Source organism: Mustela erminea, chromosome 9, assembly GCF_009829155.1.
Source record: "Mustela erminea isolate mMusErm1 chromosome 9, mMusErm1.Pri, whole genome shotgun sequence".
Classification (NCBI taxonomy): domain Eukaryota; kingdom Metazoa; phylum Chordata; class Mammalia; order Carnivora; family Mustelidae; genus Mustela; species Mustela erminea.
The window spans coordinates 19,483,789-19,555,877 of record NC_045622.1 but is presented as its reverse complement, the minus strand read 5'-3'; the positions used below and the strand labels follow the sequence as shown (position 1 = coordinate 19,555,877).

Sequence of the window (72,089 nt, the reverse complement as noted above, 5' to 3'; positions counted from 1 at the left end):
CTGTATTGAGGGACTTAGTTGAGCAGGTTGATAAGCTGAGAGGAAGTAGCCTGCAGAGAAGGAAGAAGCGGAGGCTCAGGAATGAACAGGAAGGATTGCCTGGTAACATAACTGGCAGGCATGGCAGATCACCCGGGAGGGTGGATTATCTTTGGACAACAGTGGACATCTTTTGTACTATTTTCAACACCTCCAGTTTCTCTTTCTCCATCAAATAAAAGGATTGCCAGCCGCCAGTTGGTGGCAACAGAGGTGGGACCTCAGGAAAAAGGAGATGGTTTAAAATAAACCGTAGTAGGTGCTGAATCTGACAGAGGGTTGGGTTAGCTGAGATCGGAGACTTTGTGGGCACAGAGTTGTAATGCTCAGAGCTGGGGGTAAATGACTGGAAAAGTCCACTTACTGTGAAAGAGGTACCAAAAGAAGATCTTTCAGAGGTTGAAAAGCAGAAGCAAGAAGTCTACAGCTAGCACTCTATCTGTGCCCTACTTGGGCATTCATATACTAATTTACATACTATTAATACAACTCAATGAAAATTCATTTTGGACATTTTTCATGAAACAATATTTAGTTTACCTAACTCACTGTACTTATGCAATTTTACAAGTTTGTGTGATTTTGGCTGACAATAAATATGTCCTAACTATTGGATCTGTTTAATAGTGTTTCTATTGAGTCCATTTGTACAATTTAAGACTCACGAGTGAGCCATGAGTGTGAATTTCCATGATTCTCCCCCACCCACAAGGTACCCAACATGTCTTCAAAAGGCACTCTTAAAAATTAAGTCTCCAAGGGGATTTTCTATTTCATGAGCTAAATTATTATCAAAGATTTGCTCTTAATAATAAAAATAAAAGCCAAGTAGCAGATAAACAATGTGCCATTACAATATGATAAAAATAAATAAATACAATAAATACACTGTACTACCATTATCATACATTTCCATAGCTTTCAGGTATACCTAAACTGAGCTCCATGCACAACAGACATCAATGTACAAAAAATATACATACAGCACTTACTGTACAATTCTGTTGTATTGTAACTATATTTTTGTGTAACAATACTGATACTTTGTTTTCAGAGCAGTGGTGGCCTATGATGCATATTTATTCTAGAACTTAACATTGTAATCTCATTTTAAGGGAGAGCCTTTATAAGCCAATGAGAATAGAGAACTAGAAAAAGGGGCCCAGGAACCAGGGTGGGGTGAGGAAAGGGTATTTTATGTAATGGAAGAAATTCTGAATGACAAGGACTCAGCTACACTCCTTTTTGGCTATGCAGAATTGACAAGTCATTTTATTTCTCTGAGTCATGCACTTATCATCACTCACAGCCTGAAGTTTGGTAACATGACAGCTATATTTCTCAGTGAAAATTGATAAGTTGGCACTCACCTGAATTTGTTCATTTCTTGTGATCCAGGTAACTGTGACTCTTTCATAATGTTGGTGTGGTGACAAAAATAACATATTGGTTTTGAAAATTGAGAGACCTTGTAGTCTTGTTCACCATGAGAGTCTTCTAGAGTGAAGCCTCCTGAAAGTAGGAAGAATTATTCTACCTCCTTCTCATTCACCCCATCTTAGGTGAGACCCCTTTAAGAGAGCAGAAGAGATGGACATGGTGGAAGAATCCAATAAAGAAGATAATAATTTCAAATGAGATTTCTCATTAGGAAGTAGAAAATAGAAGTGCTTCTCACACTCCTCCTTTTTTTTATTGTGTTGTTAATCACCATAAAATACATCATTGGTTTTCGATGCAGTGTTCCAAGATTCATTGTTTATGTACAACACCCAGTGCTCCATTGAATACATGGCCTCCTTAACACCCACATCCAGGCTCACCCCTCTTCTCACCTCCCTCCTGCCTAAAATCCTCAGTTTGTTTCTCAGAGTCCACAATCTCTCATGGTTCATCTCCCCCTCTGATTTCCCCCAGTTCACTTTCTTTTCCTTCTCCTAATGTCCTCCATGTTATTCTTTATGTTCCACAGGTAAGTGAAAACATATGATAATTGACTTTCTCTGCTTACTTCACTCAGCATAATCTCCTTCAGTCCTATCCATGTGGATGCAAAATTTGGATATTCATCCTTTCTGATGTCTGAGTAATATTCCATTGTATCTATGGGCCACATCTTCTTTATCCATTCATCTGTTGAAGGGTATCTCAGCTCTTTCCACAGCTTGGCTATTGTGGACATTGCTTCTCACACTTATTTCATTTGAACATTAGAATTGGCAATTTCTTGCAATTTGATTTAATTTTTGTGAGATGGAATCCCTTTGGAACTTGATATGGAAAATGAATTTCTTTCATCATTTACAGAGGAGCCCTAAAAAATTCCTTGTGAAAATAAAAACATTTAATAAATTCATGAGGTCCTCATCTCATTCAGGACATAAATGAGATTTATCTTGTGGGGTTCTTTTTGTTTGTTTGTTTGTTTGTTTTTAATTTTTGATTTCTTTTCAAGTTCTTTTGTTTTGTTTTACTGAGTAATAATGGGTCTTCTCTCACAAGTAAGCAGATTGGGAATAAATATAGGGACTCATTAGATTAACTGCATTTGGGGAGGGAATTCTAAATAAAAGTGATACAATCAAGGGTTGGATATTAGACAACACACTACTACTCTTTCTTTTTTTTTTATAAATAAATTTATTTATTTTCAGAAAAACAGTATTCATTATTTTTTCACCACACCCAGTGTTCCATGCAATCCGTGCCCTCTATAATACCCACCACCTGGTACCCCAACCTCCCACCCACCCGCCACTTCAAACCCCTCAGATTGTTTTTCAGAGTCCATAGTCTCTCATGATTCACCTCCCCTTCCAATTTACCCCAACTCCCTTCTCCTCTCTAACACCCCTTGTCCTCCATGATATTTGTTATGCTCCACAAATAAGTGAAACCATATGATAATTGACTCTCTCTGCTTGACTTATTTCACTCAGCATAATCTCTTCCAGTAACTTTTGGGACTTCATCAAAATCAAAAGCTTCTGCACAGCAAAGGAAACAGTCAAAAAAACAAAGAGGCAACCCATGGAATGGGAGAAGATATTTGCAAATGACAGTACAGACAAAAGGTTGATATCCAGGATCTATAATGAACTCCTCAAACTCAACACACACAAAACAGATAAACATATCAAAAAATGGGCAGAAGATATGAACAGACACTTCTCCAATGAAGACATACAAATGGCTATCAGACACATGAAGAAATGTTCATCCTCACTAGCCCTCAGGGAGATTCAAATTAAAACCACCTTGAGATACCACCTTACACCAGTTAGAATGGCCCAAATTAGCAAAACAGGAAACAACATGTGTTGGAGGGGATGTGGAGAAAGGGAAACCCTCTTCCACTGTTGGTGGGAATGCAAGTTGGTGCAGCCACTTTGGAAAACAGTGTGGAGATTCCTCAAGAAATTAAAAATAGAACTTCCCATTGACCCTGCAATTGCACTCCTGGGTATTTACCCCAAAGACACAGAAGTCATGAAAAGAAGGGCCATCTGTACCCCAATGTTTATAGCAGCAATGGACACGGTCGCCAAACTATGGAAAGAACCAAGATGCCCTTCAACAGACGAATGGATAAGGAAGATGTGGTCCATATGCACTATGGAGTATTATGCCTCCATCAGAAAGGATGAATACCTAACTTTTGTAGCAACATGGACAGGACTACTACTCTTTCTTGCCTCTTTCTCCACCATGTTAAAACTTCTTATTGCCTGATGGTTATTCAATAGTTACAATTAATTGATCTTTCCCTTGGTTTGTGAGTCTGAACTGTAGCAAAGTATAACCAGATCACATATTAGTTATTGCTGGAATTTTATGACTATCAATCTCTATACTATATTAAATGGAAAGAAAGTTCATTGGTCAAATGGGTGGACATAAAGGATAATTAAAATATCATTACATTTACAAAACAAGATTCAGAGAAAAATATACCAATAAGTTAGCATACAGAAATACATTCATTTATTCACTCAAATAGTAATTATTCAGCACATCTTAACTATTTATCTCTGTGTCCTAGTTTCTGGGTTACAAAGGTACATGAGGAAGATGGAGGGTCCTGGCCTTCCCAGAGCTTATTAACTAGTCAGTGTCTTGGGTTTTTTTTTTTTTTGTGTGTGTGTGTGTGTGTGTGTGTGTGTGTGTGTGTTTAACCTTTCAAAAGCTATGTCCCCTAAAATGTTTTAAATTCTTCTTCATGTACCTAGAAGATGAGGGTTTTTGTAGGATCCAAATTTTATAATCTCTATTATGAAAACAGTAGGTCTTTTGAGTATGTGTTTTTAAATAGTGTATATTTTATAAGTAACTCCTCTTACCTAGTACCTAGTTAAGAATCCCACTATCTAGTTAGAAATGACATCTAGATAGTATGTATTTTACTTATCTGGCTTAATTTATAACAGCTATTATTCTTGGTTTGCTTCCCCTGTTAAGGGTCTTTTTCTGTCTCTCAAATATAATAGCAAAAATGTAGTGGATCTGCCATACATCCAGCTGAAAGATTGTGCATGAGGAAGAGAAATTTGGATTATGAGAGTGACAAGTGAGGGAAGAAGGTCCAGACTGCATTGCTGGCTATGGTAACCCCACCCAGTCTAGGTGTGATCCAAATCTTCACTTGCCATTTGTTCTTCTTTCTCTACCCTTTGTAATGACCTCATTCATCCTATGTAACTTCAACAATCACTTCAATTCAGGTAAATTTTTCTTTTATTTTGCTGACCCTGTCCTTTGCAACACACCATCATGCTATCAGTACAACCACCATCATAATCACTTAATAAGTTTCTGTGGTATGACAAATACTTTTTAAGATTGTTTGAACACAACACAATACTTTCCTTGAAGAAACTTACAGTCTCAAGGGAGGGACAGTAAAGCAAACACATGGACAAATTCAATACACTGTGGGAATTTTCTCTAGGGGTGTCAAACACATGGATGTACAGAAAGGGGGTCTAACTCAGTCATAGAGGACAGTGAAGTTTTCTTGAAAAGATGACAGGTAAGTAGAGTTCTTAGTCAGAACTTATCTACTTATGTTTTTTTATCAACTTATTTACTTACTTTTTTTAATCAAAGAGTTCTGGTCAATAAAACATTCATTTGTTTTTATATTTTACTAGAACCTGTCTATTTATGGAAGGAGCACTAGTCTTAACAGTATTGGGATGGGAGAGGAGGTGTATTTTCATGTGCCTAATCGTACACACAAGAATGATGGTTGTGTCCCCATTCTTCACATTAACAATAGTTAATTCACCAGCATTCCCCCTAAACTACTTTCTGCTAGTCTCTGCTTACTTTTTTAAATTTATTTTTTATTTATTTGCAGCATAACAGTATTCATTATTTTTGCACCACACCAGTGCTCCATGCAATCCATGCCCTCTATAATACCCACCACCTGTTACCCTGGCCTCCCACCCCCCGCCCTTTCAAAACCCTCAGATTGTTTTTCAGAGTCCATAGTCTCTCATGGTTCACCTCCCCTTCCAATTTCCCTCAACTCCCTTCTCTCCATCTCCCCTTGTCCTCCATGATATTTGTTATGCTCCACAAATAAGTGAAACCATATGATAATTGACTCTCTCTGCTTGACTTATTTCACTCAGCATAATCTGTACCAGTCCCATCCATGTTGCTACAAAAGTTGGGTAGTCGTCCTTTCTGATGGAGGCATAATACTCCATCGTATATATGCACCACATCTTCCTTATCCATTTGTCCGTTGAAGGGCATCTTGGTTCTTTCCACAGTTTGGCGACCGTGGCCATTGCTGCTATAAACATTGGGGTACAGATAACCCTTCTTTTCACTACATCTGTATCTTTGGGGTAAATACCCAGGAGTGCAATTGCAGGGTCATAGGGAAGCTCTATTTTTAATTTCTTGAGGAATCTCCACACTGTTCTCCAAAGAGGTTGCACCAACTAGCATTCCCACCAACAGTGTAAGAGGGTTCCCCTTTCTCCACATCCCCTCCAACACATGTTGTTTCCTGTCTTGCTAATTTGGGCCATTCTAACTGGTGTAAGGTGGTATCTCAAGGTGGTTTTAATTTGAATCTCCCTGAAGGCTAGTGATGAAGAACAATTTTTCATGTGTCTGAAAAATCCAGAACACACCAGATGTCTCTACACCTTAAAGAACTGGAGAATCAACAACAAATCAAACCAACTGCACACATAAGAAGGGAAATAATCAAGATTAGAGCTGAGATCCATGAGGTAGAAACCAGAGATACAGCAGAATGTATCAGTGAAACTATAAGCTGGTTTTTTGAAAGAATTAATAAGATCAATAAACCATTGGCCACACTAATCCAAAAGAAAAGAGAGAAAGCTCAAATTCATAAAATTATGAATGAAAAGGGAGAGATCACAACTAACACCAAGGAAGTAGAAACAATCATCAGAAGTTATTACAACTGTTATATGCTAATAAGCTAAGCAACCTAGAGGAAATGGATACATTCCTGGAAAACTATAAACTCCCAAAATTGAACCAGGAAGAAATTGACAACTTGAATAGACCAATATCTAGTAACGAGATTGAAGCAGTGATCAAAAACCTCCCAAAAAACAAGAGCCCAGGACCTGACGGATTCTCTGGGGAATTCTACCAAACTTTCAAAGAAGAAATAACACCTATTCTCCTGAAGCTGTTTCAAAAAATTGAAGCAGAAGGAAAACTTCCAGACTCTTTTTATGAAGCCAGCATTACCCTGATCCCCAAACCAGGCAAAGATCCTACCAAAAAGGAGAATTTCAGACCAATATCACTGATGAATATGGATGCTAAGATTCTCAACAAGATGCTAGCAAACAGGATCCAACAGCACATTAAAAAGATTATCCACCATGACCAGGTGGGATTCATCCCTGGGCTCAAGGATGGTTCAACATTTGCAAATCAATCAATGTGATAGAACGAATTAATAAGAGAAGAGAGTGAGGAGTCAAGATGGCGGAGAAGTAGCAGGCTGAGACTGCTTCAGCTAGCCGGAGATCAGCTAGATAGCTTATCTAAAGATTGCAAACACCTGAAAATCCATCGGCAGATCGAAGAGAAGAAGAACAGCAATTCTGGAAACAGAAAAACAACCACTTTCTGAAAGGTAGGACCGGCGGAGAAGTGAATCCAAAGCGACGGGAAGATAGACCCCGGGGGGAGGTCTGGCTCCCGGCAAGCGGCGGAGCAACGGCGCACAAAATCAGGACTTTTAAAAGTCTGTTCCGCTGAGGGACATCGCTCCAGAGGCTAAACCGGGGCGAAGCCCACGCGGGGTCAGCGTGGCCTCAGGTCCCGCAGGGTCACAGAAGGATCAGGGGTGTCTGAGTGTCGCAGACCTTGCGGGTATTGGAACGGGAAAGCCGGCTACAGAGACAGAGCCGACAGTAAGCTCACAGCTCGGTGTTACCTTGAACTGGTCGCAGGCTCGGAGAGCTCGGAGCGCGGCCGGAGGTCAGACAGACGGGAGTAACTGGGCGCTGTTCTCTGAGGGCGCACTGAGGAGTGGGGCCCTGGGCTCTCGGCTCCTCCGGGCCGGAGACCAGGAGGCCGCCATTTGTATTCCCGTCCTCCGGAACTCTACGGAAAGCGCTCAGGGAACAAAAGCTCCTGAAAGCAAACTCGAGCGGATTACTCACCCCGGCCCCGGGTAAGGGCGGTGTAATTCCGCCTGGGGCAAAGACACTTGAGAATCACTACAACAGGCCCCTCCCCCAGAAGATCAACAAGAAATCCAGCCGAGACCAAGTTCACCTACCAAGGAGTGCGGTTTCAATACCAAGGAGAGCAGCAGAATTCCAGAGGAGGAGAAAGCCAAGCACGGAACTCATGGCTTTTTCCCTGTGATTTTTTTTTTTTAGTCTTGCAGTTAATTTAATTTTTTTCTTTTTCAGTTTTTGTTTTTTTTTTCTCGCCTTCGGGTAAATTTTTTTTTTTTTTAACTGTTACCTTTTTCTTTTTTAACGATTTTTTACTAGTTTATCTAATATATATATTTTTCCTTTTTTACATTTTTCTTAGGTGTTTTCCTTTTTTTTAAATTCTTTTCTTTTCTTTTTTTTTTTTTTTTCTTTCTTCCTTTTTGAACCTCTTTTTATCCCCTTTCTCCCCCCTCACGATTTTGGATCTCTTCTAATTTGGTTAAAGCATTTTTTCCTGGGGTTGTTGCCACCCTTTTAGTATTTTACTTGCCCCTTCATATACTCTTATCTGGACAAAATGACAAGACGGAAAAATTCAACACAAAAAAAAGAACAAGAGGCAGTACCGAAGGCTAGGGACCTAATCAATACAGACATTGGTAATATGTCAGATCTAGAGTTCAGAATGACAATTCTCAAGGTTCTAGCCGGGCTCGAAAAAGGCATGGAAGATATTAGAGAAACCCTCTCGAGAGATATAAAAGCCCTTTCTGGAGAAATAAAAGAACTAAAATCTAACCAAGTTGAAATCAAAAAAGCTATTAATGAAGTGCAATCAAAAATGGAGGCTCTCACTGCTAGGATAAATGAGGCAGAAGAAAGAATTAGTGATATAGAAGACCAAATGACAGAGAATAAAGAAGCTGAGCAAAAGAGGGACAAACAGCTACTGGACCACAAGGGGAGAATTCGAGAGATAAGTGACACCATAAGACGAAACAACATTAGAATAATTGGGATTCCAGAAGAAGAAGAAAGAGAGAGGGGAGCAGAAGGTATACTGGAGAGAATTATTGGGGAGAATTTCCCCAATATGGCAAAGGGAACGAGCATCAAAATTCAGGAGGTTCAGAGAACGCCCCTCAAAATCAATAGGAATAGGCCCACACCCCGTCACCTAATAGTAAAATTTACAAGTCTCAGTGACAAAGAGAAAATCCTGAAAGCAGCCCGGGAAAAGAAGTCTGTAACATACAATGGTAAAAATATTAGATTGGCAGCTGACTTATCCACAGAGACCTGGCAGGCCAGAAAGAGCTGGCATGATATTTTCAGAGCACTAAACGAGAAAAACATGCAGCCAAGAATATTATATCCAGCTAGGCTATCATTGAAAATAGAAGGAAAGATTAAAAGCTTCCAGGACAAACAAAAACTGAAAGAATTTGCAAATACCAAACCAGCTCTACAGGAAATATTGAAAGGGGTCCTCTAAGCAAAGAGAGAGCCTACAAGTGGTAGATCAGAAAGGAACAGAGACCATATACAGTAACAGTCAACTTACAGGCAATACAATGGCACTAAATTCATATCTCTCAATAGTTACCCTGAATGTTAATGGGCTAAATGCCCCTGTCAAAAGACACAGGGTATCAGAATGGATAAAAAAACAAAACCCATCTATATGTTGCCTCCAAGAAACTCATTTTAAGCCCGAAGACACCTCCAGATTTAAAGTGAGGAGGTGGAAAAGAATTTACCATGCTAATGGACATCAGAAGAAAGCAGGAGTGGCAATCCTTATATCAGATCAATTAGATTTTAAGCCAAAGACTATAATAAGAGATGAGGAAGGACACTATATCATACTCAAAGGGTCTGTCCAACAAGAAGATTTAACAATTTTAAATATCTATGCCCCCAACGTGGGAGCAGCCAACTATATAAACCAATTAATAAGAAAATCAAAGAAACACATCAACAATAATACAATAATAGTAGGGGACTTTAACACTCCCCTCACTGAAATGGACAGATCATCCAAGCAAAAGATCAGCAAGGAAATAAAGGCCTTAAACGACACACTGGACCAGATGGACATCACAGATATATTCAGAATATTTCATCCCAAAGCAACAGAATACACATTCTTCTCTAGTGCACATGGAACATTCTCCAGAATAGATCACATCCTCGGTCTTAAATCAGGACTCAACCGGTATCAAAAGATTGGGATCATTCCCTGCATATTTTCAGACCACAATGCTCTAAAGCTAGAACTCAACCACAAAAGGAAGTTTGGAAAGAACCCAAATACATGGAGACTAAACAGCATCCTTCTAAAGAATGAATGGGTCAACCGGGAAATTAAAGAAGAATTGAAGAAAATCATGGAAACAAATGATAATGAAAATACAACGGTTCAAAATCTGTGGGACACAACAAAGGCAGTCCTGAGAGGAAAATATATAGCGGTACAAGCCTTTCTCAAGAAACAAGAAAGGTCTCAGGTACACAACCTAACCCTACACCTAAAGAAGCTGGAGAAAGAACAAGAAAGAAACCCTAAGCCCAGCAGGAGAAGAGAAATCATAAAGATCAGAGCAGAAATCAATGAAATAGAAACCAAAAAAACAATAGAACAAATCAACGAAACTAGGAGCTGGTTCTTTGAAAGAATTAATAAAATTGATAAACCCCTGGCCCGACTCATCAAAAAGAAAAGAGAAAGGACCCAAATAAATAAAATCATGAATGAAAGAGGAGAGATCACAACTAACACCAAAGAAATACAAACTATTATAAGAACATACTATGAGCAACTCTATGCCAATAAATTTGACAATCTGGAAGAAATGGATGCATTCCTAGAAAGATATAAACTACCACAACTGAACCAGGAAGAAATAGAAAGCCTGAACAGACCCATAACCAGTAAGGAGATTGAAACAGTCATTAAAAATCTCCAAACAAACAAAAGCCCAGGGCCAGACGGCTTCCCGGGGGAATTCTACCAAACATTTAAAGAAGAACTAATTCCTATTCTCCTGAAACTGTTCCAAAAAATAGAAATGGAAGGAAAACTTCCAAACTCATTTTATGAGGCCAGCATCACCTTGATCCTAAAACCAGACAAGGATCCCACCAAAAAAGAGAGCTATAGACCGATATCCTTGATGAACACAGATGCGAAAATACTCAACAAAATACTAGCCAATAGGATTCAACAGTACATTAAAAAGATTATTCACCACGACCAAGTGGGATTTATTCCAGGGCTGCAAGGTTGGTTCAACATCCGCAAATCAGTCAATGTGATACAACACATCAATAAAAGAAAGAACAAGAACCATATGATACTCTCAATAGATGCTGAAAAAGCATTTGACAAAGTACAGCATCCCTTCCTGATCAAAACTCTTCAAAGTGTAGGGATAGAGGGCACATACCTCAATATCATCAAAGCCATCTATGAAAAACCCACCGCAAATATCGTTCTCAATGGAGAAAAACTGAAAGCTTTTCCGCTAAGGTCAAGAACACGGCAGGGATGTCCATTATCACCACTGCTATTCAACATAGTACTAGAGGTCCTAGCCTCAGCAATCAGACAACAAAAGGAAATTAAAGGCATCCAAATCGGCAAAGAAGAAGTCAAATTATCACTCTTTGCAGATGATATGATACTATATGTGGAAAACCCAAAAGACTCCACTCCAAAACTGCTAGAACTTATACAGGAATTCAGTAAAGTGTCAGGATATAAAATCAATGCACAGAAATCAGTTGCATTTCTCTACACCAACAGCAAGACAGAAGAAAGAGAAATTAAGGAGTCAATCCCATTCACAATTGCACCCAAAACCATAAGATACCTAGGAATAAACCTAACCAAAGAGGCACAGAATCTATACTCAGAAAACTATGAAGTACTCATGAAAGAAATTGAGGAAGACACAAAGAAATGGAAAAATGTTCCATGCTCCTGGATTGGAAGAATAAATATTGTGAAAATGTCTATGCTACCTAAAGCAATCTACACATTTAATGCAATTCCTATCAAAGTACCATCCATCTTTTTCAAAGAAATGGAACAAATAATTCTAAAATTTATATGGAACCAGAAAAGACCTCGAATAGCCAAAGGGATATTGAAAAAGAAAGCCAACGTTGGTGGCATCACAATTCCGGACTTCAAGCTCTATTACAAAGCTGTCATCATCAAGACAGCATGGTACTGGCACAAAAACAGACACATAGATCAATGGAACAGAATAGAGAGCCCAGAAATAGACCCTCAGCTCTACAGTCAACTAATCTTCGACAAAGCAGGAAAGAATGTCCAATGGCAAAAAGACAGCCTCTTCAATAAATGGTGCTGGGAAAATTGGACAGCCACATGCAGAAAAATGAAATTGGACCATTTCCTTACACCACACACAAAAATAGACTCAAAATGGATAAAGGACCTCAATGTGCGAAAGCAATCGATCAAAATCCTTGAGGAGAACACAGGCAGCAACCTCTTCGACCTCAGCCGCAGCAACATCTTCCTAGGAACAACGCCAAAGGCAAGGGAAGCAAGGGCAAAAATGAACTATTGGGATTTCATCAAGATCAAAAGCTTTTGCACAGCAAAGGAAACCGTTAACAAAATCAAAAGACAACTGACAGAATGGGAGAAGATATTTGCAAACGACATATCAGATAAAGGACTAGTGTCCAGAATCTATAAAGAACTTAGCAAACTCAACACCCAAAGAACAAATAATCCAATCAAGAAATGGGCAGAAGACATGAACAGACATTTCTGCAAAGAAGACATCCAGATGGCCAACAGACACATGAAAAAGTGCTCCATATCACTCGGCATCAGGGAAATACAAATCAAAACCACAATGAGATATCACCTCACACCAGTCAGAATGGCTAAAATCAACAAGTCAGGAAATGACAGATGCTGGCGAGGATGCGGAGAAAGGGGAACCCTCCTACACTGTTGGTGGGAATGCAAGCTGGTGCAGCCACTCTGGAAAACAGCATGGAGGTTCCTCAAAATGTTGAAAATAGAACTGCCCTATGACCCAGCAATTGCACTATTGGGTATTTACCCTAAGGATACAAACGTAGTGATCCAAAGGGGCACATGCACCCGAATGTTTATAGCAGCAATGTCCACAATAGCCAAACTATGGAAAGAACCTAGATGTCCATCAACAGATGAATGGATCAAGAAGATGTGGTATATATACACAATGGAATACTATACAGCCATCAAAAGAAATGAAATCTTGCCATTTGCGACAACATGGATGGAACTAGAGCGTATCATGCTTAGCGAAATAAGTCAAGCAGAGAAAGACAACTATCATATGATCTCCTTGATATGAGGAAGTGGTGATGCAACATGGGGGCTTAAGTGGGTAGGAGAAGAATAAATGAAACAAGATGGGATTGGGAGGGAGACAAACCATAAGTGACTTTTAATCTCACAAAACAAACTGAGGGTTGCTGGGGGGAGGGGGTTTGGGAGAAGGGGGTGGGATTATGGACATTGGGGAGGGTATGTGCTTTGGTGAGTGCTGTGAAGTGTGTAAACCTGGTGATTCACAGACCTGTACCCCTGGGGATAGAGTATTATGCCTCCTTCAGAAAGGATGAATACCCAACTTTTGTAGCAACATGGACGGGACTGGAAGAGATTATGCTGAGTGAAATAAGTCAAGCAGAGAGTGTTAATTATCATATGGTTTCACTTATATGTGGAGCATAACAAATAGCATGGAGGACATGGGGACTTAGAGTGGAGAAGGGAGTTTTGGGAAATTGGAAGGGGAGGTGAATCATGAGAGACTATGGACTCTGAAAAACAATCTGAGGGTTTTGAAGGGACGGGGGGTGGGAGGTTGGGGTACCAGGTGGTGGGTATTATAGAGGGCACGGATTGCATGGAGCACGGGGTGTGGTGCAAAAATAATGAATACTGTTATGCTGGAAATAAAAAAAAAAAATATGATAAATTAAAAAAAAAATAAGAGAAGAGAGAAGAACCACATGGTCCTCTCAATTGATGCAGAAAAAGCATTTGACAAAATCCAGCATCTGTTCCTGATTAAAACGCTTCAAAGTATAGGGATAGAGGGAACATTCCTGAACTTCATCAAATCTATCTATGAAAGACCCACAGCAAATATCATCCTCAATGGGAAAAAGCTTGCAGCCTTCCCGTTGAGATCAGGAACACGACAAGGATGCCCACTTTCACCACTCTTGTTCAACATAGTATTAGAAGTCCTAGCAACAGCAATCAGACAACCAAGAAAAATAAAAGGTATCCAAATTGGCAATGAAGAAGTCAAACTCTCTCTCTTCACAGATGACATGATTCTTTATATGGAAAACCCAAAGGACTCTACCTCCAAACTACTAGAATTCATACAACAATTCAGCAACGTGGCAGGATACAAAGTCAATGTACAGAAATCAGTGGCTTTCTTATACACTAACAATGAAAATACAGAAAGGGAAATTAGAGAATCTATTCCATTTACTATAGCACCAAGAACCATAAGATACCTGGGAATAAACCTAACCAGAGAGGTAAAGGATCTGTACTCGAGGAACTACAGAACACTCATGAAAGAAATTGAAGAAGACACAAAAAGATGGAAGAACATTCCATGCTCTTGGATTGGAAGAATAAACATTGTTAAAATGTCTGTACTGCCTAAAGCAACCTATACTTTTAATGACATTCCAATAAAAATTCCACTGGTATTTTTCAATGAGCTGGAGCAAATAATCCAAAAATTTGTATGGAATCAGAAGAGAACCCAAAACGCTAAGGAAATGTTGAAAAACAAAAATAAAACTGGGGGCATCACGTTACCTGATTTCAAGCTTTACTACAAAGCTGTGATCACCAAGACAGCATGGTACTGGCATAAAAACAGACACATAGACCAGTGGAACAGAGTAGAGAGCCCAGATATGGACCCTCAACTCTATGGTCAAATAATCTTCGACAAAGCAGGAAAAAAATACACAGTAGAAAAAAGACAGTCTCTTCAATAAATGGTGCTGGGAAAACTGGACAGCTATATGTAGAAGAATGAAACAACCACTCTCTTACACTGTACACAAAGATAAACTCAAATGGATAAAAGACCTCAACGTGAGACAGGAATCCATCAGATTCCTAGAGGAGAATATAGGCAGTAACCTCTTTGATATCAGCCACAGCAACTTCTTTCAGTATATGTCTCCAAAGGCAAAGGAAACAAAAGTGAAAATGAACTTTTGGGACTTCATCAAAATCAAAAGCTTCTGCACAGCAAAGGAAACAGTCAAGAAAACGAAGAGGCAAACCACGGAATGGGAGAAGATATTTGCTAATGGCAGTACAGACAAAAAGTTGATATCCAGGATCTATAAAGAACTCCTCAAACACAACACACACAAATCAGACAATCATATCAAAAAATGGGCAGAAGATATGAACAGACACTTCTCCAGTGAAGATATACAAAAGCCTATCTGCTCATTTTTTTTTTTTAATGAGAATACCATTCGCCTAGTTTCCAAAAATCCAAAAACATGGTCATTTTGAACTTCTTCCTCATGATCTGTATCTCATTTTTTCCACATCATGTGAAGTCTTCTTTTGTTTCCCAAGTCACAATTACCTCATTACCTAACTTCAGTATTTCTGCTGAAGTTCTGTCTCATGTTCTCTTCTGATTCAATCTGCACCACACTTGGGTTCTTTATCTTTTTCTTTCTTTTATAAAAGTGGTTTGATTATGTCATTCTGCTATCCACCATTCTTTAATGTCTCCTCATAACATTAAGGCCAATTCTAGGAAAAAGCAATCAAATCTCTGATTTGATTGAGTAAATTAATTCAATCTGATTAAAATAGAGCAGTCATTCCTCTCCCAAATACCTTGTGTTTTTCTGACTCCATACCTTTCTTCATATTGCTAATTTTTCCTTCTGACCATTCCACTGGTCAAACATCAACTTCAAAATTTCTCTGTCCAGACTTCCCAATTTATTAATAAAATTTCCTTCTTTATATTCTCACTGTAGTCTTTCTGTAGGTCAGAAGTTGTCACTGCAAATGCTGGGGTCTCAAATGTCACTCAAAAAGTCTAGAGAATGCCAATCTGTGTGATATTTTATGGGTGAGACATGGCTCAGAAAAGGTCCTCTAATTGGCTCTAAGGTTAGAATGTAAAAATTAACATAAACACAAGAATAATAACACTATAATAATAAGATAAAACTAAAAATATAATGATATACTACTTTAATAAATATTATAAAGGATATATAATATCCTTTATAATAATACAATATAATAGGAAATGACAATGGAGAGGCACAGCAAAATCAAAAGCTGGCTACTTGGGGTCACTGGGTGGCTCAGTTGGTTAAACATCTGCTTTTGGCTCTGGTTGTCATCCCAGGGTCCTAGGATTGAGTCCTGCGTCATGCTCCATGGGGAGCCTGCTTCTCTCTCTAACTTTTTCTCCATGAATAAATAAATAAAATCTTTTTTTTTTTGAAGCTGGCTATTTAAAAAACTAATAAGATAAGAAAAATTTCTGGCAAGGTTAAAAAAAAAATCAGTACTTCTTGGGGCACCCAGTTGTCTCAGTTGATAAATGGCTATCTTCAGCTCAGGTCATGATCCCAGAGTCCTGGAATCAAGCCCTGCATGGGGCTCCCTGCTCAGGAAGGGGAGTCTGTTTCTCCCTGTCCCTCTGCCTGCTGCTCCACCTGCCTGTGCTCTCTCTCTCTGTGTAAAATAAATAAAATCTTTTTTAAAAAATTAACACTTCTTAATAAGACTAAGCTGCAAATATATATTAGGAATGGAAAATGGAGAAATAACATTAAATGTCAGATACAGTAAAAAAAACATGCTGAGAATACCACAAATTTTACATTAAAAAAAAATTGAAAATAGATGCATTGGGTAACTTTATATAAAAACACAACTTCAGGAGGAGGAGTCAAGATGGCGGAGAAGTAGCAGGCTGAGACTGCTTCAGCTAGCCGGAGATCAGCTAGATAGCTTATCTAAAGATTGCAAACACCTGAAAATCCATCGGCAGATCGAAGAGAAGAAGAACAGCAATTCTGGAAACAGAAAAACAACCACTTTCTGAAAGGTAGGACCGGCGGAGAAGTGAATCCAAAGCGACGGGAAGATAGACCCCGGGGGGAGGGGCCGGCTCCCGGCAAGCGGCGGAGCAACGGTGCACAAAATCAGGACTTTTAAAAGTCTGTTCCGGTGAGGGACATCGCTCCAGAGGCTAAACCGGGGCGAAGCCCATGCGGGTTCAGCGTGGTCTCAGGTCCCGCAGGGTCACAGAAGGATCAGGGGTGTCTGAGTGTCGCAGACCTTGCGGGTATTGGAACGGGAAAGCCGGCTACAGAGACAGAGCCGACAGTAAGCTCACAGCTCGGTGTTACCTTGAACTGGTCGCAGGCTCGGAGAACTCGGAGCGCGGCCGGAGGTCAGGCAGACAGGAGTAACTGGGCGCTGTTCTCTGAGGGCGCACTGAGGAGTGGGGCCCTGGGCTCTCGGCTCCTCCGGGCCGGAGACCAGGAGGCCGCCATTTGTATTCCCATCCTCCGGAACTCTACGGAAAGCGCTCAGGGAACAAAAGCTCCTGAAAGCAAACTCGAGCGGATTACTCACCCCGGCCCCGGGTAAGGGCGCTGTAATTCCGCCTGGGGCAAAGACACTTGAGAATCACTACACCAGGCCCCTCCCCCAGAAGATCAACAAGAAATCCAGCCAAGACCAAGTTCACCTACCAAGGAGTGCGGTTTCAATACCAAGGAGAGCAGCAGAATTCCAGAGGAGGAGAAAGCCAAGCACGGAACTCATGGCTTTTTCCTTGTGATTTTTTTTTTAGTCTTGCAGTTAATTCAATTTTTTTCCTTTTCATTTTTTTGTTTTTTCTTTTCTCGCCTTCGGGTAAATTTTTTTTTTTTTTAACTGTTACCTTTTTCTTTTTTAACGATTTTTTGCTAGTTTATCTAATATATATATTTTTTCATTTTTACATTTTTCTCAGGTGTTTTCCTTTTTTTTTTTTTTAAATTCTTTTCTTTTCTTTTTTCTTTTTTTTTTCTTTCTTTTTTCTTTTTTTTTCTTTATTCCTTTTTGAACCTCTTTTTATCCCCTTTCTCCCCCCTCACGATTTTGGATCTCTTCTAATTTGGTTAAAGCATTTTTTCCTGGGGTTGTTGCCACCCTTTTAGTATTTTACTTCCCCCTTCATATACTCTTATCTGGACAAAATGATAAGACGGAAAAATTCAACACAAAAAAAAGAACAAGAGGCAGTACCGAAGGCTAGGGACCTAATCAATACAGACATTGGTAATATGTCAGATCTAGAGTTCAGAATGACAATTCTCAAGGTTCTAGCCGGGCTCGAAAAAGGCATGGAAGATATTAGAGAAACCCTCTCGAGAGATATAAAAGCCCTTTCTGGAGAAATAAAAGAACTAAAATCTAACCAAGTTGAAATCAAAAAAGCTATTAATGAAGTGCAATCAAAAATGGAGGCTCTCACTGCTAGGATAAATGAGGCAGAAGAAAGAATTAGTGATATAGAAGACCAAATGACAGAGAATAAAGAAGCTGAGCAAAAGAGGGACAAACAGCTACTGGACCACGAGGGGAGAATTCGAGAGATAAGTGACACCATAAGACGAAACAACATTAGAATAATTGGGATTCCAGAAGAAGAAGAAAGAGAGAGGGGAGCAGAAGGTATACTGGAGAGAATTATTGGGGAGAATTTCCCCAATATGGCAAAGGGAACGAGCATCAAAATTCAGGAGGTTCAGAGAACGCCCCTCAAAATCAATAGGAATAGGCCCACACCCCGTCACCTAATAGTAAAATTTACAAGTCTCAGTGACAAAGAGAAAATCCTGAAAGCAGCCCGGGAAAAGAAGTCTGTAACATACAATGGTAAAAATATTAGATTGGCAGCTGACTTATCCACAGAGACCTGGCAGGCCAGAAAGAGCTGGCATGATATTTTCAGAGCACTAAATGAGAAAAACATGCAGCCAAGAATACTATATCCAGCTAGGCTATCATTGAAAATAGAAGGAGAGATTAAAAGCTTCCAGGACAAACAAAAACTGAAAGAATTTGCAAATACCAAACCAGCTCTACAGGAAATATTGAAAGGGGTCCTCTAAGCAAAGAGAGAGCCTACAAGTGGTAGATCAGAAAGGAACAGAGACCATATACAGTAACAGTCAACTTACAGGCAATACAATGGCACTAAATTCATATCTCTCAATAGTTACCCTGAATGTTAATGGGCTAAATGCCCCTGTCAAAAGACACAGGGTATCAGAATGGATAAAAAAACAAAACCCATCTATATGTTGCCTCCAAGAAACTCATTTTAAGCCCGAAGACACCTCCAGATTTAAAGTGAGGGGGTGGAAAAGAATTTACCATGCTAATGGACATCAGAAGAAAGCAGGAGTGGCAATCCTTATATCAGATCAATTAGATTTTAAGCCAAAGACTATAATAAGAGATGAGGAAGGACACTATATCATACTCAAAGGGTCTGTCCAACAAGAAGATTTAACAATTTTAAATATCTATGCCCCCAACGTGGGAGCAGCCAACTATATAAACCAATTAATAAGAAAATCAAAGAAACACATCAACAATAATACAATAATAGTAGGGGACTTTAACACTCCCCTCACTGAAATGGACAGATCATCCAAGCAAAAGATCAGCAAGGAAATAAAGGCCTTAAATGACACACTGGACCAGATGGACATCACAGATATATTCAGAATATTTCATCCCAAAGCAACAGAATACACATTCTTCTCTAGTGCACATGGAACATTCTCCAGAATAGATCACATCCTCGGTCCTAAATCAGGACTCAACCGGTATCAAAAGATTGGGATCATTCCCTGCATATTTTCAGACCACAATGCTCTAAAGCTAGAACTCAACCACAAAAGGAAGTTTGGAAAGAACCCAAATACATGGAGACTAAACAGCATCCTTCTAAAGAATGAATGGGTCAACCGGGAAATTAAAGAAGAATTGAAAAAAATCATGGAAACAAATGATAATAAAAATACAACGGTTCAAAATCTGTGGAACACAACAAAGGCAGTCCTGAGAGGAAAATATATAGCGGTACAAGCCTTTCTCAAGAAACAAGAAAGGTCTCAGGTACACAACCTAACCCTACACTTAAAGGAGCTGGAGAAAGAACAAGAAAGAAACCCTAAGCCCAGCAGGAGAAGAGAAATCATAAAGATCAGAGCAGAAATCAATGAAATAGAAACCAAAAAAACAATAGAACAAATCAACGAAACTAGGAGCTGGTTCTTTGAAAGAATTAATAAAATTGATAAACCCCTGGCCCGACTCATCAAAAAGAAAAGAGAAAGGACCCAAATAAATAAAATCATGAATGAAAGAGGAGAGATCACAACTAACACCAAAGAAATACAAACTATTATAAGAACATACTATGAGCAACTCTATGCCAATAAATTTGACAATCTGGAAGAAATGGATGCATTCCTAGAAAGATATAAACTACCACAACTGAACCAGGAAGAAATAGAAAGCCTGAACAGACCCATAACCAGTAAGGAGATTGAAACAGTCATTAAAAATCTCCAAACAAACAAAAGCCCAGGGCCAGACGGCTTCCCGGGGGAATTCTACCAAACATTTAAAGAAGAACTAATTCCTATTCTCCTGAAACTGTTCCAAAAAATAGAAATGGAAGGAAAACTTCCAAACTCATTTTATGAGGCCAGCATCACCTTGATCCTAAAACCAGACAAGGATCCCACCAAAAAAGAGAGCTATAGACCGATATCCTTGATGAACACAGATGCGAAAATACTCAACAAAATACTAGCCAATAGGATTCAACAGTACATTAAAAAGATTATTCACCACGACCAAGTGGGATTTATTCCAGGGCTGCAAGGTTGGTTCAACATCCGCAAATCAGTCAATGTGATACAACACATCAATAAAAGAAAGAACAAGAACCATATGATACTCTCAATAGATGCTGAAAAAGCATTTGACAAAGTACAGCATCCCTTCCTGATCAAAACTCTTCAAAGTGTAGGGATAGAGGGCACATACCTCAATATCATCAAAGCCATCTATGAAAAACCCACCGCAAATATCGTTCTCAATGGAGAAAAACTGAAAGCTTTTCCGCTAAGGTCAAGAACACGGCAGGGATGTCCATTATCACCACTGCTATTCAACATAGTACTAGAGGTCCTAGCCTCAGCAATCAGACAACAAAAGGAAATTAAAGGCATCCAAATCGGCAAAGAAGAAGTCAAATTATCACTCTTCGCAGATGATATGATACTATATGTGGAAAACCCAAAAGACTCCACTCCAAAACTGCTAGAACTTATACAGGAATTCAGTAAAGTGTCAGGATATAAAATCAATGCACAGAAATCAGTTGCATTTCTCTACACCAACAGCAAGACAGAAGAAAGAGAAATTAAGGAGTCAATCCCGTTTACAATTGCACCCAAAACCATAAGATACCTAGGAATAAACCTAACCAAAGAGACACAGAATCTATACTCAGAAAACTATAAAGTACTCATGAAAGAAATTGAGGAAGACACAAAGAAATGGAAAAATGTTCCATGCTCCTGGATTGGAAGAATAAATATTGTGAAAATGTCTATGCTACCTAAAGCAATCTACACATTTAATGCAATTCCTATCAAAGTACCATCCATCTTTTTCAAAGAAATGGAACAAATAATGCTAAAATTTATATGGAACCAGAAAAGACCTCGAATAGCCAAAGGGATATTGAAAAAGAAAGCCAACGTTGGTGGCATCACAATTCCGGACTTCAAGCTCTATTACAAAGCTGTCGTCATCAAGACAGCATGGTACTGGCACAAAAACATACACATAGATCAATGGAACAGAATAGAGAGCCCAGAAATAGACCCTCAACACTATGGTCAACTAATCTTCGACAAAGCAGGAAAGAATGTCCAATGGAAAAAAGACAGCCTCTTCAATAAATGGTGCTGGGAAAATTGGACAGCCACATGCAGAAAAATGAAATTGGACCATTTCCTTACACCACACACAAAAATAAACTCAAAATGGATGAAGGACCTCAATGTGCGAAAGGAATCCATCAAAATCCTTGAGGAGAACACGGGCAGCAACCTCTTTGACCTCAACCGCAGCAACATCTTCCTAGGAACAACGCAAAAGGCAAGGGAAGCAAGGGCAAAAATGAACTATTGGGATTTCATCAAGATCAAAAGCTTTTGCACAGCAAAGGAAGCAGTTAACAAAATCAAAAGACAACTGACAGAATGGGAGAAGATATTTGCAAACGACATATCAGATAAAGGACTAGTGTCCAGAATCTATAAAGAACTTAGCAAACTCAACACCCAAAGAACAAATAATCCAATCAAGAAATGGGCAGAGGACATGAACAGACATTTCTGCAAAGAAGACATCCAGATGGCCAACAGACACATGAAAAAGTGCTCCATATCACTCGGCATGAGGGAAATACAAATCAAAACCACAATGAGATATCACCTCACACCAGTCAGAATGGCTAAAATCAACAAGTCAGGAAATGACAGATGCTGGCGAGGATGCGGAGAAAGGGGAACCCTCCTACACTGTTGGTGGGAATGCAAGCTGGTGCAGCCACTCTGGAAAACAGCATGGAGGTTCCTCAAAATGTTGAAAATAGAACTGCCCTATGACCCAGCAATTGCACTATTGGGTATTTACCCTAAAGATACAAACGTAGTGATCCAAAGGGGCACGTGCACCCGAATGTTTATAGCAGCAATGTCCACAATAGCCAAACTATGGAAAGAACCTAGATGTCCATCAACAGATGAATGGATCAAGAAGATGTGGTATATATACACAATGGAATACTATGCAGCCATCAAAAGAAATGAAATCTTGCCATTTGCGACAACATGGATGGAACTAGAGCGTATCATGCTTAGCGAAATAAGTCAAGCAGAGAAAGACAACTATCATATGATCTCCCTGATATGAGGAAGTGGTGATGCAACATGGGGGCTTAAGTGGGTAGGAGAAGAATCAATGAAACAAGATGGGATTGGGAGGGAGACAAACCATAAGTGACTTTTAATCTCACAAAACAAACTGAGGGTTGCTGGGGGGAGGGGGTTTGGGAGAAGGGGGGTGGGGTTATGGACATTGGGGAGGGTATGTGCTTTGGTGAGTGCTGTGAAGTGTGTAAACCTGGTGATTCACAGACCTGTACCCCTGGGGATAGAGTATTATGCCTCCATCAGAAAGGATGAATACCCAACTTTTGTAGCAACATGGACGGGACTGGAAGAGATTATGCTGAGTGAAATAAGTCAAGCAGAGAGAGTCAACTATCATATGGTTTCACTTATTTGTGGAGCATAACAAATAGCATGGAGGACATGGGGACTTAGAGTGGAGAAGGGAGTTGGGGGAAATTGGAAGGGGAGGTGAACCATGAGAGACTATGGACTCTGAAAAACAATCTGAGGGTTTTGAAGGGACGGGGGGTGGGAGGTTGGGGTACCAGGTGGTGGGTATTATAGAGGGCACGGATTGCATGGAGCACGGGGTGTGGTGCAAAAATAATGAATACTGTTATGCTGGAAATAAAAATAAAAAAAAAAAAACCACAACTTCATCAAAAACTCATTTACAAAGGAGCTCAAATAAACCTATAATTAATAAAGAAATCAAATCAGTAGTTTGAAATCTCTATCTCTCCCAAAAATGCTAAACTAGTTTTACATGTAAGTTCTAACATAAATACAAAAATAAATTAACTTATGTGACTGACTATCTTTGTGAAGCAGAAATAGAGGGATAGCTTTCTCAAATTGTTACAATACCATTCATTTCTCAACCAAAAAAGAATAGTATGAGAAAGGAATATTAATAGGGCAATCTCACATGTTTGGAAGGGTTAGAAATTTGCTCTCATTTTTATGCTACAGAAATATTCAAATTATCTGGCATTTTTGTCACAAAGTGGCCTAAGCTAATTAAAATAATGAACTCATTCATTACTCAAAAGGATATTTTAATTCGATTTGTTCCAGAACCAGCAGTATTGAAGGCCCTATGTTCTCTAACTGATTTTATGACAGCAAACAGATGGACTATTTAACAGAAACAATTCAGGGGCTTTCCCAGACAACAAATTCTTTAGGGGCTGAGAACTAAAGTTCAGACCAAAAAGATATTTGCTAGGAAGAACAATATTTAGCAAAAACACTTTGTAAATTCTAAGATATTGTATAAGAGAAAGTATATTTTATTATTGATTTTTACTAACAGAGACTAATCCCTTGGGTGATGAGATCTTTTTGAGATCATACAGAGCTCTAATTTGCTTTTGTTTTTTTTTTCATTAATTGTGTAATGTGCAGAGCCCAATCTTGAGAGATTTGTATACCTTTGGGAATTAGTTGTATATTTCTAAGCCCACCTCAACATTTTCAAATAGTATCAGGGTCCAGTTTTTGAATGTCTTAAGATAGGTGGATACCAGCTTCTTGATGATTAGAGAAAAAAGTTCTATGTGTTTGGATTGGTTCTATTTAAATGCTCTAATCATTTTTTCTTCAAGATGTTAGATTAATAGTATCAGTTAGCTACATGGCACTAAATGTGTCCTAGTTTTTTTTTTTTTTAATAACCTCCATTAACTGAAAAAATATTTCTATGAGATAGGTTTTACAGATGAGGACATGGAGTCATAGGTGATATAATTTGCTCAATTCCAAATGGCAAAGCCAAGATTTGACCCTAGGTAGACTGGCTTCATCTGGTATTAAAGCTATATTCATTTATTTTTTGAGGGTATATTCATTTACTTTAAAAAAAATTTTTTTTTACTTATTTGAGAGAGAGAGAGAGAGACAGCATGCAGGAGGGAGGGGACGGGTGATAGGAGAGAGAGAAGCTGACTCCACGCTGAATAGGGAGCCATACTGAGGACTCCATCCCAGGACCCTGAGATCCCCACCTGAGCCCAAGGCAAACGCTTGACTGACTGAGCCACCCTATTCATTCACTTCTAAGTAACTGCAAAAAAAATTACATTGCAAGACAGGTTGACTGCTCTGAAAATTCGCCTGGAGAAGGTAATCCTGAATTTTACATATACCTATTTATTTCCCTTTCACCCATATGTACACTGGATCACTTAGTTTTCTTGATTTGATTTCCCATTATCTCCATTTGGCTTTCAGTGTTTCCTGTCAGTAAGCCAAACAATGTGCACAGAGCCTAATATTTGAATGCCCTTTTGTTCTGAAATATGTTACGTGGTTTAACTGCAAGATCTTTCTTGTGCAGATGGCTTTTGCTCATTAAATGGTGTCCAATCAAAGGCATAATCACCAAATGTAGTACTCAATTGTCAAACTTAAGTTGCTGGGCTGTAAGCAATGGTTGTTAAAGTTTTAGAACTTGGTGAGAATATTTAGATGTGGAAAGATCTACATGTTCAGTTAAATTGACATCACTTAGTGACCTCATCCTCACTGGTCTGGACAGTTTGCTGCCACAGCTGTTCTACAAGAGCAAAAGCAGAGTTGGCATAATTGCCAAAACAGCTCCTTCTTAACTCTAGATCATGATGTCCTGGTTTTCATAGCCTCTGATAGGAGCACCCAGCTCTTGACAATTCTTCCGAAGTCACTGTAGGAACCCTCGGAATCTTCTGACCTCTTTGTTCTTGAATTACAACCGTTAAAGATTTTTGCTTTTCTGGTTGAAAGAGAGTGCTCTTCTCCAGAAGACCCAGAAAAAAAATGTTGCTTTCCTCACTGAATACATTCATCCACCCTCCCATTCTTGCTCCCTCCCTGCTGCTTTGGGGATCTTTGGAATGATACAAAGTAAACTCAGAATGTATTTTATAAATACAAGAAATAATTAAAACAATAGAAACTGATAATTACATCATAGTTTTAAATTTTTCAAAGCTCAGTATGGATCTTTTAATCTTCATAACTACTGTTTTTCATAACTATTTTTTAATAGAAGAGGGAACAAAGATTCAGAGATGGTAAATGACTTGCTCTGATCACACAGACTCTATACCATGTGCTTTTAGCCCATTTTTCTGCCTCCAGATAAGATGCCTTTCTATTTATGTCACCAGAGGATCATAGGGTAAAAGATTTGAAACTGACAAAGGTTTTGTTCTGATAAATCTCATAGAGATGTTCTGCAACATTTGCTTTAGATAAAGTAATAAACACTGGAATATGTCCTTTCCACAGTGTTTGAATCCCATGAAAAATTAAATTTCATTTTCTATCCAGAAGCTTGAACTTTATGAATTCTCTTTTCTTAACAAAAATATTTACTTTATCAGAGCCCAGAAGGACAGCTACATTCCCAAGAATATTTGAGATTCTGATATTCAGCCAATTTTATTATTGTGAATGATGTTAAATTATAGAAAGGAAAGTAACAATGGGATTTCTCCAGTAACTATATAACACTATTCTGACTCCTACAACAAATTACTCCTGCAGATGTTATTAAATGTTATCTTTCTAGTGTGAGAAAGACAGATTCATATCTGCCCTAGAGAATTCTATTTAAAAAGTAAGAGTATGCAGGAAGATTTACATATCTCTGTTAAATAAAAGAAACAAAACTTTATTTTTAAATTTTAAATAGGCACACACTTGTATTTATAATTAGTATACATTATATATTACATTATATATACCTTATATATATATATTTATATTTTAATTCTGCATGTTTTATGGGTAACTTGATGAAGTTTCTGTTGAGTAATATTCTTATATCCATGAACCATCAGGTACTTTCCTTAAATATCCATTTATGCTTCCCAAGGATGGGGGCTGACACTTTTCTGTCTACACTATGATTGTATTATAAAACTTCAAAAACAGTATCATTGTAGGCCACTAACCACAGGAGTGAAGAATTGTGAGGGAAACAAAATAGTGTCTTTCATTCTCTTTCATTTGGTTGAATAACCTCTCATTTCCAGCAATATCTCACATATGTAAGTACCTTATTATCCTTGTCAAACTTCAAAGAGCTTCATTTATTGAATTACTCTGATAGGAAATTTAAATATTGCATTTCATGCTCCCTCACCTTTTTTAGCTGATGATATTAAAAATAAATAAATTTCTTCTGAGGATTTGGAGCAATCATTTTTATGCACAGGAATTATTTTGTGTTTGTATCTATGAATTTCTTTAAAGATTATTTATGTATTTGAGAGAGAAAGAGAGGGAGAGAGGGGAAAAGCAGGAGAGGGACAAGCAGACACCACACTGAGTATGGAGCCTGATGCAGGACTTGATCTCACGACCCTGAGATCATGACCTTGGCAGAAACCAAGAGTCAGATGCTTAACCAACTGAGCCACCCAGGCACCACATATATCTATGTTTTTAATGTTTGCATTTTCTGGAGTCCTAGATAACTATGCAGTGGGAAGAATGTTTATTTGTTTTTGTTTTGTTTTGTTTTTACTTTTTTTTTTTTAAATGGCTTTCTGGAGACCTCTTTTCTTGCTGTTAAACTGTTTTTCTTGCTATGCTCAGATTTTTTAAATAGCTCTCTCATGTCTTCCTTCTACTTTTAAATTTGCTGCCTTCATTCTGACCTCATCCATGTTTGCTAAAATTATTTCTTAAGAAAAATAATGATTTGGTACTAAGAGAGGACTAGTGTGGACTGATAAGTGAGTAAACTTTAATAAATGGATATTGTGACATTTATATTAATGTCTTCAAAGTGCTTTTACTTATATTCAATTTCTTGGCAATATTGAAAAGTTTAAGTCAATAGATAAGTATCTCCAGATTATTGAAATATTACTGTATATCTGTTGCTTTCCTCTATCTATTGAGCTCCCTTGAAACCTGCCTAGTGGTCTTTGTTTACTCTGACATATCAGCAATTTTAGTCTCCAAATCAGCCAAAATACCTCTACAGTCACAAAGAGAGAGATTTGTCTTGGTTCTGACTTCTGGACAACCCTCCCTTATGGTAATAATTTCAGTATCATTGGGGATTATAGAAGAAATCTTAGTCAGTTTATGTGTGAGCCTATTAAAAAACTATGGTATCCACTAAGTGGATTTCAATCCCAAATTCTCCACCTCTCTCCAGACTCATTTTCATGGCTTCTGTGTGAATAATGAGAACACCAGACATCAGTTATATTCCCATGGATCGTTGGATAACATCAGAGCATTTATCTAGTGATGGTCAAATCTCATCACCATAGCTAACTGGGCTGCTTAGAGATGCATCCTTGCAACTATGACTCTGTTTCTCTTAGGTTATTATCTAATTTCCTGAATTCAAAAACATGGCTCTCTTCTCATGTGTTCTCAGAGATAATATTAGAATTAAGCCTTTGAATTAACACATATTGAGCAACTTTAGTATGTTGTGGAAGGCAGAGAGAGAAAAATAGACTGCCACAAGTCTCATAAATTTTTGTTTGTGATCATGGAGAATGATCACATTGCATTTTTTCATGCAAAATAAAAAGCAAACTATCACTCTGGAGTTTTTCCTCCATTGTTTGTTATTGGAAATTGGAATTTAAGGTCATATCAAGGTCTAAATATTGCAGGATTCTTTCTTGAGTATCATGAATTAAAGGAACATTTTCTACGATTCAACATGTCTCAGTGAAAAATTATCACACTTGATTCCTCAGATAATAAAAACATAAATAAGAGGGAGGAGTCAAGATGGCGGAGAAGTAGCAGGCTGAGACTATTTCAGCTAGCAGGAGATCAGCTAGATAGCTTATCTAAAGATTGCAAATACCTGAAAATCCATCGGCAGATCGAAGAGAAGAAGAACAGCAATTCTGGAAACAGAAAAACAACCACTTTCTGAAAGGTAGGACCGGCGGAGAAGTGAATCCAAAGCGACGGGAAGATAGACCCCTGCAAGCGGCGGAGCAACGGCGCACAAAATCAGGACTTTTAAAAGTCTGTTCCGCTGAGGGACATCGCTCCAGAGGCTAAACCGGGGCAAAGCCCACGCGGGGTTAGCGTGGCCTCAGGTCCCGCAGGGTCACAGAAGGATCGGGGGTGTCTGAGTGTCGCAGAGCTTGCGGGTATTGGAATAGGAAAGCCGGCTACAGAGACAGAGCCGACAGTAAGCTCACAGCTCGGTGTTACCTTGAACCGGTCGCAGGCTCGGTGAGCTCAGAGCGCGGCCTGAGGTCAGGCAGACGGGAGTAACTGGGCGCTGTTCTCTGTTCTCTGAGGGTGCACTGAGGAGTGGGGCCCTGGGCTCTCGGCTCCTCCGGGCCGGAGACCAGGAGGCCACCATTTGTATTCCCCATCCTCCGGAACTCTACGGAAAGCACTCAGAGAACAAAAGCTCCTGAAAGCAAACTCGAGCGGATTACTCACCCCGGCCCCTGATAAGGGCGGTGCAATTCCGCCTGGGACAAAGACACTTGAGAATCACTACACCAGGCCCCTCCCCCAGAAGATCAACAAGAAATCCAGCCGAGACCAAGTTCACCTACCAAGGAGTGCGGTTTCAATACCAAGGAGAGCAGCAGAATTCCAGAGGAGGAGAAAGCAAAGCACGGAACTCATGGCTTTTTCCCTGTGATTTTTTTTTAGTCTTGCAGTTAATTTAATTTTTTTCTTATTCATTTTTTGTTTTTTTTTTCCTCGCCTTCTGGTTAAATTATTTTTTTTTAACTTTTACCTTTTTCTTTTTTAACGTTTTTTAACTAGTTTATCTAATATATATATATTTTTTCTTTTTTATATTTTTCTTATTTGTTTTCTTTTTTTTAAATTCTTTTCTTTTCTTTTTTTTCCTTTTTTCTTTTTTTCTTCTTTCTTCCTTTTTGAACCTCTTTTTATCCCCTTTCTCCCCCCTCACGATTTGGGATCTCTTCTAATTTGGTTAAAGCATTTTTTCCTGGGGTTGTTGCCACCCTTTTAGTATTTTACTTGCTCCTTCATATACTCTTATCTGGACAAAATGACAAGACGGAAAAATTCAACACAAAAAAAAGAGCAAGAGGCAGTACCGAAGGCTAGGGACCTAATCAATACAGACATTGGTAATATGTCAGATCTAGAGTTCAGAATGACAATTCTCAAGGTTCTAGCCGGGCTCGAAAAAGGCATGGAAGATATTAGAGAAACCCTCTCGAGAGATATAAAAGCCCTTTCTGGAGAAATAAAAGAACTAAAATCTAAACAAGTTGAAATAAAAAAAGCTATTAATGAGGTGCAATCAAAAATGGAGGCTCTCACTGCTAGGATAAATGAGGCAGAAGAAAGAATTAGTGATATAGAAGACCAAATGACAGAGAATAAAGAAGCTGAGCAAAAGAGGGACAAACAGCTACTGGACCACGAGGGGAGAATTCGAGAGATAAGTGACACCATAAGACGAAACAACATTAGAATAATTGGGATTCCAGAAGAAGAAGAAAGAGAGAGGGGAGCAGAAGGTATACTGGAGAGAATTATTGGGGAGAATTTCCCCAATATGGCAAAGGGAACGAGCATCAAAATTCAGGAGGTTCAGAGAACGCCCCTCAAAATCAATAGGAATAGGCCCACACCCCGTCACCTAATAGTAAAATTTACAAGTCTCAGTGACAAAGAGAAAATCCTGAAAGCAGCCCGGGAAAAGAAGTCTGTAACATACAATGGTAAAAATATTAGATTGGCAGCTGACTTATCCACAGAGACCTGGCAGGCCAGAAAGAGCTGGCATGATATTTTCAGAGCACTAAATGAGAAAAACATGCAGCCAAGAATACTATATCCAGCTAGGCTATCATTGAAAATAGAAGGAGAGATTAAAAGCTTCCAGGACAAACAAAAACTGAAAGAATTTGCAAATACCAAACCAGCTCTACAGGAAATCTTGAAAGGGGTCCTCTAAGCAAAGAGAGAGCCTACAAGTGGTAGATCAGAAAGGAACGGAGACCATATACAGTAACAGTCACCTTACAGGCAATACAATGGCACTAAATTCATATCTCTCAATAGTTACCCTGAATGTTAATGGGCTAAATGCCCCTGTCAAAAGACACAGGGTATCAGAATGGATTAAAAAAAAAAAACCATCTATATGTTGCCTCCAAGAAACTCATTTTAAGCCCGAAGACACCTCCAGATTTAAAGTGAGGGGGTGGAAAAGAATTTACCATGCTAATGGACATCAGAAGAAAGCAGGAATGGCAATTCTTATATCAGATCAATTAGATTTTAAGCCAAAGACTATAATAAGAGATGAGGAAGGACACTATATCATACTCAAAGGGTCTGTCCAACAAGAAGATTTAACAATTTTAAATATCTATGCCCCCAACGTGGGAGCAGCCAACTATATAAACCAATTAATAAGAAAATCAAAGAAACACATCAACAATAATACAATAATAGTAGGGGACTTTAACACTCCCCTCACTGAAATGGACAGATCATCCAAGCAAAAGATCAGCAAGGAAATAAAGGCCTTAAACGACACACTGGACCAGAAGGACATCACAGATATATTCAGAACATTTCATCCCAAAGCAACAGAATACACATTCTTCTCTAGTGCACATGGAACATTCTCCAGAATAGATCACATCCTCGGTCCTAAATCAAGACTCAACCGGTATCAAAAGATTGGGATCATTCCCTGCATATTTTCAGACCACAATACTCTAAAGCTAGAACTCAACCACAAAAGGAAGTTTGGAAAGAACCCAAATACATGGAGACTAAACAGCATCCTTCTAAAGAATGAATGGGTCAACCGGAAAATTAAAGAAGAATTGAAGAAAATCATGGAAACAAATGATAATGAAAATACAACGGTTCAAAATCTGTGGGACACAACAAAGGCAGTCCTGAGAGGAAAATATATAACGGTTCAAGCCTTTCTCAAGAAACAAGAAAGGTCTCAGGTACACAACCTAACCCTCCACCTAAAGGAGCTGGAGAAAGAACAAGAAAGAAACCCTAAGCCCAGCAGAAGAAGAGAAATCATAAAGATCAGAGCAGAAATCAATGAAATAGAAACCAAAAAAACAATAGAACAAATCAACGAAACTAGGCGTTGGTTCTTTGAAAGAATTAATAAAATTGATAAACCCCTGGCCCGACTTATCAAAAAGAAAAGTGAAAGGACCCAAATAAATAAAATCATGAATGAAAGAGGAGAGATCACAACTAACACCAAAGAAATACAAACTATTATAAGAACATACTATGAGCAACTCTACGCCAATAAATTTGACAATCTGGAAGAAATGGATGCATTCCTAGAAAGATATAAACTATCACAAATGAACCAGGAAGAAATAGAAAGCCTGAACAGACCCATAACCAGTAAGGAGATTGAAACAGTCATTAAAAATCTCCAAACAAACAAAAGCCCAGGGCCAGACGGCTTCCCGGGGGAATTCTACCAAACATTTAAAGAAGAAATAATTCCTATTCTCCTGAAACTGTTCCAAAAAATAGAAATGGAAGGAAAACTTCCAAACTCATTTTATGAGGCCAGCATCACCTTCATCCCAAAACCAGACAAGGATCCCATCAAAAAAGAGAGCTATAGACCAATATCCTTGATGAACACAGATGCGAAAATACTCAACAAAATACTAGCCAATAGGATTCAACAGTACATTAAAAGGATTATGCACCACGACCAAGTGGGATTTATTCCAGGGCTGCAAGGTTGATTCAACATCCGCAAATCAGTCAATGTGATACAACACATCAATAAAAGAAAGAACAAGAACCATATGATACTCTCGATAGATGCTGAAAAAGTATTTGACAAGGTACAGCATCCCTTCCTGATCAAAACTCTTCAAAGTGTAGGGATAGAGGGCACATACCTCAATATCATCAAAGCCATCTAAGAAAAACCCACCGCAAATATCATTCTCAATGGAGAAGAACTGAAAACTTTTCCGCTAAGGTCAGGAACACGGCAGGGATGTCCATTATCACCACTGCTATTCAACATAGTACTAGAGGTCCTAGCCTCAGCAATCATACAACAAAAGGAAATTAAAGGCATCCAAATCAGCAAAGAAGAAGTCAAATTATCACTCTTCGCAGATGATATGATACTATATGTGAAAAACCCAAAAGACTCCACTCCAAAACTGCTAGAACTTATACAGGAATTCAATAAAGTGTCAGGATATAAAATCAATGCACAGAAATCAGTTGCATTTCTCTACACCAACAGCAAGACAGAAGAAAGAGAAATTAAGGAGTCAATCCCATTCACAATTGCACCCCAAACCATAAGATACCTAGGAATAAACCTAACCAAAGAGGCACAGAATCTATACTCAGAAAACTATAAAGTACTCATGAAAGAAATTGAGGAAGACACAAAGAAATGGAAAAATGTTCCATGCTCCTGGATTGGAAGAATAAATATTGTGAAAATGTCTATGCTACCTAAAGCAATCTACACATTTAATGCAATTCCTATCAAAGTACCATCCATCTTTTTCAAAGAAATGGAACAAATAATTCTAAAATTTATATGGAACCAGAAAAGACCTCAAATAGCCAAAGGGATATTGAAAATGAAAGCCAAAGTTGGTGGCATCACAATTCCGGACTTCAAGCTCTATTACAAAGCTGTCATCATCAAGACAGCATGGTACTGGCACAAAAACAGACACATAGATCAATGGAACAGAATAGAGAGCCCAGAAATAGACCCTCAACTCTATGGTCAACTCATCTTCGACAAAGCAGGAAAGAATGTCCAATGGAAAAAAGACAGCCTCTTCAATAAATGGTGCTGGGAAAATTGGACAGCCACATGCAGAAAAATGAAATTGGACCATTTCCTTACACCACACACAAAAATAGACTCAAAATGGATGAAGGACCTCAATGTGAGAAAGGAATCCATCAAAATCCTTGAGGAGAACACAGGCAGCAACCTCTTTGACCTCAGCCGCAGCAACATCTTCCTAGGAACAACGCCAAAGGCAAGGGAAGCAAGGGCAAAAATGAACTATTGGGATTTCATCAAGATCAAAAGCTTTTGCACAGCAAAGGAAACCGTTAACAAAATCAAAAGACAACTGACAGAATGGGAGAAGATATTTGCAAACGACATATCAGATAAAGGATTAGTGTCCAGAATCTATAAAGAACTTAGCAAACTCAACACCCAAAGAACAAATAATCCAATCAAGAAATGGGCAGAGGACATGAACAGACATTTCTGCAAAGAAGACATCCAGATGGCCAACAGACACATGAAAAAGTGCTCCATATCTCTCGGCCTCAGGGAAATACAAATCAAAACCACAATGAGATATCACCTCACACCAGTCAGAATGGCTAAAATCAACAAGTCAGGAAATGACAGATGCTGGCGAGGATGCGGAGAAAGGGGAACCCTCCTACACTGTTGGTGGGAATGCAAGCTGGTGCAGCCACTCTGGAAAACAGCATGGAGGTTCCTCAAAATGTTGAAAATAGAACTGCCCTATGACCCAGCAATTGCACTATTGGGTATTTACCCTAAAGATACAAACGTAGTGATCCAAAGAGGCACATGCACCCGAATGTTTATAGCAGCAAGGTCCACAATAGCCAAACTATGGAAAGAACCTAGATGTCCATCAACAGATGAATGGATCAAGAAGATATGGTATATATACACAATGGAATACTATGCAGCCATCAAAAGAAATGAAATCTTGCCATATGCGACAACATGGATGGAACTAGAACGTATCATGCTTAGCGAAATAAGTCAAGCAGAGAAAGACAACTATCATATGATCTCCCTGATATGAGGAAGTGGTGATGCAACATGGGGGCTTAATTGAGTAGGAGAAGAATAAATGAAACAAGAAGGGATTGGGAGGGAGACAAACCATAAGTGACTCTTAATCTCACAAAACAAACTGAGGGTTGCTGGGGGGAGGGGGTTTGGGAGAAGGGGGTGGGATTATGGACATTGGGGAGGGTATGTGCTTTGGTGAGTGCTGTGAAGTGTGTAAACCTGGTGATTCACAGACCTGTACCCCTGGGGATAAAAATATATGTTTATAAAAAATAAAAAATTAAAAAAGAAAAAATAAATAAAAACATAAATAATAAAAACATAACAAGTAAAGCAGGAAATCCTTTTCCCTGAATCCTCTGCTTGGGCTTTAGGGAAAACTAAGTCAGGGAAGGAGCAATTGTCCTGTTCTGAGCTATAGCTTTTAGAGAAAGGTCAATGAGAGTTTAGCCTCTAGTAATGGACAACAGGGAAGAATTAGGAGGGAAGCTGCACTTTGTTGATTGTTCAGGACCTACATGTGAGCGCCAATCTTACTTCTCTGCTGTTTCTTGAAAAAGAAAGGTTTAAAATATACTTTAAGTATAGTCTTTAGCCCCACATTTTTGTCAACCTCATCTACATTGAAAGGACATCCTGGCCCACCGAAGTTTTCCATGCATTGGACAGAGTGGGAGAATCAGGGTCTGAACTGATTAAAGTAATTTCTATAATTTTGCCTTTTGTATTCATCATCTCTTTATAAAAAGCCTTTTACATTTCTGAGTTCTCAGTTTTAGAGAATATTCATTATGTCAACTCCTATAGGTGAGTTGAAAAATTGAAACAGACTACTTTTAGATCACCAGAGCTAGACTCAAAATAAGATGGAAATAAGACTGAAAGTTCTGTTGATCTATGCCCAGAGAAGGAGGATGAACAATCTTCTTTGAATGATATTAATGAAAAACTAATTAGGTTTTTAAAGTATGTGCTTTCTTTGAAAGTGAGGTAGATTGGGGCTTAAGCCTAGGAGCAAAATAAAAGGCTTCTGACTTAGGACATTTGAGAGTGTTAGGTAGAAACAAGGCTCTGGGTTATACTTGTGGTCTTTGTCCTCAATCTTTTAAATACCTGGAAAAGATCAAGTCATGAGACTGGTGAGGAATGGAACCAATCAAAACGTAGCATGTCATTCTGATTTGGGAATCAGAAAAAAACTAATACACCTATTTTCTCTTATTTCTTTCTACAGATTATATCTTGTATGGCTACTTTCAATCATTCCTCCATGACTGAGTTTATCCTTGAAGGGTTAACAAAACACCCAGAGCTTCAACTTCCTCTATTCCTACTGTTCCTTGGAGTGTATGTGGTCACAGTGGTGGAGAACCTGGGCATGATTTTCTTAATTGCTATCAGTTCTCAACTTCATTCTCTAATGTATTATTTTCTCAGTCATTTGTCATTCATTGATCTCTGCTACTCCTCTGTCATTACCCCAAACATGCTGGTGAACTTCGTATCAGAGAAGAATATTGCCTTCTTTGTGGCATGCATGACTCAGCTTTATTTCTTCCTTATTTTTATAATTGCAGAAGGCTACCTTCTGACTGCCATGGCATATGACCGTTATGTAGCCATCTGTAGCCCACTGCTTTACAATATTATCATGTCCCATAAGATCTGCTCCATAATGATGGCTGTGGTATATTCACTGGGGTTGTCTGGGGCTACAGTCCATACTACCCGCATGTCAGTGTTGTCCTTCTGTGGATCTCATGTAGTCAGTCATTATTTTTGTGATATTCTCCCCTTGTTGACTCTCTCTTGCTCCAGCACCCACATCAATGAGATACTGTTGTTTATTATTGGAGGGCTTAATACCTTAGCACCTACACTGGCTATACTCATCTCTTATGCTTTCATTCTTTTGAGTATTCTCCATATTTGCTCTACTGAGGGACGGTCCAAAGCCTTTGGTACTTGTAGCTCCCATTTCATAACAGTGGGTATCTTTTTTGGGTCTATCACATTCATGTATTTCAAACCCCCTTCTAGCAATACTATGGACAGGAGAAGGTGTCCTCAGTGTTCTACACCACAGTGATCCCCATGCTGAATCCCATGATCTACAGCCTGAGGAACAATGATGTGAAGAATGCAATGAGAAAGTTGGTTGATGGAAGGTAGTCATGTTGACAAAGGGCATTTTCAGAGGGAGCAAGAGAAAAATGAACCAGATGAAATGCTGTCAAAGGCTCCATGTAATTTTTTTCTCTCTTCCAGAGATAAAATTCACCATTATTTTTAAAACATGCATTCTATACTTGAGAATGATTGAGAAATTTTTAGAGATTACCAAACAATAGAATTTTCTGATACTCAATCTTTGGAAATTTTATGTTTATTAGAGGAACAAATGTTGGCAGAAGAGGGAAGACCAATCAACATAAATAGAATATCTGAGGATATTAATTATTAATATTATATTAAATTAATATCAAATTTGAAAGTGTTTAATAACTAGAGAGTGAGTTAGGGGTTGCGTTTGAAGAAGGATGATGTTAATTGATTAAAAATTCCTAGAGGGCAGGAGAAGAGGTGTATTTGTTTATATATTAATTTATTACAGATGAACATAGGGAAAGGGAAAGAAAAATAAAATATGATGAAAACAGAGAGAGACATACCATAAGAAACTCTTAACCATAGAGAACAAAGTAAAGGTTAATGGAGGGGCAGAGAGTGGAGAGATAGGGTAACTGGATGATAGGCATTAAGGAGGATAGTTCATGTAATGACTACTGGTGTTATATGCAACTGATGAGTCACTAAATTTTACCTCTGAAACTAATCGTACACTGTACATTAATTAAATTGAATTTAAATAAAATTTTTATAAAAAAGAGTATACCTTATACAAACAAGATAAAATTAACTTTTTAACCTATATTGACTCTATTGTCATCAAAAATCTTAATTCTCTGCAATTAACCGGTTTCTCCCTACTCTATTCATTTTTTTAAGTTTTCTTTTTTTAATTAAATTTATTTATTTTCAGCATAACAGTATTCATTATTTTTTCACCGCACCCAGTGCTCCATGCAATCCGTGCCCTCTATAATACCCACCACCTGGTACCCCAACCTCCCACCCCCCCCGCCACTTCAAACCCCTCAGATTGTTTTTCAGAGCCCATAGTCTCTCATGATTCACCTCCCCTTCCAATTTCCCCCAACTCCCTTCTCCTCTCTAACTCCCCATGTCCTCCATGCTATTTGTTATGCTCCACAAATAAGTGAAACCACATGATAATTGACTCTCTCTCCTTGACTTATTTCACTCAGCATAATCTCTTCTAGTCCCATCCATGTTGCTACAAAGGTTGGGTATTCATCCTTTCTGACGGAGGCATAATACTCCATAGTGTGTATGCACTACATTTTCCTTATCCATTCATCCATTGAAGGGCATCTTGGTTCTTTCCATAGTTTGGCGACCGTGGCCATTGCTGCTATAAACATTGGGGTACAGATGACCCTTCTTTTCACTACATCTGCATCTTTGGAGTAAATACCCAGGAGTGCAATTGCAGGGTCATAGGGAAGTTCTATTTTTAATTTCTTGAGGAATCTCCACACTGTTGTCCAAAGAGGCTGCACCAACCTGCATTCCCACCAACAGTGTAAGAGGGTTCCCCTTTCTCCACATCCCCTCCAACACATGTTGTTTCCTGTCTTGGTAATTTTGGCCATTCTAACTGATGTAAGGTGATATCTCAATGTGGTTTTAATTTGGATCTCCCTGAGGGCTAGTGACGATGAACATTTTTTCATGTGTCTGAGAGCCATTTGTATGTCTTCATTGGAGAAGTCTCTGTTCATATCTTCTGCCCATTTTTTTTTTTGCTTGATGAAAAGTTTATTATTGTCTATATCTGAAAAATCTTCATAGAAAATTGTGGTTTGGTTTATTAGCTCTCAGCAGCCTGCTCCTGAGCTCGAAGGAAGCTTGCCTTCTTCTGAGCTACCCGATCTTTCTTTTGGGCAAGAGACATTTTGGGACGATTCCACCTCTTCTTTTTAACTTCTTTCTTAGGCTTCTTCTCATAGACTGGGTTCTCTCGTATAGCAGCATGAGCTTTCTTATACATCTCCTCCATCATGTCTGGAGTTACGTTGTTCTTTATGTATTGAGAGAATTGTTTCTTGTATGCATCTTCGTCTTCTTCCATTAGGTAACGCATATAATCTGCAACATTCTGACCCATGATGTGCTTTCGATGTACTTCTGCATTGAATTCCTTGCTTTCTGAATTATAACCAGGGAATCGTTTGGTACTGCGAAGGATAGACAAGCCTCCATCCACTGCTCCCTTGAGGGCCCCAAAAACTTTATTTCCAGTAGTAGTTCTGGCAAGCCCTGCATCCAAATAGCAGGTGAAGGCACCAGGTTGACCATCAATGCTTTTCACATTGTACTCATTTCCAGTCACTTCCACTTGGCCTTCATAGATCTTGTCCATGCCAAACCTATTAAGGAGCCTGCGGGCCAGCAGCAGGCCGGTACAATATGCTGCAGCATAATTTGTTAGGCCAACTTTCACAACATACTTTGGGAGTTCATGAGCATCAGCTGCACAAACTATCATATCTCCTTCTATGCTGGCATAAGCAATCTGACAGATGATATCTCTGTTGGTTACACGAACTATCATCCTGTATTTAGGTGTGTTGTACTTATTTTTATCTTGAATTACCAAGCGTTTCCTGGCATAATAATCAGTTTTACCCTTTTGACGTCTTCTAAATTTCACTTGGTATCTCTTGAAGTAAGCCTTATTCTTGACAACCTTCACAAACCCCATCCTGCAGATGAGAGACCGGCGTCCGCAGCTCGCCACAGACCAGCAGGCCCAGCAACACTCGGCTCTCTTCTGCCCATTTTTTGATATGCTTGTCTGTTTTGTGTGTGTTGAGTTTGAGGAGTTCATTATAGATCCTGGATATCAACCTTTTGTCTGTACTGTCATTTGCAAGTATCTTCTCCCATTCCGTGGGTTGCCTCTTTGTTTTGTTGACTGTTTGCTTTGTTGTGCAGAAGCTTTTGATCTTGATGGAGTCCCAAAAGTTTATTTTCGTTTTTCTTTCCTTTGCCTTTGGAGACATATCTTGAAAGAAGTTGCTGTGGCTGATATCGAAGAGATTACTGCCTATGTTCTCCTTTAGGATTCTGGTGGATTCCAGTCTCACGTTGAGGTCTTTTATCCATTTTGAGTTTATCTTTGTGTACAGTGTAAGAGAATGGTTGAGTTTCATTCTTCTGCATATAGCTGTCCAGTTTTCCCAGCACCATTTATTGAAGAGACTGTCTTTTTTCCACTGTATATTTTTTCCTGTTTTGTAGAAGATTAATTGACCATAAAGTTGAGGGTCCATACCTGGGCTCTCTACTCTGTTCCACTGGTCTATGTGTCTGTTTTTATGCCAGTACCATGCTGTCTTGTTGACCACAGCTTTGTAATAAAGCTTGAAATCAGGTCACGTGATGCCCCCAGTTTTATTTTTGTTTTTCAACATTTCCTTAGCGATTCAGGATCTCTTCTGATTCCATACAAATTTCTGGATTATTTGCTCCAGCTCTTTGAAGAATACTGGTGGAATTTTGATCGTAATGGCATTAAAAGTATAGATTGCTTTAGGCAGTATAGACATTTTAACAATATTTATTCTTCCGATCCAAAAGCATGATGTGTTCTTCCATCTTTTTGTGTCTTCTTCAATTTCCTTCATGAGTGTTCTGCAGTTCCTTGAGTACAGACCTTTACCTCTTTGGTTAGGTTTACTCCCGGGTATCTTATGGTTCTTGGTGCTATAGTAAATGGAATAGATTCTCTAATTTCCCTTTCTGTATTTTCATTGTTAGTGTATAAGAAAGCCACTGATTTCTGCACATTGACTTTGTATCCTGCCACATTGCTGAATTACTGTATGAGTTCTAGTAGTTTGGGGGTGGAGTCTTCTGGGTTTTCCATATAAAGAATCATGTCATCTGCGAAGAGAGAGAGTTTGACTTCTTCATTGCCAATTTTATTTCTCTTTGTTGTCAGATGGCTGTTGCTAGGACTTCTAATACTATGTTGAACAAGAGTGGTGAAAGTGGGCATCCTTGTCGTGTTCCTGATCTCAACGGGAAGGCTGCAAGCTTTTTCCCATTGAGGATGATATTTGCTGTGGGTCTTTCATAGATAGATTTGATGAAGTTCAGGAATGTTCCCTCTATCCCTATACTTTGAAGCGTTTTAATCAGGAACGGATGCTGGATTTTGTCAAATGCTTTTTCTGCATCAATTGAGAGGACCATGTGGTTCTTCTCTCTTCTCATATTAATTTGTTCTATCACCTTGATTGATTTGTGAATGTTGAACCGTCCTTGTAGCCCAGGGATGAATCCCACCTGGTCATGGTGGATAATCTTTTTAATGTGCTGTTGGATCCTGTTTGCTAGGATGTTGTTGAGAATCTTAGCATCCATATTCATCAGTGATATTGGTCTGAAATTCTCCTTTTTGGTAGGGTCTTTGCCTGGTTTGGGGATCAGGGTAATGCTGGCTTCATAGAAAGAGTCAGGAAGTTTTCCTTCTGCTTCAATTTTTTGAAACAGCTTCAGGAGAATAGGTGTTATTTCTTCTCTGAAAGTTTGGTAGAATTCCCCAGGGAATCCATCAGGTCCTGGGCTCTTGTTTTTTGGGAGGTTTTTGATCACTGCTTCAATCTCGTTACTAGATATTGGTCTATTCAGGTTGTCGATTTCTGAATAGACCAATATCTAGTAACATAATTTTATGAATTTTGGCTTTCTCTCTTTTCTTTTGGATTAGTGTGGCCAGTGGCTTATCGATCTTATTGATTCTTTCAAAAAACCAGCTTCTAGTTTCATTGATACATTCTACTCTATCTGGTTTCTACCTCATCGATCTCAGCTCTAGTCTTGATGATTTCCCTTCTTATGTGTGGAGTTGGTTTGATTTGTTGTTGATTCTCCAGTTCTTTAAGGTGTAGAGAAATGTGCTATGTTCTGGATTTCTCAATTTTTTGGAGGGAGGCTTGGATGGCTATGTATTTCCCCCTTAGGACCGCCTTTGCTGTATCCCATAGGTTTGGGACCGAAGTGTCTTCATTCTCATTGGTTTCCATGAATTGTTTCAGTTCTTCTTTGATGTCCTGGTTGATCCAAGCATTCTTAAGCAAGGTGGTCTTTAGCTTCCAGGTGTTTGAGTTCCTTCTGAACTTTTCCTTGTGATTGAGCTCCAGTTTCAAAGCATTGTGTTCTGAGAATATGCAGGGAATAATCTCTGTCTTTTGGTATCAGATGAGTCCTGATTTGTGACCCAGTATGTGGTCTGTTCTTGAGAAGGTTCCATGTGCACTTGAGAAGAATGAGTATTCTGTTGTTTTAGGGTGGAATGTTCTGTATATGTCTATGAGGTCCATCTGTTCCAATGTGTCCGTCAATGCTCTTGTTTCTTTATTGATTTTCTGCTTCGATGATCTGTCTATTTCTGAGAGAGGCATGTTAAGATCTCCTACGATTAGTGTATTCATATCAATATGACTCTTTATCTTGATTAACAGTTTTCTTATGTAATTAGTTGCTCCCATATTGGGGGCATAGGTATTTACAATTGTTAGATCATCTTGGTGGATAGTCCCTTTAAGGATTTTGTAGTGTCCTGTATCTCTGACTATAGTCTTTAGTTTGAAGTCTAATTTATCTGATATGAGAATCGCTACACCAGACTTCTTTTGAGACCCATTGGCATGAAAAATGCTTCTTCATCCCTTCACTTTCAGTCTGGGTGTATCTTTACGTTCAAAATGGGTCTCTTGTAGACAACATATGGATGGGTCCTGTCGTTTTATCCAATCTGTAACCCTGTGCCATTTTATGGGCACATTTAGGCCATTCACATTGAGAGTGATTATTGATAGATACGTTTTTATTGACATCGAGTTACCTTTGAAGTCTTTCTTTCTGTAGATTGTCTCTATATTTGTGTTCAATGCTATTCTTAGGATTTTTCCTCTTTTATAGAAGCCCCCTTAATATTTCCTGCAGTGTCAGCTTGGTGGTTGCATAGTCTTTTAAGCCTTGCTGGTCTTGGAAACTCTTTATCTCTCCATCCATTTGGAATGTCAGTCTTGCTGGATAAAGTATTCTTGGCTGCATGTTCTTCTCATTTAGTGCCCTGAATATATCTTGCCAGCCTTTTCTGGCTTGCCAGGTCTCTGTGGACAGGTCTGATGTTATTCTGATGGGCTTTCCTCTGTAAGTAAGGAGCCTCTTTGTCCTAGCAGCTTTCAAGAGATTATACCTACAATTATAATTCCTCAATTTGACTATCAGGTGTCGTGATTTTTTTCGGAATGTATAATCTTGGGTGGAGACCGTTCAGCCTCTAGTACATGAACGCTGGTTCCATTCACGAGATTGGGAAGATTTTCATGAAGGACTTGTTCCACTATATCTTCTAGACTTCTTTCTTTCTCCTCCCCTTCAGGGATTCCAATAATTCTGACGTTGGAACGTTTCATGGCATCATTTATTTCCCTGATTCTGTTTTCGTGGTTTCTAAGCTGTTTGTTCCAGGCTTCCTCCTGATCCTTTCTCTCTTTCTGTTTGTCTTCCAGATCACTAATTCTATCTTCTGTCTCAGTTACCTTAGCTTTGAGAAAGTTTAGATTAGATTGGAACTCATTGAGGGCATTGTGAACCTCCTCCCTGGTAGCTTTAAGCTCTGCCCTAACATTGTGAACATCCTGCCTGGCCGCTTTCATCTCAGCCCTAATTAATTCTGTTTGGTCATCCATGGCTTTCTCCAGCCTAGCTATTGCCTGGATAATTGTTAGCCTGAATTCTCTTTCTGACATATTGTCTATGTTGATATCCGTTAGCTCTGTTGCAGAAGGCCCATCCTCTGTATTTTTCTTCTGTTGGGCATTCCTCCTCCTAGTCATTTTGGTGGGAGATGACTGAACAGATGTAGCTGGATGTATTAACCGTGGTGCAGTCAAGGTGCACCCTGGAACACTTCTGAGCAATCAGGATTCCCCACCCAAACGAGAGACAAAAGAAAAGAAAAAGAAAAAAAAGAAAGAGAGAGACAGGAAAGAAAGGGAAGATGAAAGAGAAGGTTCAGCCCAAATGGGCCCCAAGGTAAGATTTATGAAGTAGATAAACAAAAACACTGATAAAATTATATGACTAGAGAAAAAAATATATATATGCAAATAAAGGAAGAACCTCGTCAAAAAGAACCCCAAGTGTAAGATTTATATACTAACAGGACAAACACAACAACACAGAAACAGTGGTGGAAGAAAAAGATTGGAGAGTGGTTATAAATTCTCACTGTGTGCGAGGAAGGTTGTTTTGATTCTTCCTGGATGTATCTTGATATCTTTTAAAGGACTCAACTTTCCTAAGATAAAGGGGGATTAAAAATTAGTTTACCTATAGGGGTAGTATTGATTGGGGAAAGGGGATTACTTTGAAGTTTAACTCTATATGAATATTAGAAGATAAAAATAAAAAGGAATAAACTAGACTATACTAAACTAAAATTTAAAAAAAAAGAAGGAATTCAAAAAATAGAAATGCAAAAGGAAAACATAGGTGTATGTATCAAAAAATTCAGGTTATTATGGAGTTTGATGTACTGGACAGCTCGCTGTGATGGTTATTAGGTTAAAAAAATTACATATATATATATATATATATATATAATTGAACCAGAATAGTGGGAATGAATGAAAAATAAAAGTTTTCCTATGAAGTAGTGGTTGTTCTCTTGTAGTCCTTTTTTTTTCTCTCTCTCTCTTTTTTTTTTTTTTTCTTTCTTGGTTTTTTTTCTGGGGGAGGGGCCTGCCACGTGGGTTTTCAGTCAATGATTTTCCCTGACTTAAGTCCTCCTGCCCCCCTCAAGGGGGTGGGCGCTGAGGAAACTGTTTTTTTTTTTTTTTTTCAGGCTTTTGTTCTCTGGCGGTTTTTATGTTTGTTCACTTTTTTTTTTCCTCACTTTGACTGATTTTGATGGTTTTTGTAGTTTTAAAGGAAAACAAACCGCACCCTGATCTCCCTCTCAGAGAGAAGCCTCAGTCTGGGTGCAGAGCCTAAATAAGTTCCCCCTTGGCGGCTGGCAGAGCAGGTTCCAAGTCGCAGTCCCTGGGGACACAGAATCTTTTGCTTGTACCCAAAGCCAAGGCAGTGGCAGCTGTCTGGGCAGCTCCAGACCACCAGAGATGTTCCAAGCAGCAATCGCACACTGAGATTTTCCTGCTGGCCTGGGCTGGGAGTGCCTGGTCTTTCTGGGTCTAAGGGTGCCCAGCTTGCGCGCACCAATTTCAGGGGAGGCTGAGGTTCACGCGCAGATCTCAGGCTCTGAGAACGGGGTGCAGGTCAGAGAGCACCAGGCTGGGCCTTTGTGCACCTCTCTGGGGAGAGAGTTTGGTGCAGGCTCTGAAACAATGGCACGTATCAAAGGGCACCAGCTGGGCCTTTATACCTCTCTCAGGGGAGTATCTCAGGCTCTATAGCAAGGCTCTCACGTTCTGCCGCTGGGCGTGGCTCCCACCCCCTCACAGGAAATGGACCCCACGCATTCTCGGGCGTGCTGGCAGTTTAGGGACCAAGTGCTGGTTTCTCTGCCACACTTTCTCTGCCTCAGCGCCAGGGGAGGCTGTCCTGGGACCCGGGACTTAAGCCCCTGTCCCTAGCCATCCCATTCTCACAATTCCCACCCCCCTCGATCCTTTGCTCTTTTGGAATGCTTTCAACCAGTCTCCAAGTTAATGCTGGTCCCCAGACGCAGGGCACTCTCTCTCGTATTGGGGTATTACTTTCCAACTGGTCACCTCTGGTGGCTCCCTCCCCCTTTTGTTTATCTTCCGATATCAGTCCCCCGTTCCTACTCCGCTTTACCTGCCCACTGGTGTCTTCTGCCCCTGTAGAGATCCAGACGGGTATAATTCTGATCTCAGGCTGATTTCGTTGGTGATTGGAGTTCTTTGGTAGGTAATCAGCTCACTTTGGGGTACAAGTTGAAAAGGCGCCTCCTCCTACTTCTCCGCCATCTTCTCCCCCCCTACTCTATTCATTTTTTTTTAGATGTATTGAATCTTATATTACCCATGTATATTTTAATCTCACTGGATCACTCCAGTTTCCAGATGTTTTTGTGAATCATGATTTTCTTATCCATTAAATTAACTGTTCTCACAACTTCACGGTATCTGCAAGTCTGATTCAAACTTTTCTGAGTTTGAAACTTCAGGGCACCTGGACGGGTCAATCTATTAAGTGTCTGACTTCAACTCAGATGATGATCTCAGGACCCTAGGATGAGCCACACATTGAGCCCTAAGTTATAGCACTAAGAAATCTGAAAAATAATTTATTTAAGTCCTGTTACCTTATCGATGAGAAATTGAGTCTCAAAGAGTCTCAATGCCCTCCTCAAAGTAACACAGTTATTTTGATCAAAAGAACATTTTACGTACCATGTTCATAGCAACATTATTTACAAGAGCCAAAAGGTGGGAACAACCCAAGTTCCATTGATGAATAAAAGGATAAACAAAATATGGTATGTACATACAATAGAAAATTACTCAGCCTTAAAAAAATTCTGACACCTGCTACAACCTGGGTGAATCTTGAAGACATTATGCTAAGTGAAATAAGACAAACACAAGAAGAGAAATGTATGATTTCACTCATATGCAAGTACTTAAGGTAATCAAACCCATAGAGTCAGAAAGTAGAAAAGTGGTTACTAGGGGCTGGGGAGAGGGAGGATGTGGAATTATTGTTTAATAAGCACAGAGTTTCAGAGGATGGAGCTGAAAAAGTTCTAGAGATGGATGGGGATGATGATCCATAACAACGTCAATGTACTTAATGCCACAGAACTATACACTTAAATGGTAAATTTTGTGTCTCGTGTATGTGTGTGTGTGTGTGTGTGTGTTATATCTATATATATAGATATATAATAGTAAAAAATAAAGGATTGTCTCTAAATTGAATCAATTTAGCCTTAGAAAAACATTTATTTTTCATTATCCCCCCCCCTTTTTTGACTGATGAAATAGTAGTGAAGAGCCAACAACTGATAGCAGACTTTTGCAAATCATTGACCCAATGTCTCTTGTGTTTCAGAATCCCCTTGGGAATGTGAAAATATAAAATAAGAATCTTGGGGAATTTGCTACTCTTGGGAAATATTAGCAATGGGGGAGAGGGGTAAGAGGATGATATTATTTTTGCTAATTATATACTGAACACACCAATAATCTCTAGGCTCAGTAGGTCTTAGGGGACCTATGTGTGCAGGGGAGTTAAGTATTCCTAATTATATCCCTTTGCTTAATAAACCTCAAATAAGATTTGCATGTCAAATCTGGCTTTTAAGATTGGAGACACTAAGTATGATCTGCTTCAAGATCTGGAGTGTTAGTTCTATCAGCTGAATTTTGACTTTTAAGCCAACCAAATAATTCAAACATTGACATACAAATGTGCATGTTAGGCAACAGAAGAGGCTTTGCTATTACTTGGCTATAGGAAAAATCTGTGCTATAAGCAAAGTCAACAATTCCTAAGAACGTCAATTTCTGTTCAGTACTGGGTAAGTGTCATTAATTGTCATTTCATTTATTGGAATTCTACTCCATCTAATAGAATGGTGGTTGGTGATTAGCAGCAACACTAACCATGTGCAGTGTTTGGGCTTTACCAGGAGCACTTGCCACACTATTCTTTCTACTTGGTTATGTCCTCCCTTCTCCTTTTCTGTGCATGTCGCCTTGTCATTTCTTCATGAATTGGGTCACAACCTCCTTCAGAAATTCTATCCAGTCTAAGTTCACCCAACTCTTGTGCAGAGAATGTCACTGGTCTTTCCATATGACTCTGAAGGTTTGCTTCCCTGAAGTGCTTCCTGTTTATGTATTTATTCATTTTCCTTAACTTCTTATGCACCAGCCTATATAATAAGTCTTTTAGAGTTATGGACACTAGGGCAGATACAATCGCAGGTAGAGTATTAATTTTGGACAGAATATTAAACATAAATCCCTATCTCCCCTCTATCTTGAAGGAGTATTCTCAGACCAGTAAGAGTTAGACTAAGAGCCTGTTTGGTCTGCTCAGTTAATGCTCTGTTTCCTCCTGGCTTCAGAAGCACTTGTCAAAGGGCTTTATACCCTTTGAGATAAAGAGCCTTCTATGCCCCAACTCCCCCAAAAAATGGCTCAACGCTTCCAACCTCTCTCAAAATTTCCAAATCTAGAGACACAAATGTTTTAAAACCTAACCACCCCAAATGCTTAAAAAGTTTTCATCATTTGTACCAAGGTGAAAGATCTAGGATGAAGAAGAAACACACAGTGTTTTTCTTCATGCCAAGGCAGTGTATTTTTGTCTCTTCATATTTTATTCCTTTCTATAATGAATATATTTCTTTTTTAAAATTACATTTCAGAGGCACCTGGGTGGCTTAGTGGGTTAAAGCCTCTGCCTTCGGCTCAGGTCATGATTCCAGGGTCCTGGGATCGAGCTCCACATCGGGCTCTTTGCTCAGCAGGGAGCCTGCTTCCCCCCTCTCTCTCTGCCTGCCTCTCTGCCTGCTTGTCATCTCTGTCAAATAAATAAATAAAAATTAAAAAAATAAAATTAAAATTACATTTCAAAAAAAATAAAATTACATTTCAATTGGTGTTCTAATTTTTTAAAATATTTATTTATTGATTTGAGAGAGAATGTGAAGGGGAGAAGTAGTGGGAGAGGGAGAGAGAGCATCTGAATCAGACTCCACACTGAGCATAGAGCTCAACATAGGGCTCAGTCTCGCAACCCTGAGATTATGACCTAAACAAAAACCAAGAGTTGTTTGCCCAATCAACTGCACCATACAGGTACCCCTAGTGTTTTTAGATAATGAAACTTTCAATTCATTAATTTAGTTATCACAAGATTTCTTTGAAGAGTTATTATCATTCCCACTTCTCAGATTGTAACTCTGAAATTTATGTTAAATTTATGTTAAATGACTTGCAAAGTCTCTTATGTTGCAAAGCTGTTGCAGTGAGGTCAGCCCTTGAAATAAGCCTCCTTTGATATGAAAGCTTTTTCATTGTCTTACTGAGCAGGCTCTAAGTTCTCTCCCCTTAAGCTCTTTTAAAATTTTTGTTATCAAATAAATATAAGAAGTACTGAGTTCACAAAGGTGAACAGGTTTCTTTCTAGCTGCACTATTCCCAGCCTTTCATGAACAAATGTTTACAGCAGACTTCCAAGAGAGTCATATGGACGTACTTGGAAATGGAAGCACAGCTATTGGGTTTTTTGTTGTTGCTGTACTTGTTCTTTTCCTTCACAGATCATTGTGAGCATTGTCTGAGAAATGCTACCCTAGGCTATGAACACACAGTACCTCACTGTGTGCCTTTAAGGGTGCTATGGAAAATCTTCTTTAAGTAATTTGGAGTACTTTCTTTTTTTACTTTTTGCTTTTTTCCTTTTTTTAGATTAGATTTATTTGACGGGGAGAGAGATCACAAGTAGGCAGAGAGGCAGGCAGAGAGAGAGGGAGAAGCAGGCTCCCCGCAGAGAACACAGAGCCTGATGCAGGGCTCAATCCCAGGACCCTGAGACTGTGACCCTAGCTGAAGGCAGAGTCTTAACCACTGAGCCACCCAGAAACCCCTTGAGTACTTTCAATATTCCATAAAGTAAAGTTTCCTCAAGTGCCAAAAAAATTTTTTTTTCCTTTCCATATTTCCTCCAAGCCACAGTTAGTGATTAGGTAAAATTCTGAGATCAAGAAGCTTGCACTGGATCTCTATAGGCCTGTTTTAAACAACTTCAGGGTGTGTGGAATCCCCCTGTTGATCACAACTCACGAACTCTATGCCCCTCTTCTTGCCCATCATCAAGATTTATCATCAAGAAACATTCTGAAATCTGAACCATCTATAACATCTCATAAAGTCCAAATCTTCTTCCAGTATGTCTCTTAGGGCTTTGTAATGAGTTAGAAGACAAGAGATGTTAATAATAGATTTAATCCATCCTTTAAGGAAAAACAGAAGAGCTTGGTGGAAAAGAACATGGACCCTGGCACAAGACATCCTAGATTTAAATTCTGACGTGACTTCTAAAATCTCTGTGCCACAGTTTCTTCATCTGTAAAATAGGGATAAAAATAGAATTGACTATGCCAAGGGCTTTTGAGGACTTAAGTAAGATAATAGATGTAAGGCACTTAGGAACAACATGCAATCAACAAAGAAGAGAAGAAGGATCATTATCATCCCTGATCTCCTTGTCTATAGGTAGACTATCTCACCTAGGTATTATAAATGACTTAACATAATTCAAACATGTATCCTCAGTAGGTGTCAGTAGAAAGTCTATTTCATTCCCCTTGAAGAAGTGACAGCAGAGTATTTCAGGAGAGTCATTTTCTGTCTTGCCTTCTAAGCGAGTTGCAGTGTTTTGATGCTCAGGAATGACTATTGAATATCAGCCTGGGCCCTTTCCCTACTTTTGTTATTGAAACATTCACATTCTTTGACTCTTAGATGACTATGGCTTATTCTCATGTAACCCAAGACTCTACTCCTTTTTTTGACCCCCCAAAAAAGAATTTGTGGCCCTCATGTTGGGGAGGGAAGTCAATAGAGTAATATTTTGAACAGATTATTTTGGGAAGAACAATTGCATTTAGTGAAGTGCCTACTATGTTCCAGGGACAATATTAGCATAGTAATATTCCTTACTTAAGTTCATGGATTTGTTTTTCGTGTTCCTCAAAAAATGATTTAGCACTGTGATATTATTGATAGTTTCACCAGAGGATTAAAAGATACTTTCTCAATGGCATGGAGGTTCCTTAAAAAGTTGAAAATAGAACTACCCTACGACCCAGCAATTGCACTACTTGGTATTTACCCTAAAGATACAAATGTAGTGATCCAAAGGGGCACGTGCACCTGAATGTCTATAGCGGCAATGTCCACAATAGCCAAACTATGGAAAGAACCTAGATGTCCATCAACAGATGAATGGATAAAGAAGATGTGGTATATATATACAATGGGATACTATGCAGCCATCAAAAGAAATGAAATCTTGCCATTTGCAATGATGTGGATGGAACTAGAGGGTATCATGCTTAGTGAAATAAGTCAATCAGAGAAAGACAACTATCATATGATCTCCATGATATGAGGAAGTGGAGATGCAACATGGGGGGTTTGGGAGGTAGGAAAAGAATAAATGAAACGAGATGGGATCAGGAGGGAGACAAACCATAAATGACTCTTAATCTCACAAAACAAACTAAGGGTTGCTGAGAGGAGAGGGGTCGGGAGAGGGGGGTGGGGTTATGAACATTGGGAAGGGTATGTGCTATGGTGAGTGCTGTGAAGTGTGTAAACCTGGCAATTCACAGACCTCTATCCCGGGGATAAAAATACATTATATGTTCATTAAAAAAAAAAAAAAGATACTTTCTGATTTTGTGCATGTAACCAGACTCTGACCGTCTTATACCTCATGTAAATCTCTTCCACATCTGCAGATTCTCAAGTTACCCTTAGAACTTCATTTTCTCTTAAGGTTCTCTAAATTTCACTTCTCTAAATTTCATCTTTACTCAAGACTGAGAATCTAGAATCTATAAATTAAAAACACTAAATATATGTGGCTATTTAAAGATTTTAAAATGTATACAGCAATGATACCACAAATAAAATCAATTCATAAGAATGTATTTTTTAAAGTACTAGAATTCAGAGGACAGATGGATTAATTTAAGAAGAAAGTAATAACACAATAAGCAATTTACAGAACAAGTTCAAAGGGCCAGTATCCTATGAAAATGTGCTTACATCCCTTAGAAGATAAAAAAGGACAAATGCAATAATGACTCATCATGTAACTTTCAACACATTGGCAGAAACAGGTAATACATATTGCTAGTGGGAATGCAGGAAAAAGGGTACTCATGTATTGCTACTGAAAATGTGTATTATTATAGTTTCCTGGAAATCAATGTTGTACCATTTATATAAAGTAAAGATTTATAAACTCTTTGATCCATAAAGATCTCTCCTGGGAAATTATGTCATGGAAATAAAACACTGGTGTGTATATGTGTATGTACATTTTTAAATGATAGTGTATTTGAGAGTAGCAAGTTTTTTTAATTTTTAAATTTTTTTAATTAACATATAATGTATTATTAGCCCCAAGGGTACAGGTCTGTGAATCACCAGGTTTACACACTTCACAGCACTCACCATAGCACATACCCTCCCCAGTGTCCATAACCCCACCACCCTCTCCCTATCCCTCTTCCCCTGGAAACCCTCAGTTTGTTTTAAGAGTCTCTTATGGTTGTCTCCCTCCCGATCCCATCTTCTTTCATTTATTCTTTTTCTACCCTCCAAACCCCCCACATTCCATCTCTACTTCCTAATATCAAGGAGAACATATGATAGTTGTCTTTCTCTGATTGACTTATTTCAGTAGCAAGTTTTTTTTTTAATCCAGAAAAAAGTTAACAGTTGTCAAAAAGATGATGTAATATTTAGTGATATATCTTCATCACTGAATATTGTATCACTGTTCATGTTCATCAGTTGTCTTGGAGGAATATTCTAAAAGTTTTTTTAAGTAAGAAGGGAAGATGCAAAAATAAATTGTGTGTAATATTATCCTATATTCTGGACAAATGACAAAATGTGTGTGTGTGTGTGTAATATTATATAACCACATAGAAAGTTAACTGGGGAGAAGTTAATTAAAGGCTCTATGAATGGAAGAGGGAAACAAAGGAAAAGAGAAAGTGTATACTAATATAAAAACAGTACATGGTGCTTTAGGGAGACAGTACCAGGGATAATGAGAGCTATGATTCAGTCTTTGTCCCTGTTGACTTTCCTCTTGCAAGTCTGGTTTTGTTTAGACAGAGAATAAAGATCCATTTTAATATATACTTCTTTTCCATTTCCACAGAGATCTCTCAAGAAAAATGGTTGCAGGAAATCATTCCACAGCAACCAGTTTTGTGTTAGTGGGTTTAACACAGAAGCCAGAGCTCCAGCTGCCTCTCTTCGTCCTGTTCCTAGGAATCTATATAGTGACAGTGGTGGGGAACCTGGGCTTGATTCTCCTGATTGCGGTAATCCCTTTGCTTCACACCCCCATGTACTACTTCCTCAGCAGCTTGTCTTTCATTGATCTCTGCTACTCCTCTGTCATTACCCCCAAAATTCTGGTGAACTTCTTAGGGAAGAAGAATATGATCCTTTATTCTGAATGCATGGCACAGCTCTTTTTCTTTGTGGTTTTTGTAGTGGCTGAGGGTTATCTTCTGACCGTGATGGCATTGGATCGCTACGTGGCTATCTGTAGCCCACTGCTTTACAGTGTCACCATGTCCTCTTGGGTCTGCTCACTACTCGTGCTGGTTGCCTTCATCCTGGGCTTTCTCTCTGCCTTGGCCCATACAAGCGCCATGATGAAACTGTCTTTCTGCAGATCCCACATCATCAGCCATTACTTCTGTGATGTGCTTCCTCTCCTCCATCTTTCCTGCTCCAATACACACCTCAATGAGCTTCTGCTTTTTATCATTGCGGGATTTAACACTTTGGTGCCCACCCTAGCTGTCTTCATTTCCTACGCCTTCATCTTCTACAGCATCCTTCGCATCCGATCCTCAGAGGGCCGGTCCAAAGCATTTGGTACTTGCAGCTCTCATCTCATGGCTGTGGGGATCTTCTTTGGCTCTATCACCTTCATGTATTTCAAACCCCCATCTAGTAACTCCCTGGAACAGGAGAAGGTGTCCTCAGTGTTTTACACCACAGTGATCCCCATGCTGAATCCTTTAATATACAGTCTGAGAAACAAGGATGTAAAGAAAGCATTGAGGAAGGTTTTGGTGAGGAAATGAGCCTCGCTTTTGGAGGCAGGAGAAATGAAGGTTCAACAAACCTTCATTTTTCCTTGTTATTCTGTTGTAATATGCATACTACCTGGACTTTTAAAATATTTCCCTATCACATGGAAGGGATGTCCATTATCACCACTGCTATTCAACATAGTACTAGAAGTCCTAGCCTCAGCAATCAGCAACAAAAAGAAATTAAAGGCATCCAAATCAGCAAAGAAAAAGTCAAACTATCACTCTTTGCAGATGATATGGTACTATATGTGGAAAACCCAAAAGACTCCACTCCAAATATGCTAGAACTTGTACAGGAATTCAGTAAAGTGTCAGGATATAAAATCAATGCACAGAAATCAGTTGCATTTCTCTACACCAACAGCAAGACAGAAGAAAGAGAAATTAAGGAGTCAATCCCATTTACAGTTGCACTCAAAACCATAAGATACCTAGGAATAAACCTAACAAGAGAAGCAAAGAATCCATGCTCAGAAAACTATAAAGTACTCATGAAAGAAATTGAGGAAAACACAAAGAAATGGAAAAATGTTCCATGCTCATGGATTGGAAGAACAAATATTGTGAAAATGTCTATACTACCTAAAGCAATCTACACATTTAATGCAATCCCTATCAAAATTTCATCCATTTTTTCTTTTTTTTTTTTTAAAGATTTTGTTTATTCATTTGACAGACAGAGATCACAAGTAGGCAGAGAGGCAGAGGAGGAAGCAGGCTCTCTGCCAAGCAGAGAGCCCCATGCAGGGCTCGATCCCGGGATCCTGGGATCATGACCTGAGCTGAAGGCAGAGGCTTTAACCCACTGAGCCACCCAGGCACCCCACCATCCATTTTTTTTTTCAAAGAAATGGAACAAGTAATCCTAAAATTTGTATGGAAACAGAAAAGACCTCAAATAGCCAGAGGAATATTAAAAAAGAAAGCCAAAGCTGGTGGCATCACAATTCCAGACTTAAAACTCTATTACAAAGCTGTCATCATCAAGAAAATATGGTACTGGCACAAAAACAGACACATAGATCAATGGAATAGAATAGAGAACCCAGAAATAGAACCTCAACTCTATGGTCAACTAATTTTCAACAAAGCAGGAAAGAATGACCAATGGAATAAAGACAGTCTCTTCAACAAATTGTGTTGGGAAAATTGGACAGACATATGCAGAAAATTGAAACTGGACCATTTCTTTATACCACACACGAAAATAGACTCCAAATGGATGAAGGACCTCAATGTGAGAAAGGAATCCATCAAAATCCTTGAGGAGAACACAGGCAGCAACCTCTTTGACCTCAGTCACAGCAACTTCTTCCTAGGAACATCGCCAAGGCAAGGAAAGCAAAGGCAAAAATAAACTATTGGGATTTCATCAAGATCAAAAGCTTATGCACAGCAAAGGAAACAGTTAACAAAACCAAAAGATAACTGACAGAATGGGAGAAGATATTTGCTAATGACATATCAGATAAAGGGCTAGTATCCAAAATCTATAAAGAACTTATCAAACTCAACACCCAAAGAACAAATAGTCCAATCAAGAAATGGGCAGAGGACATGAACAGACATTTCTGCAAACACATCCAAATGGCCAACAGACACATGAAAAAGTGCTCCACATCACTCGGCATCAGGGAAATACAAACCAAAACCACAATGAGATACCACCTCACACCAGTCAGAATGGCTAAAATCAACAAATCAGGTAATGACAGATCTGGCAAGGATGCGGAGAAAGGGGAACCCTCCTACACTGTTGGTGGGATTGCAAGCTGGTGTAACCACTCTGGAAAACAGCATCAAGGTTCCTCAAAAAGTTGAAAATAGAGCTACCTTATGACCCAGCAATTGCACTACTGGGTATTTACCCTAAAGATACAAATGTAGAGATCTGAAGGGGCATGTGCACTCAAATGTTTATAGCAGCAATGTCCACAATAGCCAAACTATGGAAAGAACCTAAATGTCCATCAACAGATGAATGGCTAAAGAAGAGGTGGTATATATATACAACGGAATACTATGCAGCCATCAAAAGAAATGAAATCTTGCCATTTGTGATGACATGGATGGAACTAGAGTGTATTATGCTTACCGAAATAAGTCAAGCAGAGAAAGACAACTATCATATGATCTCCCTGATATGAGGAAGTTGAGAAGCAGCATCGGGGGTTTGGGGGGTAGGAAAAGAATAAATGAAAGAAGATGGGATCGGGAGGGAGACAAACCATAAGAGACTCTTAATCTCACAAAACCAACTGAGGGTTGCCAGGGGGTGGGGGGGTAGGGAAAGGGTGGTGGGGTTATGGACACTGGGGAGGGTATGTGCTATGGTGAGTGCTGTGAAGTGTGTAAACCTGGCGATTCACAGACCTGTACCCCAGGGGCTAATAATACACTACATGTTAATAAAAAATAAAAAAATAACAACAACAACAAAAATACTTCCCTATCTAGGGGCCCCTGGGTGGCTTAGTCATTGGGTGTCTGCCTTCGGCTCTGGTCATGATTCCAGAGTCCTGGGATCAAGCCCCGCATCTGGCTCTCTGCTTAGAAGGAAGCTGCCTTCTTCCTCTCCCGCTCCCCCTGTTTGTGTTCCTTCTCTCGCTGTGTCTCTCTCTGTTAAATAAATAAATAAAATCCTTTAAAAAAATAACAAATAAATAAAATACTTCCCCATCTATAATTGATTCCATTTTTCTCAATGAAATAAAAAGGTGTTTAGTATAGCAGGTTTTAGTGTTCTTATTTTCTGGGCAGGAAAACTAAGGTTTAGATGGTTTTATTTTTTTATTTTTTTTTTACTTACTGTGATTGGAGTAGTAAGCCATTAACGAACTTCACATTCAGATTAGATTAGAATGGCATGTTTCTTTTAATAAACAGAAGGGGAAGTTAGTTAAAGAGAAAGAAGCACACTATGACCACGACCTTTATTGCTTCTGACTGCTACTCTGTGGCTCTCCATACCTCTTCCCCATGACTTTTCTCAACACATTCTTTCCATCCTTATCTCTCAAGCTCTAGCTCAAGGGATGCCCCCATAGATCACTAAGGACCATGGTGGTGTAGAATACGGGGGCAAACTTCTCCTGAGCCATGTTGCTGCTACTAGAGATTGCTTCAAATGCATAAGTATGATGGCATCATAAAAGTTTCCAGCAACTGTAAATGAGAAATGTAAGTACTAAAATCTTTGGACCTGCCTGCCCCTGAGGGTTTTCAAAGCATGCTGGAGAGGGGCTCCTGGTGGCTCAGACAGTTGAGCGCCCAGCTCCTGATTTTAGCTCAGGTCATGAGCTCAGGATGGTGGGATTGAGCCCCTCTTGGGGCTCTGTGCTCAGTATGGAGTCTTTTTCCCCCTCTCCCTCTGCTCTTGCTCTCGTTTTCTCCCTCTCAAATAAATAAATAATAAAAATCTAAAAAAAAATTAAATCTTCTAAAAAAAATTTTAAAAAAGAATGTTGGAGAGCATGAAGTTGTAAGAGATGATGATGGTAGCTGTTGCGAACAGATTGAATTCACCTAGAGGTATCATGAAGAGCTCGTTTAGGTAGGTTCTGGAGGAGGAGAGCTTCAGGAGAGGAAATATGTCGTAGAAGTAATGCTGGATGATAATACCCCACAAGAGGAAAGCCTGATCATGGAGATCATGTGGGTACAGCTCCTAATGCTGCCACCATATAGACCCCAGTCATCAACACATTGCATATCTTTTGGGACATGATGACATTGCAGTAACTATTCTCTCCTTCAGTTTATCTACTGATTGTTTTAATACCATCAGATCTGTTTTAATGCTGCACTTCCTCTTCAGTGTAGTGAAAGTTAAAGAGACAATATATAGTGGTATCCTCTCGCATTTTTCAGTACAACCCATTTCCTGGCTCAACAATCTAGAAAAACACAACAAACAACAGAAACACTTACTGAAAAACAAAACAAAATTTCCTGGCACATTACACAAGGAACAGATGACAGCATTTTATTTTTTCCAAACAAATCCATTGATACCTTTTTTAGAATTGCTTCATTTTTATAAAAGTAATTCATACTTATTTTAATTATTTTTAAGTTAATTAATTATTATTTTAATTTTTTTGTTATATTCAGTTAGCTACTGTATAGTACCTTATTAGTTTCTTCTTTAGTGTTCAATGATTCATTAGTTGCATATAACACCCAATGCTCATCACAACACGTACCCTCCTTAATACCCATCATTCTGCTACCCCATTCCTGACCATACCTTCCCCTTTGAAATCCTCAATTTGTTTCACAGTGTCCATAGTCTCTCATGGTTCATCTCCCTCTCTGATTTCTCCCCCTTCATATTTTTAAAAAGACATTCAAATAAGATAAAAGTAAAATAGAAGGGCAGTAAAAGTTATCTCACATTTTATTACACACACAAGTAAAATATCAGTAAGTAATCATATATACAGGGATAAATAGCTACATAGATACACAGAAGAACAGACCAAAATCATTTTATTGAAATGGCTTTGTGCTTCACAAACTTTTATAAACAAAATATTACATAACTTTTCTTTTTTTAACTTTATTTTATTTTTTCAGTGCTCCAAGATTCATTGTTCATGCATCATCATCATAAAAGAAGCAAAATAAGCAATTTTAAATGGAAGAAATTGCTTAGTCTCTGATCATTATAACCTATATGATATTCCCATGATGTTATGGGAGTTTCATGTCTCTGCTGAACAAGATACCTACTGTCTCCTTAGAAAGAGAAGAGGTGTTCCTGGGTATGTGCAGTAGTCCTTGACAAAAAATGGTCATTTCATCTGTGTTGTTCACTTTTCTTACTTTCCTTCCTTCCTTTATTTTCTCTGGAATGGTTGAAGTTGCCATGTGGTATCTTTTCATTTGCTCATTCCCAATGTAGATAGTTCTGTATCTTTCCCATATACATAATGTATGAATTCACATGGATTCCTCTTCCAGATCATCTGAGAACTTATTCATTTTCCCCTTTGAGATGTAATTTAAGTAATTTGTTATGTTTTATCCACTTTTCTTTAACATGGGAGTAGGGGGCAGAATGGAGAGAGAATTTTGTGTGTGCTTCATATTTGATAAACAGAATTTTGTGCTTTTTTCCTGAGATTTTGTTTCATGCGTTGAGTCACAATTTACTCCACCTACTCAGAGGAGGAGGTTATGCCCATTGGGATAGTCTTAGAATTTAGCTTATTGTTAAGTTTGAGTATGGAGCTCTGGAGACTTTGCTTCCATTAGAAAGGCACTTCTTAAATTGGAGCTTATGGGTCTGAACACTTGGATAGGAATTTTATTTGAACTAATCTCTAATTTAAAATTTAACATTACCTTCAAGTCAAAATCTTAGTAACCGATCATGTTAAAATATATAATTATATATGACTTTGTTATCAACAGAATCACACTTACTTTCCCATCGCATGAAGTTGTACATATGTCAAAGGGGTTCTTAGGATGAAATGGAGTACTGATCATGAACATTTATAACCATCACTGCTTCAAATTATAGTAATTATTAGATCTGCTACCAGATCCTGTGATTTAATTCTCTAATAAAGAAATCACAAATTTATTTTAAATATTTTGATGTCAGTAGTTTAGTTTATTATAATGTTTAATCATATGTATGTTATATAGTTAGAAATACTATTCTAAGAATCTAATTCTTCATCTGGCCACCTAAATTATCTCTGATCCAAAAAAGGATTAGGAAACTCTACATTCAAGAGACTCTGGATGGGTTGTATGTTGCATCTCTTCTTAATCTCTTCCACATATGTAATATCTCTTACTAATGGTGATTTGTAGTCTCAGTCATAAGAGGAGGAGGAATATAGATTTGTCCTCAGAACCAGTCTATTCATCTGTAAAATGATGACATTAGTAAAAGTTTTGTGAAAACAGCAATTTCTGTTACTACCATATTTTGATGTTCATTTCATAGATTTTTTTTAAAAGGAAGCTTTTTTATATTTTACTTATATTTTTATTTCATTTTATTTATATTTATATTTAGATCAGTAATTCTGTAATTTGTGTTTACCGTCCTTACTGGCAAGTGAAGTTCACTTTTTGTTTCTTTCTTTCAATATTAGGTAAATGGACACTAGGGAATTTAAGTTGTCCTCATTCTTACATGTGGGGTTGGAAGGGATGTGGAGACCTATGAGAGAGTAAGTATACAGAGTTGGAGAAACATAAACTGAGAAGAAGGGAAGATGGAGGGGAAAGAAGAACCTTTCTGAGTCTCAGGTTTTATCACTAAGAAAATGATAAGTTGAATTAGATATGCTTCACTACCACTAGAGATCTGCATTATTTTTCTGGAATTTTCTGCATATCAAGCTTATTTAATAAACTAAGTAGGAAATTCTGAAGTGTCTAGTTAGGCATAGAGTAGGAACCTAGAAAACATCATCTCCTTTATCTTCATATAATCTAAATGAGGAAAATAACTTTATAAGAATTCCTTCAGTTCTTGGGGCGCCTGGGTGGCTCAGTGGGTTAAGCCTCTGCCTTCGGCTCGGGTCATGATCCCAGGCCCCTGGGATCAAGCCCCACATTGGTCTCTCTGCTCAGCGGGGAGCCTGCTTCCTCCTCTCTCTCTGCCTGCCTCTCTGCTTACTTGTGATCTCTGTCAAATAAATAAATAAAATCTTTTTTAAAATGTACATACATGCATATATATACACACATATATATGCAAGTGACATTATAAAAAGAAAAAACAACTCCTTCAGTTCTTTACTAATACAGAAATGACCAAGACTACATAGAATTACTGTTGGTGATTCTTATATAATTCAATTATTAGTATGGTCATTGCAATATTATAAGTTCCTAATTATATAATTTCTTATAAATTTACTCATTGATATTGCTTTGTGAAGAGCTTTCCCTTTTCTACTATGTTCTATTTTATAGTCATTATTATTTTTATATCAGTAAGGACCTATAGATTTTCATAAGCCATTTTGATGTTCAAATTGTCCTAAATTTGTCCAGAAGAAGCTCTTTCCTTTTAACACATTTCCATAAATTGGGGCACTTATTTATTCTATGGAATACTAATATATTCTAGGTTCATCTTCAATTTTAGGCCCCACCTTGGAATTTACCATTTCTTCATGAAGTCCTGGTTTCTCTCAGTGGAGTGTGATAGTTAGAAATTGAATAATAGGCATAAAGTTTGTTACTTGAATTTCATTGTTTCTAGGCCCATCCAGTTAAAAGTATAAGAATAATCTATTATTATCTAATTATCTAATAATTATCTACTAATCAGATCAGGTCATTCTTCTGTTCAAACCCTGTTCAACGGGAGAAAATGTTCCCGTCGAAAGATAGAAATTTTGTTTGTCTGGCTCATAGCTGCCCAGCAAATATTATTGATTGATGGACTAAATGAATGAATTTTAATGATGTATTGAGGTTCAGGGATTATTTTGAATGGTGGGAGAATTATAGTGGATAATTAAGAGAGTCATCCATAGGGAAGTCATCTTGAGATTCAACAGAAAGGAGTCAAAGTATGCAGTAAGTTGGAAAGAAAACATGTAAATTAAAATCATAGTGAAAACTAAAAATGAGAAATCATTTTGTCCCTTTCTGCCATCCCCCCACCCAGCCTTCACCCCATTTGACACCTCCACAAGACAGATCTTATTTTCAGTGGTTCTAACAACAGCTAGAAGTCTTATGAAAATATTATTTCTTCTTGTTTACTAGCAACTGGATTCCCTTCAAATTCTACTAAGAAATGTCTGTTGCTGGGGCGCCTGGGTGGCTCAGTGGGTTAAGCCGCTGCCTTCGGCTCAGGTCATGATCTCAGGGTCCTGGGATCGAGTCCCGCATCGGGCTCTCTGCTCAGCAGGGAGCCTGCTTCCCTCTCTCTCTCTCTCTGCCTGCCTCTCAGTCTACTTGTGATTTCTCTCTGTCAAATAAATAAATAAAATCTTAAAAAAAATATATAAAAAAAAAAAAAAAAAAAAAAAAGAAATTGTCTGTTGCTTGTGTGTTAATATACAAACTCCTGAGGGCATTTACACATTCAGCCATTATTAGACATTACAACTTTAAAATACAATGAACTGAACATAATAATAATAAAAATAATAAATAAATAATAATAAAATGGATTTGATTAGGAAATTTCAGTTTAACAAGGACAAATTATAGAAAGAGGGTTTCTGATATATATGTATTTAAACTGGGTAAGAGTGTAGGCGAGGAAGTCTGTTTCCTGAGTGGCTGGGCTAGACATAGTAAAAGGATACTGGGTGTTGGGAGTAAGGGAACTAAAGAGGAAGGGATGATCATCCCCCCCCCCAAAAAAAATCATTCAGACCTTTTAATTTAAGATGGTCCTTGATTTGAAACTAATTTATTACTCTTAAAAATAAGAAGAAATCTTTAGATAAGATCTATGTTCAAAGCTGCTGGGTCTTTTAAAAAGTGCTATTTTCTATGTTGACCAAGAAAGTAACCCACCATTTAGAACTTTTTTAAGGGATTCTTTGACATCCTTATTCCTAAGGCTGTAGATAAGGGGGTTAAGCATGGGAATCACTGTCGTATAAAACACAGAAGCCACCTTCTCCTGTGTTATGTCATTGGTAGATGGTTTAAAATACATGAAGATGATTGAGCCGTAGAAGACCCCAACAGCTGCAAGGTGGGAGCTGCAGGTACTGAAAGCTTTGGACCTGCCTTCAGCTGAGTGGATGCGTAAGATGCTGGAAAGAATGAAGGCATATGAGATAAAGATGGCTAAAGCACATGCAAATACATTGAATCCAACCAAAATCATCACCAAGAGTTCCTTGGTGTAGTCTCTTGAGCAAGATATATTCAGAAGGGGAAGGATGTCACAGAAGTAATGGTGGATGACATTAGTTCCACAGAAGGATCGACTGGATATGTAGCTGGTGTGGACCAAGGCTCCAAAGGCGCCCACTGTATACACACTAGTGACTAGTAGAAAACAGATTCTGTGGGACATGGTGACATTATAGAGCAAGGGGTTGCAGATGGCAACATAACGATCATACGCCATTGCTGTCAGCATGTAGGAGTCATCAATGCCAAAGAAGCAGAAGAAAAAGAGCTGAGTCATGCACTCAGGGAAGGAGGTGAGATTCTTCTCTGAGACAAAGTTCACCAAGAGCTTGGGAATTATGACAGTGGAGTAGCAGAGATCTATGAAGGACAAATTACTGAGAAAATAATACATGGGTGTGTGAAGCTGAGAACTAATTCTGATTAAAAAGATCAAGCCCAAATTTCCCACCATGCAAACCGTATATATCAATAGAAACAGGAAGAAGAGGGGAAGCTGGAGTCCTGGCTGGTCTGTTAACCCCTCAAGGATAAACTCAGTTACCGAAGAATGATTTTCTGGGTCCATCCTTCCACTTGTCAAAGGCTGAGGGGTTCTGGGAAGAGGTTCTTATTAGACACACGTCATCTGACAGCATTTGGTGATCCAAGATCTGATGAATGATGTGATTTCTAACTGACACAGAATTTCCAGAAACTGAGAGACTAAAACCGACTTTCAGTTGAAGCTTTTATCAAGAGGTTGATGGTTCATTTGGCTTCAATGTTTATTACTCCTATGTGACATTTGGAAGTAAAACTCATTTCGTCTCCACAAATTGAATTTCAGACTCTGTTAGCAATGAAAAATAACCCTTGTGTTATTCAGTCACCTTTAGAGAAACTATACAGAGCTGCTGCCAGGTTTTGCTGGTTTTCAATGCACAGTAACCTGTGTTCTCCTCTGATGTCTCAGAACTTAACCTCTCCCTCACTGGCATCCCATGATTTTCTCCTTGTGGCTTTGGTGTCTTCAACTTGGTCATTCAGTCCCAGACCCAGTCTCACAGAGCATTGGTTTCTTCCAACATTTCCATCTCTGCTCTGAGTTGCTGGTTTTGACTTTGTTTCTTCTACCCATGTTATTACCCAGATAGGAGAGGAATAAAGGCATTCTGGAGATGGCAGGAACAGGGCAGTGCTAGAAGGGAAGCTGTTGTCATGGGCTGCAGGAAGAGGAGAACAAGGAACAGTTAAGAGTAAATGCAACTTGCATTGCATTTACTGAGCTTGCATTTACTTGCATTTACTGAGCTCCTATCATGTGGTAGCCACAATATTAAGAACTTTTTATTTACAATCTCGTTTATGCTATATAACAACCCCATGAAATAGATACTGTTATTTTTTTTAAGGTTTTATTTATTTATTTGTCAAAAAGAGAAAGAGAGGTATTGAGAGCAAGTGCAAGCAAGGGAAGTGACGGAGGGATGGGGAGAAGGCTCCCCATTCAGCAGGGAGCCCAATGCAAGCTTGATCCCAGGACACTGGGATCATGACCTGAGCCAAAGACAGACAAATAACTGACTCAGCTATCCAGGCATCCCTAGATGCTGTTATTATATCCATTTTGTAGATCAGTTGAGAGGCAAAGAGATTAAGTAAACCCATGCCCTAAGTCACCAAACATGAAAACAGAGCTTTTCTGTATTTTACAAATGAGTTTATGTAAATATTCCAAGCTTACACAACTAGTAAGTGTTGGAGTCAGAACTCATATATTTGCCTGTTTTATTACAAATAAAACAATGTCCCCTGTGAACCAACTTTTTTTTTCTGAACTGAGTACATTATTATAACCTCTGTAGAGCTTTAATTATTATGCTACTTTTATTATTATTACTGTTCAATCCCTTTCTCTGATGATTTCTTCCTGTTGTTAATAAGAGAATATTAGAGTAGTGTAGCTTTTGTATTAGTATACTGTAGCGCTCAGTAAGCACTTAAAGTAGTCCATCCTCCTGCGCAAGTGAGATGGTTATGTTCTTTCAATAGCTTTTTTTTTTTTTTTTTTTTTTCTAGCATAACAGTATTCATTATTTTTGCACCACACCCCGTGCTCCATGCAATCCGTGCCCTCTATAATACCCACCACCTGGTACCCCAACCTCCCACCCCCCGTCCCTTCAAAACCCTCAGATTGTTTTTCAGAGTCCATAGTCTCCCATGGTTCACCTCCCCTTCCAATTTCCCCCAACTCCCTTCACCACTCTAAGTCCCCATGTCCTCCATGCTATTTGTTATGCTCCACAAATAAGTGAAACCATATGATAATTGACTCTCTCTGCTTGACTTTAAGGTAGAAAACAGCAAAGGTTTGTATGTGCAAACTTATACACACATACACACACACACATACACGTTATTCTGTACTAAAGTGATTCCCAATATCCAATTCCAAAAAGTATGAACTTCTTAGATAACAACTACAACAAACCATGTGACCATGCAAATTCTTCCATTTAGCTTTTTAATTTTGAGATATTGAAATAGGAATATTACCTTTTTGAAGAGAATATGAAAAATAGTAAGAAAATAAACCTCCAGTCACAAAGACTGGAATGAACCAGGGTCAAGGATACCAAGACCAAAACAAAAAGCAAAGGGGAAAAAAACCAGAGAGGTAGATAAATCGAGAAATGGAGAGAACAAACTGACGGTTACCAGTGGGGAGGCGGATAGGGATTTGGGTGAAATTGGTGATGGGGATTAAGGAGGGCCTTGTCATGATGAGCACTTGGTGTTACATGGAATTGTTTGATTACTATATTCTACACCCAAAACTAATATAACACTGTAGGTTAATATACTGGAATCAAAATTTAAATTAAAAATAAAATAAAGATATATTTGGTCTTATCAACTGATGGATTTTAAAATTTTATTGTCATATGATTCATTGAACCTCATTTTTAGAAACACCTGAGTGGCTCAGTCGGTTAAGTATCTACCTTTGGCTCAGGTCATGACCCCAGGGTCCTGGGATCAAGTCCCACATCAGGCTCCCTGCTTGACTGGGAGCTTGCTTCTCTCTCCCCCTCTGCCTGCCTTTTCCCCTGCTTGTGCTCTCTTTCTCTCTCTCAAAATAAATAAGTACAATTTTTTAAAAAATAAAATAAATAAATAAAAATAAAACTGATTTTAAAAAATAAGCCTCTTTTTATTGGTTAAAAAAGTATCATCCTCCACGAAACGTTTTCTGATTCCCTGTTACTACTATTACTCTGACATTTTCTTTCTCCCCAAAGGCACCCTGTGACTCAGAGAATATAATGTAATTTATTTTTTAATTTATTTTATTTTATTTATTTGACAGAGAGACCAACGAGCAGGGAGCCCAATGTAGGACTTGATCCCAAGACCCTGGGATCATGACCTGAGCTGAAGGCAGATGCGTAACAACTAAGCCAGGACCCCATATAATGTAATTTCTTATAGTATAGTTGTGTTTTAGTCATTGGGAGGTGATGAAGGGCTGGGTTTATTACAACGTATTAAATTTGATTCATTTTTAGGCATGATCATATCCTAGCTTTGTGACCCCAAGTTATTTCTCCCGCATAAACTCCAGTTTCTTCATCCATAAAACAGAGATAATAATTCCTACTACATATATTTTTTTCAAACAGTTTATACTTCTCTCACCCAACAGTGATCCATTGAGAGTCTTCTGTGTTCTGAAGATACTTATTGAATGAACAGAATTCCTGCTGTCATAAAGCTTACATTGTAATGGGGGAGGTCAATAAGCCCATAAAGAAATAGTTGCAGTGAAGTACCATGAAGAAAATAAAGCAATGTTAGAGCAAAGGCTGGTAATTAGAGAGGTATTCAAGGGAGGACTCTCTGAAGCAGTGACGTTTTTTAAGCTGAGTCCTGAATGAACTGAGAGTCTGTTAGAGGAGGTCTTTGAGAGGATGGGACTGCTGGCTGACATACAAGCTGACCCACGTAATCAGTGGCTCCTGACCCCCTTCCCTGTCCTCAGAATGTATGCTGTGCCCACCACCCCCACAGTGGAAGCCATTTTTAAGGATGTAGCCTTTAGAATAACACGTTGTGACCATCTGGACAGTAAATGTGACTGAACCCAGTTAAGGTTTCTATATAACTTATGATTCTGGCAAGTGAGTGCAGAGATCTAGTGTCCTGGGGCTGCCTAAAACAAGGCTCATAAGTAAGCTCCTTTGTTTATTAAATGTCCATCTACCTATTTGGAATCATCTACCTCTTTCTACAATCTCTCCATGCCCTCTGTGTATGGGGCCAGTCTACGAACCAACTGACAAGCAGTCCTGTCAGTGTCTGCATAGAAGCTTCTTTCTAGGCAAAATGGGTGAAGATAGTCAAAAGGTACAAACTTCCAGTTTTAAGACACGTAAATTCTGAGCATGTAATGTACAGCACATTGGACCCTAGCTAAAAATAGTGTATCACAGATTTGAGAGTTGTTAAGAATAGGTAAAATTTCTTACCACACACAATTTTGTAACTATGTGATTTGATGTGTACTACTTCAAATTTACACTTCAGATAAATACTAAAATTTTTTACATTTTTTGTAATTTTAAAATTAAAATTATACTTGTGTGGAGTGTGCCTGGGCTACTCGGTTGGTTAAGTGGCTGACTCTTGATTTCTGCTCGGGTCATATCTCAGGGTTGTGAGATCAAGCCCTGAGTTGGGCTCTGTGCTGAGCATGGGGTCTGCTTGGATTCTCTCTCTCCCTCTGCCCCTCCCCCCTTGCACACGCACTCTCTCTATATACATACAAACAAACAACAAAAATCCAAACATATACTTTTGAGGACTGTGACATTAAGGGAGATAATTTGATCTCTCTTTCCTTGACAAAATGTTATACACACACACACACACACACCAGAAATACTGAGAACAAACTGGTGGTTACCAGAAGGGAGAGGGTAGGGGAATGGGCAAAATAGGTGAAGGGGATTAAGAAGCCAATACAAAGATTCTTCAAACTCCTAACACAATAGGAACTCTGAGTGATGGGGTCTCTAAGGAGTATGGGCACTTGAATAAGTTTGAGGATTGGCAGGTTTAAGCCTCAAAAAAATTTTAATATTTTTTATTTGAAACATGTAATTTAAGTAAAGTTCTAGGATAGATTTCTTATCCTAAGATTGTAACAAGGGGAGAAAAAAATAGGCAGAATGAATAAATAAAAGTGTCAGAAACAATGCCAGGAGTCTCTTCCTTTCATTTTTAAGGTTAGCTTTGGGGACCCTGTGATCCACTGTTAGAAAAGCATAAAGTGGGAAAGGACACAATTTTTGACCCAGAGTATAGTACTTTATGAGGTGGGCTAGGAGTCAGAAACTAGGGGTTTTATTCATAGGTTAACCAAGTGCTAGCTCTTAGATATGGGATAGTAAGTAAGTTAATATGTCAGTGTCCTTTTAGTACAGGAGAAATTCCTCATTGAGCCTTGTAAAATTACATTATTAATGCATGTGCAAATGCTCTGTAAACCTCAAAATTCAATATAAATGAGAGATATCAAAATGACTGGGCTTGTCTTGGGGAAGAAAAGCAAGAGTTTGCAGTCAGAAGAGCAGGCAAACAACCAGCAGAAGGAGAAAGAGTCTCCAGGCATTACACTCTTCATGCCCAGCTGTCATGAAGAAGACACTGCCTACCTGTGTGGTCTTGTCCAAAGACCATGGGTCATGAGAATTTTTAACTGCCTTCCAAAATTCAATTTCAACTACCATATCTTATCAAAGGTAGATGGAGCTTTATGGCTTACCTGACTATTACCACCAGGTTAAGTGATGCTGGGCATATGCTAGTTCTTCTGTTTGGTCTCATTTAATGCATGCATGTGCACACACACATTGATGAGACAACTGTATCATCAAATGCTAGTGGCTCAGAATCTCTCTGATTCTGGCAAAATCATAGAGTTGATTCCACATAAGAATTTAAGGAGTATTGATGAAGAGTAACAGTTTAAGTCCAACTAAGCACAGCAAGAAAAGTAATTCTACTGACTCTCAGTTCTCTATTATTGAAGGAAACTTTTATTTGGATCTATTTGGATCTGAAGGAGATGATTTGAAATGAAAGTTCCCATTGGGGTTTATCATCCCTGTGGTTGGACTCTATAGGGAAGAAACAATTAGAAAGGACATATTTCATATCTGTTGGAAATATATTAGGCATTCCTATTGATCCCTGGGGTGTTTAAAATAAACAGCAAACTTTTCCCCTAAATGTTAAGATTAATAATGATTCTATGGTTCATCTTTTCAAAGAAATGGAACAAATAATTCTAAAATTTATATGGAACCAGAAAAGACCTCGAATAGCCAAAGGGATATTGAAAAAGAAAGTCAAAGTTGGTGGCATCACAATTCTGGACTTCAAGCTCTATTACAAAGCTGTCATCATCAAGACAGCATGGTACTGGCACAAAAACAGAAACATAGATCAATGGAACAGAATAGAGAGCCCAGAAATAGACCCTCAACTCTATGGTCAACTCATCTTCGACAAAGCAGAAAAGAATGTCCAGTGGAAAAAAGATAGCCTCTTCAATAAATAATGTTGAGAAAATTGGACAGCCACATGCAGAAAAATGAAATTGGACCATTTCCTTACACCACACACAAAAATAGACTCAAAATGGATGAAGGACCTCAATGTGAGAAAGGAATCCATCAAAGTCCTTGAGGAGAACACAGGCAGCAACCTCTTCGACCTCAGCCGCAGCAACATCTTCCCAGAAACATCACCAAAGTCAAGGGAAGCAAGGGCAAAAATGAACTATTGGGATTTCATCAAGATCAAAAGCTTTTGCACAGCAAAGGAAACAGTTAACAAAATCAAAAGACAACTGACAGAATGGGAGAAGATATTTGCAAACGACATATCAGATAAAGGACTAGTGTCCAAAGTCTATAAAGAACTTAGCAAACTCAACACCCAAAGAACAAATAATCCAATCAAGAAATGGGCAGAGGACATGAACAGACATTTCTGCAAAGAAGACATCCAGATGGCCAACAGACACATGAAAAAGTGCTCCATATCACTCAGCATCAGGGAAATACAAATCAAAACCACAATGAGATATCACCTCACACCAATCAGAATGGCTAAAATCAACACATCAGGAAATGACAGATGCTAGCGAGGATGCGGAGAAAGGGGAATCCTCCTGCACTGTTGGTGGGAATGCAAGCTGGTGCAACCACTCTGGAAAACAGCATGGAGGTTCCTCAAAATGCTGAAAATAGAACTTCCCTATGACCCAGCAATTGCACTGCTGGGTATTTACCCTAAAGATACAAACGTAGTGATCCAAAGGGGCATGTGCACCTGAATGTTTATAGCAGCAATGTCCACAATAGCCAAACTATGGAAAGAACCTAGATGTCCATCACCAGATGAATGGATCAAGAAGATGTGGTATATATACACAATGGAATACTATGCAGCCATCAAAAGAAATGAAATCTTGCCATTTGCGACAACATGGATGGAACTAGAGCGTATCATGCTTAGCGAAATAAGTCAAGCAGAGAAAGACAACGATCATATGATCTCCCTGATATGAGGAAGTGGTGATGCAACATGGGGGCTTAAGGGGGTAGGAGAAGAATAAATGAAACAAGATGGGATTGGGAGGGAGACAAACCATAAGTGACTCTTAATCTCACAAAACAAACTGAGGGTTGCTGGGGGGAGGGGGGTTGGGAGAAGGGGGGTGGGGTTATGGACATTGGGGAGGGTATGTGCTTTGGTGAGTGCTGTGAAGTGTGTAAACCTGGCGATTCACAGACCTGTACCCCTGGGGATAAAAATGTATGTTTATAAAAAATAAAAAAATTAAAATAAAATAAAACAAAATAAAATAAATAAAAATGAATTTACAAAAAAAATAATGATTCTATGGCAAATATCAAACTTTTGACACTGTGTTGAAAATTAAATTGCTTTGTCAAACCACAAAATTTTATTAAATTTTTTCTTAGCATTTTTTTATTAGCATAGAATGTATTATTTGTTTCAGGGGTACAGGTCTGTGATTCAGCAGTATTACACAATTCATAGCACTTTCCTTAGCATTTTTGATATTCTATAATCCAGCCAAACCCATTTCATCATCCACCAACATAGACGAACTTTTTATTCGTAATTCATCTAACCATTTTAGAGAACTATACAAGGAGAAAAAGAATAAGCAACCTGTTTCCATTCTGTGATTTCCAAAAGGTGTGGAAAGCACATACCCACGCAGTTTTCCAGGTCAGTCTTAATTTCAAATATGTGATATTTTTGCTAATCTAAATGGTCATGAATTGTCTTTTCATTTCTTTATCAAAAATTTCACAGCTTTATTGAGGTATGACTGACATACAATCAATTGCACATCTTTAAAGTGTACAACTAGGTAAATTTGGCATATTTAACCATGAAACCATCACCAAAATTAAGGAAATGAACATATTCACCCCTTAGTAATCCTTCCCTCTCAACCTTCCTCCACTCATCCCCAATGCAACCAGGAATCTATTTTCTGTTTCTCTAGCTTGCCCTTTCAAGACTATTATACTTATAGAACCATACTATATAAACTCCTTGCTTGACTTTGTTTGTTCAGCATAATTATTTTGAGATTCACTCATGGTCTTATGTGGATCAATGGTTTCTTTATTTTTCTTTTCCTTTTCTTTCTTTCTTTCTTTTTTTTTTTTTTTTGGCATGAGAATGTCTAATTTTTTGAGCACTGTCAGATTGCCTTGGCAAATGGTTTTCTTGAGATCAATTGACCATCTATGTGTAGATCTAATTTTTTTATTCTACTCCGTTTATCTGTCATCTATCTTGATGCCTATATCACACTGTCTTGTTAGTTGTAGCATCAGAATACGATTTGAAGATTATAATGTAGACCTTGCAGCATTGTTCTTCTTTATAAAGGGTTTTGTTTTGTTTTCCATTCTAGACTTTTTGTACTTCCTTATGAATTTTAGAAACAGTTCATCAATCTTTGCAAAATGGCTACTGGGCTTTTGAATAGGATTATATTCATATTAAATCTACGAATAAATTTGAGGAAAACTAGCATCTTGATAATGCGTCTGCTGATGCAGGAATACGGTATATTCAGGTTTTCTTTAATTTCTCTCAACAAGGTTTTCCTTCTAAAGATTTATATAAAAGTAAGCCAGATTTATCACTAAGGATTTCATTTGTTTGGTACTTTTTGAAAATGGTATCTTAAATTTTACTTTCCTTTTGTTCATTGGTAATTATTGAAAAGGATGGATTTTTATATAATTGTTTTGTATTTTTAAATTTTATTTAAAATCAATTAATATATGGTATACTGTTGGTTTCAAAGACAGAATTTAGTGATTCTCAGCTGCATATACACCCAGTGCTCATTACATCATGTGCCCTCCTTAATGCCCATCACCTATTTACCTAATCCCCCCCACCTTCATCAACCCTCACTTTGTTTCCTATAGTTAAGAGTCTTGTATGGTTA

At 38.6% G+C, this 72,089-nt stretch overlaps 4 protein-coding genes across 4 annotated transcripts; 2 read left to right on the top strand and 2 right to left on the bottom strand.

Annotated features, from left to right (window-relative positions):
• The first annotated feature begins 35,887 nt into the window (after positions 1-35,887).
• LOC116599628 (olfactory receptor 8D2-like) lies at positions 35,888-36,819 on the top strand. The gene is given in 2 exon segments (XM_032359596.1): positions 35,888-36,695; positions 36,698-36,819. Coding segments are annotated over 2 exon segments (924 nt in total). The 5' UTR covers positions 35,888-35,893.
• Positions 36,820-38,538: 1,719 nt separating this feature from the next.
• LOC116599318 (60S ribosomal protein L5-like) lies at positions 38,539-39,554 on the bottom strand. Its single transcript, XM_032359117.1, has one exon. It carries the CDS (start codon positions 39,494-39,496, stop codon positions 38,603-38,605), a length of 894 nt encoding a protein of 297 aa, XP_032215008.1. The 5' UTR covers positions 39,497-39,554; the 3' UTR covers positions 38,539-38,602.
• A 13,175-nt stretch (positions 39,555-52,729) lies between these two features.
• Positions 52,730-53,656, top strand: LOC116599166 (olfactory receptor 8D1). The gene has a single exon (XM_032358882.1). The coding sequence runs from the start codon at positions 52,730-52,732 to the stop codon at positions 53,654-53,656; it is 927 nt and encodes a 308-aa protein (XP_032214773.1).
• An 8,497-nt stretch (positions 53,657-62,153) lies between these two features.
• Positions 62,154-63,095, bottom strand: LOC116598791 (olfactory receptor 8D2-like). Its single transcript, XM_032358114.1, has one exon. It carries the CDS (start codon positions 63,093-63,095, stop codon positions 62,154-62,156), a length of 942 nt encoding a protein of 313 aa, XP_032214005.1.
• Between the last annotated feature and the right edge of the window lie 8,994 nt (positions 63,096-72,089).

Coding starts and splice junctions, on each gene's coding strand:
- LOC116598791 (XM_032358114.1), bottom strand. CDS start 63,095: ATGGACCCAGAAAATCATTCTTCGGTAACTGAGTTTATCCTTGAGGGG.
- LOC116599318 (XM_032359117.1), bottom strand. CDS start 39,496: ATGGGGTTTGTGAAGGTTGTCAAGAATAAGGCTTACTTCAAGAGATAC.
- LOC116599166 (XM_032358882.1), top strand. CDS start 52,730: ATGGTTGCAGGAAATCATTCCACAGCAACCAGTTTTGTGTTAGTGGGT.